Source organism: Salmo salar, chromosome 16, assembly GCF_965601325.2.
Source record: "Salmo salar chromosome 16, fSalSal1, whole genome shotgun sequence".
In the NCBI taxonomy this organism is placed as follows: domain Eukaryota; kingdom Metazoa; phylum Chordata; class Actinopteri; order Salmoniformes; family Salmonidae; genus Salmo; species Salmo salar.
In genome coordinates, this window is record NC_138306.1 from 44,976,555 (window position 1) to 45,048,643 (window position 72,089).

At 45.1% G+C, this 72,089-nt stretch overlaps 1 protein-coding gene and 1 pseudogene across 3 annotated transcripts; both read right to left on the minus strand.

Annotated features, from left to right (window-relative positions):
- Positions 1-25,625: 25,625 nt before the first annotated feature.
- LOC145861111 (interferon-induced protein 44-like) lies at positions 25,626-27,942 on the minus strand (annotated as a pseudogene). The gene is made up of 6 exons (XR_014380912.1): positions 27,843-27,942; positions 27,463-27,658; positions 27,028-27,180; positions 26,739-26,910; positions 26,534-26,634; positions 25,626-26,437 (listed from the first exon to the last, which is right to left on the minus strand). The product of XR_014380912.1 is annotated as an interferon-induced protein 44-like (transcript).
- On the minus strand, positions 27,857-35,009 carry LOC145861110 (uncharacterized). 2 transcript variants are annotated; one of them, XM_082962750.1, is made up of 2 exons: positions 28,965-29,775; positions 27,857-28,494 (listed from the first exon to the last, which is right to left on the minus strand). In XM_082962750.1, exons 1-2 carry the CDS (start codon positions 29,274-29,276, stop codon positions 27,949-27,951), a joined length of 858 nt encoding a protein of 285 aa, XP_082818876.1. In that variant the 5' UTR covers positions 29,277-29,775; the 3' UTR covers positions 27,857-27,948. The 2 variants fall into 2 exon arrangements, with proteins under 2 accessions (XP_082818876.1, XP_082818877.1); XM_082962751.1 differs by lacking the exon at positions 28,965-29,775 and adding an exon at positions 34,869-35,009 and having other exon boundaries at positions 27,934-28,494.
- Positions 35,010-72,089: the final 37,080 nt, after the last annotated feature.

The following is a 72,089-nucleotide window of genomic DNA, read 5'->3' on the forward strand; positions in this document are numbered from 1 at the left end:
GCCTTATGCGGGGAAAACAAGAAAAGTGACGTACAAAAACATATGTGCAACAGAGGGCTCTGGGTGAGAATGATGCCGGCTCACCTGGGGTGACGCCAGAGCGCCCTGCCTGCTGCCTCAATACCCAGAGGAACCAACCCGGCACCGCCGGGAGTGTGACCTCTGCGGCCACAGATGATGCACGAGCTGGAACCCCCTCCGGTCACCCTACTCACCGCCCCTCCCAGCTCCATGGGTATTGGAGAGGGGGTGCGGGGGGATGGAACCAACAGACCCCGATCTGAACGTCCGCAGGTAGCCAGCAGGTTATCAAACCGGCTGGACAGGTCCACCAGCTGGTCGAATGTGAGGGTGGTGTCTCTGCAGGCCAAGTCCCGACGGATGTCCTCGCGCAGACTGCAGCAATAATGGTCGATCAGGGCCCTGTCGTTCCATCCCGCGCCGGCAGCCAGGGTCCGAAACTCCAGGGCGAACTCTTGGGCGCTCCTCGTCCTCTGCCTCAGATGGAAGAGGCGCTCAGCCAAGATGGTGGAGCATTGCTGCGTGCTCCCGGGCGCGCTCCCCCACCCCAAAAATCAGGGTACCTGCTCCTTCTGGCTCCATATAGTTGGTCCGGAATTCTGTCAAGGGTGCGTACTGGCGGCAGAGAAGTCAGGCGCAGGAGAGCAAAAACTGTGTTCCAACGGAGCAGTTTAATAATAAAAAACACCGTAAAATAGAACAAACGAACAATGGGTAACAAAACCCGTCACACACCAGCATACGTGCACAAGCACTTACAATAAACAATTCCAGACATGGACATGGGATGAACAGAGGGTTAAATACACAACATGTAATGATGGAATTGAAACCAGGTGTGTGGGAAGACAAGACAAAACAAATGGAAAATGAAAAGTAGATCGATGATGGCTAGAAGACCGCCGACCGCCAAACGCCGCCCGAACAAGGAGAGGCATCGACTTCGGCAGAAGTCGTGACAGTTCAGCCCTTTTGGAAGAAACATGTCTCACTGCAACCATAAACGGAAAAGGTGTGTTTAGAGTTTGTTGTTCACTTCATTATAATGCTTCAAGATAAATTAAATGATGCCGTTAGCTTCCTCAAGAAGGATGTTTTTTCCTCACATGTCTGTGTTGATATTTCAACATAGCAAAATTGCTTTTACAGTATATTTCTCAATTTCCTTATTTAATGTGTATGTATTTTTATTTATTTTCTTGTTTTTCAGTTGAGATGCTGCAGTGTTTCAACTGCACCGGTAAAGAATGTGCAGACTCAATTATAGTGAACTGTTCAGAAACATGTCTCACTGCAACCATAAATGCAAAAGGTGTGTTAGAGATTGTTGTCCACCTCACTATAATGCTTCAAGACAAATTAAATGATGTCGTTAGCTTCCTCAAGAAAGATGTTTTTAACCCCTCCTGTAAAATTACAGTGTACAATATTTATTGGTAATTAACTCACTGCTCTACGCTACTATTTCATTAGATCAATTTAGAATGCAATCTATCTTTCTCTGGTTCTGTAAATGATCTGTTACTGGTGCAGGTCTCATCAGTTCAACCCAGGTAGTCAAGGTGTGTTCCCAAATCTCCAGCTACGGTGAAGCCAGTGTCAGTGAACCTGGGCTTCTTACACATTGCCTCTAACCAGTTCTTTTGTAACATCGATGGGTGCAACAAACAAACTCTACAGCCTGGTAAGATAACTGTGTCTTCTACCTTGGTTTTTTAAAAGGTCAATTGCAGGTGTTTTTATCTCAATATCAAATTATTTCTGGGTAACAATTATGTAACTTACTGTGATTATTTTTGACCATTTAATTGAAAACAAACAAAAATAGCTTCACAAAACAGGCTGATATTTCAAGCTGTCTTTTCAAACAGCTCTTAAACTGGAAGGGGATTATCTTAATTTTGACAGTATTATTCCAACCTCATAATGCAGAAACATTACATTTACGTCATTTAGCAGACGCTCTTATCCAGAGCGACTTACAAATTGGTGCATTCACCTTATGATATCCAGTGGAACAACCACTTTACAATAGTATATCTATATCTTTTTTGGGGGGGAGGGTAGGGGGGGTTAGAAGGATTACTTAATCCTATCCCAGGTATTCCTTAAAGAGGTGGGGTTTCAGGTGTCTCCAAAGAGGTAGTGATTGACTCCGCTGTCCTGGCGTCGTGAGGGAGCTTGTTCCACCATTGGGGTGCCAGAGCAGTGAACAGTTTTGACTGGGCTGAGCGGGAACTGTGCTTCCGCAGAGGTAGGGAGGTGAGCAGGCCAGAGGTGGATGAACGCAGGGTCCTTCTTTGGGTGTAGGGACTGATTAGAGCCTGAAGGTACGGAGGTGCCGTTCCCCTCACAGCTCCATAGGCAAGCACCGTGGTCTTGTAGCAGATGCGAGCTTCAACTGGAAGCCAGTGGAGTGTGCGGAGGAGAGGTGTGACGTGAGAGAACTTGGGAAGGTTTAACACCAGACGGGCTGCGGCGTTCTGGATGAGTTGTAGGGGTTTATAGGCACAGGCAGGGAGCCCCGCCAACAGCGAGTTGCAGTAATCCAGTCGGGAAATGACAAGTGCCTGGATTAGGACCTGCGCCGCTTCCTGTGTGAGGCAGGGTCATACTCTGCGAATGTTGTAGAGCATGAACCTACAGGATCGGGTCACCGCCTTGATGTTAGCGGAGAACGACAGGGTGTTGTCCAGGGTCACGTGAAGGCTCTTAGCACTCTGGGAGGAGGACACAATGGAGTTGTCATCCGTGATGGCGAGATCATGGAACAGGCAGTCCTTCCCCGAGAGGAAGAGCAGCTCCGTCTTGCCGAGGTTCAGCTTGAGGTGGTGATCCGTCATCCACACTGATATGTCTGCCAGACATGCAGAGATGCGATTCACCACCTGGTTATCAGAAGGGAGAAAGGAGAAGATTAATTGTGTGTCGTCTGCGTAGCAATGATAGGAGAGACCATGTGAGGATATGACAGAGCCAAGTGACTTGGTGTATAGCGAGAATAGGAGAGGGCCTAGAACTGAGCCCTGGAGGACACCAGTGGTGAGAGCACGTGGTGCGGAGACGGATTCTCGCCACGCCACCTGGTAGGAGCGACCTGTCAGGTAGGACGCAATCCAAGAGTGAGCTGCGCCGGAGATGCCAAACTCGGAGAGGGTGGAGAGGAGGATCTGATGGTTCACAGTATCAAAGGCAGCAGATAGGTCTAGAAGGATGAGAGCAGAGGAGAGAGAGTTAGCTTTAGCAGTGCGGAGAGCCTCCGTGACACAGAGAAGAGCAGTCTCAGTTGAATGACCAGTCTTGAAACCTGACTGATTAGGATCAAGAAGGTCGTTCTGAGAGAGATCGCCAAGGACGGCACGCTCAAGAGTTTTGGAGAGGAAAGAAGGGATACTGGTCTGTAGTTGTTGACATCGGAGGGATCGAGTGTAGGTTTTTTCAGAAGGGGTGCAACTCTCGCTCTCTTGAAGACGGAAGGGACGTAGCCAGCGGTCAAGGATGAGTTGATGAGCGAGGTGAGGTAAGGGAGAAGATCTCCGGAAATGGTCTGGAGAAGAGAGGAGGGGATAGGGTCAAGCGGGCAGGTTGTTGGGCGGCCGGCCGTTACAAGTCGCAAGATTTGATTTCATCTGGAGAGAGAGGGGAGAAATAGGTAAAGCATAGGGTAGGGCAATGTGAGCAGGACCAGCGGTGTCGTTTGACTTAACAAATGAGAATCGGATGTCGTCAACCTTCTTTTCAAAATGGTTGACAAAGTCATCCACAGAGAGGGGGAGGGGGAGGAGGATTCATGAGGGAGGAGAAGGTGGCAAAGAGCTTCCTAGGGTTAGAGGCAGATGCTTGAAATTTAGAGTGGTAGAAAGTGGCTTTAGCAGCAGAAACAGAGGAAGAAAATGTGGAGAGGAGGGAGTGAAAAGATGCCAGGTCCGCAGGGAGGCGAGTTTTCCTCCATTTCCGCTCGGCTGCCCGGAGCCCTGTTCTGTGAGCTCGCAATGAGTCGTCAAGCCACGGAGCAGGAGGGGAGGACCGAGCCGGCCGGGAGGATAAGGGACATAGAGAGTCAAAGGATGCAGAAAGGGAGGAGAGGAGGGTTGAGGAGGCAGAATCTGGAGATTGGTTGGAGAAGGATTGAGCAGAGGGAAGAGATGATAGGATGGAAGAGGAGAGAGTAGCAGGAGAGAGAGAGCGAAGGTTGCGATGGTGCAATACCATCTGAGTAGGGGCAGCGTGAGTAGTGTTGGAGGAGAGCGAGAGGGAAAAGGATACAAGGTAGTGGTCGGAGACTTGGAGGGGAGTTGCAGTGAGATTGGTAGAAGAACAGCATCTAGTAAAGATGAGGTCAAGCGTATTGCCTGCCTTGTGAGTAGGGGGGGACGGTGAGAGGGTGAGGCCAAAAGAGGAGAGGAGTGGAAAGAAGGAGGCAGAGAGAAATGAGTCAAAGGTAGACGTAGGGAGGTTAAAGTCACCCAGAACTGTGAGGGGTGAGCCATCCTCAGGAAAGGAACTTATCAAGGCGTCAAGCTCATTGATGAACTCTCCAAGGAAACCTGGAGGGCAATAAATGATAAGGATGTTAAGCTTGAATGGGCTAGTGACTCCAGGAGTTAGAGGTGCGGGAGGTTCCTCCGCCCCCTCTGGACATCGAGGGGGCCCCGGCGTACTCCTTTCGTTCCATACTGGATTCGAGGCATCGGGCGAGGGGCCTTCAGTACCTCGTGGACTGGAAGGGGTATGGTCTGGAGGAGAGATGCTGGGTTCCGCTGGAGGATGTGTTGGACCCTTCACTGCTGCGGGAGTTCCACCGTCTCCATCCGGATTGCCCTGCGCCTCGCCCTCTGGGTCGTCCGCGAGGCCGGTGTCGGCACACAGCTGGAGCCACGCATCAAGGGGGGGGGGGGGGGGTACTGTCACGACTTCCGCCGAAGTCGATGCCTCTCCTTGTTCGGGTGGCTTTCGGCGGTCGGCGTCACCGGTCTTCTAGACATCATCGATCTACTTTTCGTTTTGTCTTGTCGTCCCACACACCTGGTTTCAATTCCATCATTACATGTTGTGTATTTAACCCTCTGTTCCTCCCATGTCCTGGTCCCGAATTGTTTATTGTAAGTGCTTGTCACGATTGTCGTAATCAGCGGACCAAGGCGCAGAGTTCCACATCTTTATTTAGTGCGAACTTCCAAACAAAAGAAAGAAGTAAATAATCAACGAACCGTGACATAAGAGGTGCAACATGCACTAACTCAAAAACAAGATCCCACAAAACACAATGGGGAAATGGCTGCCTAAATATGATCCCCGATCAGAGACAACGCTAAACAGCTGCCTCTGATTGGGAACCATACCAAGCACACAAACATAGAAACATAGAACAGGCCCTGACCTACTATACCATAGAGAACCAAGGGCTCCAAGGGCTCTCTATGGTCAGGGCGTGACAGTGCTTGTGCACGTATGCTGGTGTGTGACGGGTTTTGTTACCCATTGATTGTTTGTTCTATTTTACTGTGTTTTTTATTATTAAACTGCTTCGTTGGAACACAGTTTTGGCTCTCCTGCGCCTGACTTCACTGCCGCCAGTACGCACCCTTTACAATGATACTGTCCAAAGAGAAAATAAACGTAGTCTTATTTATTTGACTCAGTGGATTCAGTTTCTCTCTACACTTATTCTACAGAGAGGAAAACCTTCCGGGGAACAGGATGTGTCTATAAAGGAGAGGAAGGTGTGGTCTGCCGTGAAGCGTTCCACTCGGATCATACAGAATGGCACCATGCCAGCGGTGGCAGCCGCTGCCTCAGTCCCCTCCTTGATAACCTCCATAAAGGCCTTATGTGTCACATGTATAAATGATTGATTGGAGACTGCGCAGGAATATGTAATAGGGGGTTTTAATACTCCACCCAAAAATAGAACATGCCTTGAAAGGCACGGAGATGAAGCCCAAAACAAACACGTATATCAAACACATGGATGTAACCCAAACATAAGAGCAAGGTTAAACCCCTAATAAATACACAAGACCCGTAATAACAATACACAGCACGAGACCCGTAAACAATGCTCGGGACGAGACCCGTAATAACAATTGCACAGTACTACACGGGACGAGACCCATAATAACGTGTACACAATATACGCAGCATGAAAGCCGAAACAACAAAGCACAGGTACTCACAAGACCAACGGACATGGGAACAATAACTGACAAGACAATGGTGAACAGAGGGCACATTTGAAAATTACTAATCAGGGGAATTAGAATCAGGTGTGCGTAATGAGACAGTTCAGTGCCGCCTAGAGGCCGGTGACATAGAACTCCAGAACTGGTGCACGGAATGAGCAGCAGTACTGGGGGAATCTGTGGCATTATGGGCCACTGTAGACAGGAAGAACCCACCTCCTCCTGTTCATCCAAGACAAGTTGGCCCTGCCTCTGTTGAACATGCCCCTCACCTGTGCTAAGCTAACACTTCCTTGGCCACTTTGTACCTATATCCACATGTGGTCAGTGGCCCATAACCCCATGTGAAAGTGCCCCTATTATACAAAACAGGTTAAAACATCCCTAGACAGGCAACATGTACACAGGCCAAAATGGCTCTTACACATTCATTTTACTCAAAGCAACACTTCTGTAAATGACTATTCATTGTAACCAAGCTTACTGCAGCAAAACAAAGCTGAAATTCACTATCATTCATCTGCTTGCTCTGCCCTCATATTTAGCCTTGCATTGAAGTGTTTACCATTTTCTTTTCAGGACAACCAGGGCCACAAGTACAAAACAAAACATTTAACATAAACAGTTGCATTGAGACTCAAGAAGTTAATTAACATGTTAAAAATAGTGAAAACAAGTTTTAAAAAAACATAAGCATATGTAATGCATATTTCTATTACACAGAATTTCACAGCCTTGTTAAAGACACAGTTTATCTTGGTTTGCATTTTGACTCAGAAAGTGATCTTGACTCAAAAGGTTGGTGAGCACTGGTTTAGGCTCTGTTGCTGCATTGTTCTGGAAGTGCAGATCCACATATTGCAGGATGTGGTGCACAGCACTGAGCAGAAGGATGTTTTCTCTTTATTATGTTTTTTTTTGGGGGGGGTAGATCAGCTTTAATATTATAGATAGATTGAAGCTTCCATCAATGTAATTGTCTGCATCATTTCCAATCTCCCAAATATTTTTTGGTAAATAAATATATTTGTCTGTGTTCTCAGCAACATCCAGCTCAGACGAGTAGTTCTTCACTGGGACGATGTTGCAGGTGGACATGCCAAGCAGAGCCCCAGCCTTGGTCATCTACACACACATACACAGACACACACATTTGTTTTACTATCCTTGTGGGGACCAAACAATTTATCCCCATTTCTATGTCCTATTTTCCCAAACCCTAAGCCTTTAACCGTAACCCTAAACTCATAATCCTAACCCTACACCCAAACCTAAACCTAATTCTAACCCAAACCTAACCCCTAAGCCTAAAATATACTTTTTCAATGTGGGGACCAGCAAAATGTCCCCACATGTCCAAATGTTCATTGTTTTACTATCCTTGTGAGGACTTCTGGTCCCTCCAGACATTATTCCCAAAAGGTCTTAATGATGAAATGCCATTATTGTTATGTTGTAAGTGTGAACATCAATTAATGCCTCCACTTCAGATTACTCTACGTTTGTTCTTGCTCTGTACCCAATGATTTATGAAAGCTTACTTGATAGGTCGATGTCCTCATTATGGATTTACAGACGTGTTTAATACATTTTATGTACACACTTTATTAGAATACTTATATTTCGTAACACTTGCTTATTTTCCCTCGACTCCAAACCCATTCGATGCACTGAACGGATATGGGTCGAGCAATGTCTACATAAGGGTGCAAGTTACAAAAACTCACAAAAGCTCTGACGAAGGCCTTGAGGCCGATACGTGAAGCTTAATAAAGAGCAGTGATACTAGCAAGAGCAGTGTGCAGGTTTCTTATTTTTTCCCCACCAAGATAGTAAAACCAAACACACACACCCAGACACAAGTCAGTCAAGGATGCTCACAGTAGACCTACATACAGGGTGCTTACATTTCAGATGTTCCAATTGTTGACTAACACATCAATAAGGGAAATTATTGAGAGTAATGTCTGCTGAACAACCTGGCTTTTGTACATCTGGATGATGTCACTGGCGGTAACCTGACACACCTTGTCCACGTGTGTCAGCAATGCCACTTGATGCACACCTACAAAACACATTTGTTTCACACACTGTCAACTGACAGAATTGACCACAGTTCCTACAACCATTACTGTTGTTGCTAAAACACTTCCTCCTGTGCTCACCCAGGTCACTGATGTCTCCGATCTCACAGGCTGCTCAGAACTGAACTGTAGAGGATGAATGAGAACATTAGATTGCATATTCAAACCAACCAGCTGAGAGAGTATTGGAATATTCTCTACTAAACAGAGACATTTATATCAGGGGTGAGCAACTCCTATCCTGTGAGGCTGCCTGCATGCGTATGTTCCAACCCAGCACTATCTCCCCCGAATCATATTAGTCTAAATTGCAGACTGTGATTAGTTCAATCAGGTGTGTTAAAGCTAAACTGGAACAAAAACCGGCAAACACTGTGGCCCCTGTTGCTCAACTCCGAAATATATGAAACTCGACTCCCAATACTTGCACTCTGTCTTACACACACCGGTGGCACCTGTGTCCGTTCTCCCTCACGTACCTTGTGTCCCTCGGGTGCATGGCCTTTGATGATAGCCAGATTGTCATGGAGGATTAGTCCAGCGGTCTCCCCATCTCCCAGACCCATGACATCACACAGGACCAGCGCAGTAGGCTGCTCTGGACTCCGCCCACGGATGTTGAACAACTGGAGCTGAGACAGGACAATTATACAGTGCCTTCGGAAAGTATTCAGACCCCTTGACCTTTTCCACATTTTATGTTACAGCCTTATTCTAAAATGTATTAAATAAAAAAAATCCTCAAGAATTTACACACGATACCCCATCATGACAAAGTGAAAACAAGTTTTTAGAAATGTTTGCAAATCTATAAAAAATAAAAGCCAGAAATATCTTATTTACATACATATTCAGACCGTTTGCTATGAGACTTGAAAATTGAGCTCCGGTGCATCCTGTTTCCATTACTCATCCTTGAGATGTTTCTACATCTTGATTGGAGTCCACCTGTGGTAAATTCAATTGATTGGACATGATTTGGAAAGACACACCTGTCTATATAACAATTTACTGTGCATGTCAGAGCCAAAACCAAGGAATTGTCCTTGAGCTCCGAGACAGGTTTTGTGTCGAGGCACAGATCTGGGGAAGTGTACCAAAACATTTCTGCAGCATTGAAGATCCCCAAGAACACAGTGGCCTCCATCACTCTTAAATGGAATAAGTTTGGAACACCCAAGACTCTTCCTAGATCTGGCTGCCTGGCCAAACTGAGAAATCGGGGGAAAAGGGCCTTGGTCAGGGAGGTGACCAAGAACCCAATGCTCACTTTGACAGAGCTCCAGAGTTCCTCTGTGGAGATGGGAGAACCTTCCAGCAGTACAACCAAGTACAACCTGTATCACTCCACCAATCAGGCCTTTATGGTAGAGTGGCCAGACGGAAGCAGCTCCTCAGTAAAAGGCACATGACAGCCAGCTTGGAGTTTGCCAAAAGTCACCAAAAGACTTTCAGGCAATGAGAAGCAATATTCTCTGGTCTGATGAAACCATGATTGAACTCTTTGGCCTGAATGCCAAGCGTCACATCTGGATAAAACCTTGCACCATCCCTATGGTGAAGCATGGGGGTGGCAGCATCACGCTGTGGGGATATTTTTCAGTGGCAGGGACTGGGAGACGAGACAGGATCAGAGGCAAAAATGAATAGAGAAAAGTACAGCAAAATCCTTGATGAAAACCTGCTAAGGACCTCAGACCTTTTCTTCCAAGATGGCGTAGCAGTTCAGACGTCCTTTACCCTCCTCTTGTCGTGTCCCGTGTATATATATATTTACATATTTTTCTTCGCATATCTTTTTACATTTTTTTCTTCTAAAACTCAACCTCAAAGCACTCTCCTGCAACCCGCCTCACCAATTTAAAAAAGAAAGTATTATTTACCTCAAATCTGAAATCCACAACAGAAGCTAGCCAAAGGTTAGCCATTTTCACTAACGTTGGAGTTCAGCTAGCCATGGTTAGCGGTCATCAGATATCCATTAGCTCGAAAAGCTATCGCCAGTCTTTGTACAGCGCCACTCAGACCAGAGCATACCGGACCTATTCTCTCTCCTTTCCCCGGATTTCTACCGCATGCTCTGGACATTTACACCTGGATCTTGCAGCTAACTAGCTGCTACCTGAGTGACTATTGGCAACGTCGGTCCCGGAATTAACACACATTATTCCGGAGCTAGCCAGCTGAAGAGTTCCGTCAGCCACTCCTGGGCTATTCCTGAGCTAGCCAGCTGAAGTGTCTCCTGGGCTACAATCACCTATCCGGACCAGTTTTACTGCCGATGCGGAGCCCCATCGGGCCTTCACGACTGGACCACCGACGTTATCTGCCCGAGGGAGTTATCCAACTGGCCCCTCCGTCGCGACGTAACCTGATCGCCCATTCTGCGGCCCGCTAATCGTTAGCTGTCTTATCGGCTGCGATCTGAATAGGTCTATCGGACACTTTTCTTGGGCCACTATAACTAACTATTTTTGCCAACTTGGACTGGTCCCCCCCCTCCACACGGAACCCCACTAATCTACAGACGGAAACGCACGCACGAGGTGGCTAAAAACAGACCTCCCTCCATCTTCCACCAGCTTGCTACCTATGGCCCGGCTAGCTGTCTGAATCTCACTGGACCCTTTGATCACTCGGCTAAGCATGCCTCTCCTTAATGTCAATATGCCTTGTCCATTGCTGTTCTGGTTAGTGTTTATTGGCTTATTTCACTGTAGAGCCTCTAGCCCTGCTCATTATACCTTATCCAACCTCTCAGTTCCTCCACCCACACATGCTATGACATCTTCTGGTTTCAATGATGTTTCTAGAGACAATATCTCTCTCATCACTAAATGCCTAGGTTTACCTCCTCTGTATTCACATCCCACCATACCTTTGTCTGTACATTATACCTTGAAGCTATTTTATCGCCCCCAGAAACCTGCTCCTTTTTCTCTCTATTCTGGACGTCATAGACGACCAATTCTTATAGCTTTTAGCCGTACCCTCATACTCATTCTTCTCTGCTCCTCTGGGGATGTAGAGGTGAATCCAGGCCCTGCAGTGCCTGGCTCCACTCCTACTCCCCAGGCGCTCTCTTTTGATGACTTCTGTAACCGTAATAGCCTTGGTTTCATGCATGTTAACATTAGAAGCCTCCTCCCTAAATTTGCTTTATTCACTGCTTTAGCACACTCTGCCAACCCGGATGTCCTAGCTGTGTCTTAATCTTGGCTTAGGAAGTCCACCAAAAACTCTGAAATCTTCATCCCTAACTACAACGTTTTCAGACAAGATAGAACGACCAAAGGGGGCGGTGTTGCAATCTACTGCAGAGATAGCCTGCAGAGTTCTGTCCTGCTATCCAGGTCTGTACCCAAACAATTTGAACTTCTACTTTTGAAAATCCACCTCTCTAAAAACAAGTCTCTCACCGTTGCCGCCTGCTATAGACCCCCCTCGGCCCCTAGCTGTGCTCTGGACACCATATGTGAACTGATTGCCCCCCATCTATCTTCAGAGCTTGTGCTACTAGGTAACCTAAACTGGGACATGCTTAACACCCCAGCCATCCTACAATCCAGGCTTGATGCCCTCAATCTTACACAAATTATTAATCAACACACCAGGTCCAACACCAAAGCCGCAAACTCTGGCATCCTCATAGATATCATCCTAACCAACGTGCCCTCTAAATACACCTCTGCTGTTTTCAAACAAGATCTCAGCGATCACTGCCTCATTGCCTGCACCCGTAATGGGTCAGCGGTCAAATGACCTCCACTCATCACTGTCAAACACTCCCTGAAACATTTCAATGAGCAAGCCTTTCTATTCGACCTGGCCCTGGTATCCTGGAAGGATATTGACCTCATCCCGTCAGTAGAGGATGCCTGGTTATTTTTTTTAAATGCCTTCCTCACCATCTTAAATAAGCATGCCCCTTTCAAGAAATGTAAAACCAGGAACAGATATAGCCCTTGGTTCTCCCCAGACCTGACTGCCCTTAACCAACACAAAAATATCCTGTGGCATTCTGCATTAGCATCGAACTGCCCCCGCGATATGCAACATTTCAGGGAAGTTAGAAACGCCAAAGGCTAGCTTTTTCAAACAGAAATTTGCTTCCTGCATCTCAAACTCTAAAAAGTTCTGGGACATTGTAAAGTCCATGGAGAATAAGAACACCTCCTCCCAGCTGCCCACTGCACTGAGGATAGGAAAATCTGTCACCACCGATAAGCCCACTATAATTGAGAATTTCAATAAGCATTTTTCTACGGCTGGCCATGCTTTCCACCTAACTACCCCCACTACATTCAACAGCACTGCACCCCCCACAGCTACTCGCCCAAGCCTCCCCCATTTCTCCTTCTCCCAAATCCATTCAGCTGATGTTCTGAAAGAGCTGCAAAATCTGGACCCCTACAAATCAGCTGGACTTGACAATCTGGACCCTTTCTTTCTAAAATTATCTGCCGAAATTATTGCAACCCCTATTACTAGCCTGTTCAACCTCTCTTTCGTGTCGTCTGAGATTCCCATAGATTGGAAAGCAGCTGCTGTCATCCCCCTCTTCAAAGGAGGTGACACTCTTGACCCAAATTGCTACAGACCTATATCCATCCTACCCTGCCTTTCTAAGGTCTTCGAAAGCCAAGTCAACAAACAGAATTTCGACCATTTCGAATCCCACCGCACCCTCTCCGCTATGCAATCTGGTTTCAGAGCTGGTCATGGGTGCACCTCAGCCGCGCTCAAGGTCCTAAACGACATCGTAACCGCCATCGATAAGAAACAATACTGTGCTGCCGTATTCATTGACCTGGCCAAAGCTTTTGACTCTGTTAATCACCACATCCTCATCGGCAGACTCAGTAGCCTTGGTTTCTCAAACGATTGCGTCGCCTGGTTCACCAACTACTTCTCTGATAGAGTTCAGTGTGTCAAATCGGAGGGCCTGCTGTCCGGACCTCTGGCAGTCTCTATGGGGGTACCACAGGGTTCAATTCTTGGGCCAACTCTTTTCTCTGTATACATCAATGATGTCGCTCTTGCTGCTGGTGAATCTCTGATCCACCTCTACGCAGACGACACCATTCTGTATACTTCTGGCCCTTCTTTGGAAACTGTGTTAACCTCTATGGGCTAGGTGGGACGCTTGAATTCGTCCCACCTACGTAACAGCTACTGGCAGCCTGTGGCGCGATTTTCAAAACCTTAAAAATCCTATTACTTCAATTTCTCAAACATATGACTATTTTACAGCTATTTAAAGACAAGACTCTCGTTAATCTAACCACACTGTCCGATTTCAAAAAGGCTTTACAACGAAAGCAAAACATTAGATTATGTCAGCAGAGTACCAAGCCAGAAATAATCAGACACCCATTTTTCAAGCCAGCATATAATGTCACCAAAACCCAGAAGACAGCTAAATGCAGCACTCACCTTTGATGATCTTCATCAGATGACAACCCTAGGACATTATGTTATACAATACATGCATGTTTTGTTCAATCAAGTTCATATTTATATAAAAAAACAGCTTTTTACATTAGCATGTGACGTTCAGAACTAGCATACCCCCCGCAAACTTCCGGGGAATTCGCTAACATTTTACTAAATTACTCACGATAAACGTTCACAAAAAGCATAACAATTATTTTAAGAATTATAGATACAGACCTCCTCTATGCACTCGATATGTCCGATTTTAAAATAGCTTTTTGGTGAAAGCACATTTTGCAATATTCTAAGTACATAGCCCAGGCATCACGGGCTCGCTATTTAGACACCCGGCAAGTTTAGCACTCACCATAATCATATTTACTATTATAAAAGTTTGATTACCTTTTGTTGTCTTCGTCAGAATGCACACCCAGGACTGCTACTTCAATAACAAATGTTGGTTTGGTCCAAAATAATCCATCGTTATATCCGAATAGCGGCGTTTTGTTTGTGCGTTCCAGACACTATCCGAAATAGTAAAGAATTGTCGCGCGCATGGCGCAATTCGTGACAATAAAATTCTAAATATTCCATTACCGTACTTCGAAGCATGTCAACCGCTGTTTAAAATCAATTTTTACGACATTTTTCTCGTAGAAAAGCGATAATATTCCGACAGGGAATCTCCTTTTCGGCAAACAGAGGAAAAAATCCCAAAGGCGGGGGCGGTCGGGTCATGCGCCTAAGCCCAGTGTCCCTTGATCGGCCACTTGAGAAAGGCGATAATGTGTTTCAGCCTGGGGCTGGAATGACGACATTCTGTTTTTTCCCGGGCTCTGAGCGCCTATGGACGACGTGGGAAGTGTCACGTTAGAGCAGAGATCCTTAGTAAATGATAGAGATGGAAAAGAAGTTCAAGAAATGGTCAGACAGGCCACTTCCTGTAAAGGAATCTCTCAGGTTTTGACCTGCCATTTGAGTTCTGTTATACTCACAGACACCATTCAAACAGTTTTAGAAAATTTAGGGTGTTTTCTATCCATATGTAATAAGTATATGCATATTCTAGTTACTGGGTAGGAGTGGTAACCAGATTAAATCGGGTATGTTTTTTATCCAGCCGTGTCAATACTGCCCCCTAGCCCTAACAGGTTAACAACCCTCCAGACGAGCTTCAATGCCATACAACTCTCCTTCCGTGGTCTCCAACTGCTCCTAAATACAAGTAAAACTCTCGTTGGCTGGCCTTCGCTTCATAATCGTCGCCAAATACATTGGCTCCAGGTCATCTACAAGACCCTGCTAGGTAAAGTCTTCCCTTATCTCCGCTCACTGGTCACCATTGCAGCACCCACATGTAGCACGCGCTCCAGCAGGTATATCTCTCTGGTCACCCCTAAAGCCAACTCCTCCTTTGGTCGTCTCTCCTTACATTTACATTTACATTTAAGTCATTTAGCAGACGCTCTTATCCAGAGCGACTTTCAAATTGGTGCATTCACCTTATGATATCCAGTGGAACAACCACTTTACAATAGTGCATCTAAATCTTTTAAGGGGGGGGGGGGGGGGTTAGAAGGATTACTTTATCCTATCCCAGGTATTCCTTAAAGAGGTGGGGTTTCAGGTGTCTCCGGAAGGTGGTGATTATCTCCGCTGTCCTGGCGTCGTGAGGGAGCTTGTTCCACCATTGGGGTGCCAGAGCAGCGAACAGTTTTGACTGGGCTGAGCGGGAACTGTGCTTCCTCAGAGGTAGGGAGGCGAGCAGGCCAGAGGTGGATGAACGCAGTGCCCTTGTTTGGGTGTAGGGCCTGATCAGAGCCTGAAGGTACGGAGGTGCCGTTCCCCTCACAGCTCCGTAGGCAAGCACCATGGTCTTGTAGCGGATGCGAGCTTCGACTGGAAGCCAGTGGAGAGAGCGGAGGAGCGGGGTGACGTGAGAGAACTTGGGAAGGTTGAACACCAGACGGGCTGCGGCGTTCTGGATGAGTTGTAGGGGTTTAATGGCACAGGCAGGGAGCCCAGCCAACAGCGAGTTGCAGTAATCCAGACGGGAGATGACAAGTGCCTGGATTAGGACCTGCGCTGCTTCCTGTGTGAGGCAGGGTCGTACTCTGCGAATGTTGTAGAGCATAAACCTACAGGATCGGGTCACCGCCTTGATGTTAGTGGAGAACGACAGGGTGTTGTCCAGGGTCACGCCAAGGTTCTTAGCACTCTGGGAGGAGGACACAAGGGAGTTGTCAACCGTGATGGCGAGATCATGGAACGGGCAGTCCTTCCCCGGGAGGAAGAGCAGCTCCGTCTTGCCGAGGTTCAGCTTGAGGTGGTGATCCGTCATCCACACTGATATGTCTGCCAGACATGCAGAGATGCGATTCGCCATCTGGTTATCAGAAGGGGGAAAGGAGAAGATTAATTGTGTGTCGTCTGCATAGCAATGATAGGAGAGACCATGTGAGGATATGACAGAGCCAAGTGACTTGGTGTAAAGCGAGAATAGGAGAGGGCCTAGAACAGAGCCCTGGGGGACACCAGTGGTGAGAGCACGTGGTGCGGAGACGGATTCTCGCCACGCCACCTGGTAGGAGCGACCTGTCAGGTAGGACGCAATCCAAGCGTGGGCCGCGCCGGAGATGCCCAGCTCGGAGAGGGTGGAGAGGAGGATCTGATGGTTCACAGTATCAAAGGCAGCAGATAGGTCTAGAAGGATGAGAGCAGAGGAGAGAGAGTTAGCTTTAGCAGTGCGGAGAGCCTCCGTGACACAGAGAAGAGCAGTCTCAGTTGAATGCCCAGTCTTGAAACCTGACTGATTAGGATCAAGAAGGTCATTCTGAGAGAGATAGCAGGAGAGCTGGCCAAGGACGGCACGTTCAAGAGATTTGGAGAGAAAAGAAAGAAGGGATACTGGTCTGTAGTTGTTGACATCGGAGGGATCGAGTGTAGGTTTTTTCAGAAGGGGTGCAACTCTCGCTCTCTTGAAGACGGAAGGGACGTAGCCAGCGGTCAAGGATGAGTTGATGAGCGAGGTGAGGTAGGGGAGAAGGTCTCCGGAAATGGCCTGGAGAAGAGAGGAGGGGATAGGGTCAAGCGGGCAGGTTGTTAGGCGGCCGGCCGTCACAAGACGCGAGATTTCATCTGGAGAGAGAGGGGAGAAAGAGGTCAAAGCACAGGGTAGGGCAGTGTGAGCAGGACCAGCGGTGTCGTTTGACTTAGCGAACGAGGATCGGATGTCGTCGACCTTCTTTTCAAAATGGTTGACAAAGTCATCCGCAGAGAGGGAGGAGGGGGGGGGGGGAGGGGGAGGAGGATTCAGGAGGGAGGAGAAAGTGGCAAAGAGCTTCTTAGGGTTAGAGGCAGATGCTTGGAATTTAGAGTGGTAGAAAGTGGCTTTAGCAGCAGAGACAGAAGAGGAAAATGTAGAGAGGAGGGAGTGAAAGGATGCCAGGTCCGCAGGGAGGCGAGTTTTCCTCCATTTCCGCTCAGCTGCCCGGAGCCCTGTTCTGTGAGCTCGCAATGAGTCGTCGAGCCACGGAGCAGGAGGGGAGGACCGAGCCGCCCTGGAGGATAGGGGACATAGAGAGTCAAAGGATGCAGAAAGGGAGGAGAGGAGGGTTGAGGAGGCAGAATCAGGAGATGGGTTGGAGAAGGTTTGAGCAGAGGGAAGAGATGATAGGATGGAAGAGGAGAGAGTAGCAGGAGAGAGAGAGCGAAGGTTGGGACGGCGCAATACCATCCGAGTAGGGGCAGAGTGAGAAGTGTTGGATGAGAGCGAGAGGGAAAAGGATACAAGGTAGTGGTCGGAGACTTGGAGGGGAGTTGCAATGAGATTAGTGGAAGAACAGTATCTAGTAAAGATGAGGTCAAGCGTATTGCCTGCCTTGTGAGTGGGGGGGAAGGTGAGAGGGTGAGGTCAAAAGAGGAGAGGAGTGGAAAGAAGGAGGCAGAGAGGAATGAGTCAAAGGTAGACGTGGGGAGGTTAAAGTCACCCAGAACTGTGAGAGGTGAGCCATCCTCAGGAAAGGAACTTATCAAGGCGTCAAGCTCATTGATGAACTCTCCAAGGGAACCTGGAGGGCGATAAATGATAAGGATGTTAAGCTTGAAAGGGCTGGTAACTGTGACAGCATGGAATTCAAATGAGGAGATAGACAGATGGGTCTTGGGAGAGATGAGGATTCCAGTGCCACCACCCCGCTGGCTCGATGCTCTAGGGGTATGCGAGAACACGTGGGCAGACGAGGAGAGAGCAGTAGGAGTAGCAGTGTTATCTGTGGTAATCCATGTTTCCGTCAGCGCCAGGAAGTCTAGGGACTGGAGGGTAGCATAGGCTGAGATGAACTCAGCCTTGTTGGCCGCAGACCGGCAGTTCCAGAGGCTGCCGGAGACCTGGAACTCCACGTGGGTCGTGCACGCTGGGACCACCAGGTTAGAGTGGCAGCGGCCACGCGGTGTGAAGCGTTTGTATGGCCTGTGCAGAGGGGAGAAAACAGGGATAGACAGACACATAGTTGACAAGCTACAGAAGAGGCTACGCTAATGCAAAGGAGATTGGAATGACAAGTGGACTACACGTCTCGAATGTTCAGAAAGTTAAGCTTACGTTGCAAAAATCTTATTGACTAAAATGACGAAAATGATACAGTACTGCTGGCTGGTGGAGTAGGCTAGCTAGCAGTGGCTGCGTTGTTGACTTTGTTTGAACGTGTAGCTGGCTAGGTAACCTCGATAGTTTCAGTACTACACCTTGTCATGATACAAAAGCAACTATGTAGCTAGCTAACATAACACTAATCAAGACGTTCCTTTGTAATGTATTTAGTTTCTACAATGCTGCTCGTCGGTAATAGTTGGCTAGGTTTGGAAAAATGGCGTCGCGGGGGATGAAAATAGCTGGCTAGCTAACCTCGATAATTACTCTAAACTACACAATTATCAAGCTATGACAAAGACAACTATGTAGCTAGCTAGCTAACACTGCACTAGTCAAATCGTTCCGTTGTAATGTAATAGTATCTACAGCGCTGCTAGTCGGTAACGGTAGGCTAGCTAGCAGTGGGTTTGATGATGACTAGGTGTGTTGACTAAGTCTGGAGTCTGGACAACGGCGTCGCGGCGCGGCTGGCTAGCTAACCTCGATAATTACTCTAAACTACACAATTATCTTAGATACAAAGACAGCAAAGACAACTATGTAGCTAGCTAACTAACACTAACACCACACTAATCAAGTCGTTCCGTTGTAATGTAATAGTTTCTACAGTGCTGCTAGTCGGTAGAAGTTGGCTAGTTGGCTAGCTAGCAGTGTTGACTACGTTAGGAGGACGAAAATAGCTGGCTAGCTAACCTCGATAATTACTCTAAACTACACAATTATCTTTGATACAAAGACGGCTATGTAGCTAGCTAAGAAGAATTGCTCAGATCAAAACAAATCAAACCGTTGTAATGTAATGAAGTGTAATATTACCTGTGGAGCGAAGCGAAGTGCGACTACTCGCTCCGAACTACTCCTTCCAGTTCTCTGCTGCCAATGACTGGAACGAACTACAAAAATCTCTGAAACTGGAAACACTTATCTCCCTCGCTAGCTTTAAGCACCAGCTATCAGAGCAGCTCCCAGATCACTGCACCTGTACATAGCCCATCTATAATTTAGCCCAAACTACTACCTCTTCCCCTACTGTATTTATTTATTTTATTTATTTTGCTCCTTTGCACCATATTATTTATATTTTAACTTTGAACTTTCTTCAAATAACAAATCTACCATTCCAGTGTTTTACTTGCTATACTTTATTTACTCTGCCACCATGGCCTTCTTTGCCTTTACCTCCCTTATCTCACATCATTAGCTCACATTGTATATAGTCTTATTTCTTTCTACTGTATCATTGATTGTATGTCGTTTTACTCCATGTGTAACTCTGTTTTTGTATGTTGTCGAACTGCTTTGCTTTATCTTGGCCAGGTCGCAATTGTAAATGAGAACTTGTTCTCAACTTGCCTAGCTGGTTAAATAAAGGTGAAATAAAATAAATAAAAAAGACTGAGGCAAAAGTTCACCTTCCAACAGGACAACGACCCTAAGCACACAGCCAAGACAATGCAGGAGTGGCTTCAGGACAAGTCTCTGAATGTCCTTGAGTGGCCTAGCCAGAGCCCGGACTTGAACCTGATCGAATATCTCTAGAGTGGCCTGAAAAAAACCTGTGCAGCAACGTTCCCCATCCAACCTAACAGAGCTTAAGAGGATCTGCAGAGAAGATTGGGAGAAACTCCCCAAATACAGGTGTGTCAAGCTTGTAGCGTCATACCCAAGAAGACTCAAGGATGTAATCGCTGCCAAAGGTGCTTCAACAAAGTACAGAGTAAAGGGCCTGAATACTAACATAAATATGATATTTCAGTTTTCCTGTTTTTGCTTTGTTATTATGGGGTATTGTGTGTAGATTGATGAGGAAACAAAACAATTTTATCCATTTTAGATTAAGGCTGTAATGTATCAACATTTGGAAAAAGTCAAGAGGTCTGAATACTTTCTGAATGCACTATAAATTAACACATCCCAACAATAAAGTACAATAGATGAGAGCCTAAAGGTAATGCTGCCTTTGCAGACTGTGATAGACACACATCTGAAGTCAAAATGGTCTAATGAGTTTTGTGTACAACATGTTGGAAGGCAGTTCCTCTGTGATACTCAGTTGGACTAACAAACATAGCCTACCTTCTCTCCAGAGAAACCTCAAGTAGAGTCTATACAGTAAGGCAGTCTGGGAATGAATGCTTATTTTTCATCATCTCACAGAATAGAGCACTGAACCAGGCCATGAAGGGAGAACGAGAATCATGTTATACTTGTCAGTCATTCAAAATGGTTAAACATCATCGGAAACATTATTTTGAAATAACCAGATTGAGTGTTTGTTGGTTGTGATCCACAAGGCATTTAAACGCTTTACTGTCGGACACAGTACCCTTGCAACCATTCAGTAATTGTGACACAATGTCTCTGTGGAAGTTCAGTAGGCATATTAAGACATTATGAAATGTAATGCATTTTTTAAACAGAATTGATTCGAGAACTACGGGTTGTTTCTAGACCGGGCCACTGTCTTTAGGCCTATATGACTTGCCTTCTTTGACATTCTGTTATGACTTCTACAGGTCTACGTTTGGGAGAATCCCTGGGTGTATCACTGAAGAGCTTATCAGTGAAAGTGGGGGAGGATGCCATTCTGAACTGCCTTCTGTCCACTAACTGTAGATTGGCCACTGTAAGCTGGTACAGGCAGAGTCCAGGAGAGAGGATTGAGATAGTACTGCGCTGACCAACACCTCCCATCTGATCTACGGTCAAGGCTTCCATCCCAACATGTTCACTGTCCAGACCAATGATAGCAGCCCATTTCACCAGCAGCAGTTGGTGATCCATGGATCTAAAGAGGATTACATGGCAGTTTATTACTGTGGACCTACAGAAGGACTTGAGAGAAACAACAACTGATTTGTAGAAATTAATGTAAGGTATACTATGTAATAACATTGTACTGTATCTACAGATGTAGGATCATAATTTGATAACTCTTTTGTTGCTGAGTATTTTCCTGCACAGCAGGAAATGCAAACTGGTAGTTTATTCAATGTTTAAAAAGGTATCTAAGGCTTGTAATTTCCACTAAAACATTACTGACTGATTTGCCGTAACAAAATAATTGTCAACCCCTACCAAAAATATCCATTAATTACAATCCACATAATAATTCACATTTCCAGTTGCTGCAGGATTATTTTCCTGATGTAGCAAACTGGATCAAATTAATATCCTGCATCTGTATAAGGTACTCTGTACTGGCCTTCCAAAGCAACTCCTAATAAACTCTCAGGTTGATGTTGTTTTTTTGTTATTGCCATGTTCTGAGAGTGAAAATTTCTCGTGGGTTGAAACAAACGACGAAAAACAGTTCCATAAGGCTCCCAGGCTATACAGAAAATAACCACCCACAAAACACAAGTGAAACAAACCTCAACTAAATATGGCCTCCAATTAGAGACAACGACAACCAGCTGCCTCTAATTGGAGGTCCTACCAAAAACCCATCATAGAAATAGAAAACATAGAACCTAAACACACAAAACAAACACCCCCTGCCACCCCCTGACCAAACTACAATGACAAATAACCCCTTTTACTGGTCAGGACGTGACAGACACCTAAGTGACGGGCGGTTTCCTGTTCCACGTGTGTCGGCAGTGCTATTTGATGCACACCTACAAAACAAATTTGTTTCACACACTGTCAACTGACAGAATTGACCACAGTTCCTATAATCATTCATTCCATTGCTAAAATGCTTTCTATTGTGCTCACCCAGGTCACTGATGTGTTTCTGAAGCTGTTGGAAGGTGTTTGGGGTGGAGGTGCTGCGATTAGTTTTTCGCTGACTGGGACGTATTTTCCCACGCTACAGACAGCTATATTGGTCCACTAATACAGGACTAGTAAAGGCCCAGTGCATGCACTACTTTTGTTTTTTGTTAGTGCCTAAGCAATCAGAAAAAAAATACTCTTTGAAACTATAGGCTATTTTTGCAAAACTGTACATACTAACCACAAAATCTTACACCAAACCTACAAAACATTATGCATCCCTTGTAAAGCAAGCAATTCTTGCAAAACTCTTCAAACTCTTTTTCAAAAATTGTGTTTTTGCGTCAATACAGTACACACAAACCATTATTTGAATAAGAACACAAAGCACCAACTACGCACTGATAGTATAAATGAAAAACAGTGTTTTTTCTGGTGGTGCTTTTTCTGTGTGCAGGGCATAGCAGTTTGCAATAAAGTTTTGTCATACATGTAGTAAACACACATACACACAGATATCCTAATGTGTATTCCGAACATACCACACCATCAATACAAATAAAAATAGAAAAATTCTCTCAAGGTTCTAACACTCCTCAAACAACAAAAGCGCAGTAGAAGAAAACACACATTTGCGCTAGAATAAAAGAACAGAATTTTTGGGGCTACATCTCGCCTTCTTTGTGGGTCTGGCCATAAGACTTCATCTACATCACATGCAATGTTGTCTTGAGCTAGGCAGCGTGGAAAGTATCACCTGGAGTGCTGTATCCAGGCCTGGTGTGACCCCTGATCAATGTCTCCACAAGTCTCCTCCATTGCCTGTACAAGGGGTATGCGTTGGTGGGGCTGGCGATCATACCCCTTCAAACACCATGCAGAGAAGAATTCTTCAATAGTATTCAAGAACGGAGAGTATGGGGGAGATTGAGTGCAATGAAAAGTGGGTGACCAGCCCGGTGGAAACTAACATTATCCCAGATGATAACGTACCTGGGCTGCTCTGGCCCCTGGTCATTAGGGATTACTCTGTTGTGGAAGGTGTCCAGAAATGTGATATTGTGAGCAGTGTTATAAGGGCCTAGGATTGCATGATGGTGAAGGCCGCCGTTTTGACTAATAGCTGCACACATTGTTATGTTGCCATCACGTTGTCCCGGTACGTTGATGATGGCACAGTGTCCGATGATATTTCTGCCACGGCCCCTTGTTTTTGCAAGGTTGAAACCTGCCTCGTCCACATATATTAGCTCATGATGCACTGCATCTGCTTCTAGCTCCATATGATGTAGCACCATACACTTCCAGTACCAATGATATGAATCTGTGCAGGTAAGCTATACTATCCTATCTCAGTTGTTTTACACGGTCTGAGTTTCTTTCGAGAGGGACTCTGAACAGCTGCTTCATCCTAATTCTATTGCATTTCAGTAGACGAGACAGTGCAGAGAGACTCACACTGTCGACGTTTTGGAATATGGTGTCATCTGCCATTATGTGGTCCTGCAGTTCTGAGTCTGATGCAGTTATTTGTAATGACCATATTTACAGTGTGGGTCTCCTGCTCTGGGGTGAACAGTCAAACTCTAACACCAGATACTGGTTTTCTTGCAGTTCTGTAAATACCTTTGAATGGTTTTAGTGATACATCCTTCTCATTATGAAAGTACAGTACATATTACTGTACCAGTAAGACTACAGCACTTACAGTTACTTACCGGTTCTCATTTCAAAATATCCGGATGCTACCTGCAACAGTATAGCAGCTCAGATTTGGTTGAACCCATTGCCCAGCCTCCCTCATGCTCATCCCGTGGTTGACATGGTCAACCACAGTCGCTCTGATTTCATCAGTTATTGTGTTCCTGACTCCTCTTCCTCTTCCCTGTCCTCTCATTCTCCCCTATCCTACTTCCTCTTCCTCATCCTCCTCGTCTAGTTCTCACCCCTCTTACCCTCTGTCCAATATTAGCCTCCATTGTTGTCCAAACCAAATGTTTACCTGTGGCCTATTTAGTGCTCAAGCTCTGATTTGTAAGTGAACTCATTATCTAAAAGTGTTTTCACATGTGTCCATGTAGAAAGACAATTGGCGAAATAGTGTAGTAATGTAGAGACCAATGTTTACAGTTTTGATAGAAGTGTGTTATTAAATTGAGTGGAAAGCAGAGAACCTGCATTCAGTTTGGCACACTTGGTAAATACATTGGCTACAAGTGTTAATGGTTTCAGAGATAGTGCTTCAAGAATCACCGTTAGGGTTTAAGCATTCAGGAAGAAAAAAAATGATTCAGGGGGTGCTTCAGCAGCCTACTTCCTACGGCTATAGGTGTAGCTGGACACTTTAGAAGCATCCACCACAAAGACGACACATTGAACCTTGTCTTTTAAGGGACGGCTTCTTCACATAGCCCACAGGCTGTTCAAGACTGAACATTACCTTGATTATTCAAACCAACCAGCTGAAAGAGTTGGAATATTCTGTACTTAGAGACATTTATATCAGGGGTGAGCAACTCCTGTCTTATCCTGTGAGGCTGCCTGCATGAGTATGTTCCAACCCAGCACTATCTCACCTGAATCATATTAGTGGTCTAAATTGCAGACTGTGATTAGTTGAATCAGGTGTGTTAGAGGTAAACTGGAACAAAAGCTGGCACACACTGTGGCCCCAGTTGCATTATCATTGTAATCTAATTGGTTATTGTCTTGTGTTTTAGTAACATGTAAACACAGACATATGAGCGTAACAAAACCTGTGAGCAGTCTATTGATTAGTAGAATATACAAAAGAATATTCAAGAAACTTCCTCTGGTCATTTTGAAATGTTTTAATGTCAGTGACATTTTGCAAGTCTACTGATAAAGATCAAATTAAATGAAGTCACCCAGGACCAATACCAGTTTCTTTTTTTCAGCAGCAGCTGTATACATTCTTTTCCTCTCTCTGTCACAATCTAAACTGGACTATTATATTGAATTCCTGTTTTCATATAGGAGATACAAGTTATGTATTGGCAGAGGGTATTATTTGCATTTCAGCGATGGAGCTCTTGTCTTCCAGCAACGTAATTTGAAAGAAGCGGTGAGGCCCCAAAATAAAAATATTCTCTGGCTGTTTTGGAGACTCAGAGTGCTTGTTGTGTTCCTTCTCTCGGGTGAGGACAGTGAATCACACTGCATTACGCAGTAAGACCTCTGTCACCTGTCTGGAACATGGTGACAGAGGGGACATGGTGTCTAAATGAAGTAAAGCTCCTCAGTTGTAATGCAAAATGTTACCATTATTGCTATCGGCCACTAAACACTGGAAAGAAGTGGCAGCAGAAAGTAGTTGACAATTTGTATTTGAAAGTAAGCATAGTTGTCGAGGAACAGGTCAGGACCAATATAAAGGGGAACGGAAACACTGTGCTCCAAAAAACATGTTCAAACATGTTCATTCCATTGACTGTTTCTTATGTGCTCAATGTTGATTGTAATGTACTATAGTGTCAACTAACACAATGAAACATGAGGACACTACTATGATATTCAACAAAGGTAACTTTAATGGGCAGCTTTTCCAACAGCAGCACATACTATTAGCAACTTATTTTCAGTTTCATGATATACTGTCATCTAGTGGTTAAACCACAAGCAATTGCAAGCCAAATGTGAAGTGAATCCAATGTAAAAACTACATGATCTTGTACTAAGTTTAACCTCTACTTTTTCTTCAGCTGGGGTATATTCTGAGGAGCAGATTGCTGTATGAGACTATCCAAGAACTGACTATGTAGGATCAACTAGTATGCAAAGCAATCAATGAACATATGAAGAAAACCCAGGCCTTTCACCTATCCCATGTAATCCAAACAATCACAATGATGTAAACAAGAACAGAATTAGCCATGCTAGTGAACTAACTTTCTTTTTATGCCTAAATATAGATTATTTCTAGCAATTGAATAAAATATTCAAGATGTAGGCTCAATGAGGCATGTTATGTTATTCTTATCATTCTGTAGTTTTGTGTAATGGATAACTAGTCATCATAATTATGATTACGTGAACACCATAGAACAAGATATACAGAATGAGGCAGAGAGAGGGCTAAACAAGGTGGCATAGACAGGCAATACCACCACCATGCTGGGTGATCTCCTCTACTTGGTCTAGTCGTGCTACTCTTGGTCGTTGACGTCATCAAAGTAGTTGTCTGCGAAGCGGAGCATCTGGATCAGGGCGCTGAGGAGCAGGATGTCACAGCTCATGTCCAGCTCCAGCTCTTCACTGTAGTTCTTCACTGGGACAATGCAGGACATGGGTAGCCCCAGACGGCCACTCACCTCCTGGGCCTATGGGAGTCGGACACACCAAGCATTACCAAACATTACCCAAACATTTATGTGACTGTTCATGGTCATCTAATGCAGGGGGAGTGCAGAGCTCACCTTGGTCTTTATGTACTGGCTGTTGTACACGTTCCTCAAGTTGTTGGCCACACAGGGACAGGCCTCATCCACCTTGGTAAGAAGAACCAGCTGTGGGATGCCTGTGGAACAACAACCCTCCATTAGTGTCACTAACCAGGGATTGCGCTAGTATAGTCTGTATAATCCATCATCTTTAACCCAGGTTTCTCTCGGACTGACTGACCTAGCAGGTTGACCCTCCTGCGAATGGCCACCAGTTTCTCCTCCAGTTTGGTGGACATAATGGAGACTTTGCAGGTGTCCATGACGTACACCACACAGTGGATCCTTTCATGCAGTTTCACTGACTGCCGGAATCCGTGGGCATCTGCTTGCAGAGGGACTGAGGGGTTGAACTGGGAAAGGGAAAGACGAGGGGTTTGGGTCACACTGAGGAGAATCAAAGTATGTATGTATGTATGTATATATGTATGTATGTACGTAGGTATGTATGTATGTATGGTGCCCCTCACCTGGTATCTGTCTGGCACATGGCCTTTCAGAATGCTGCTGATGTCATCCACATCTAGCCCCGCCCCTGTGGCCTCCTCCATTCACATCGTGTCACACAAAATGAATGCCAGCGGTTTGCCATTGCGTCCAGCCTTAACTGAGTAGGTACGAAACTGTGAAATATAAATAATGCATCATCATTTTGTCCAGTGATGTAGGGGTAAAAAAAAAAAAAAACTTGGAAGGCAAACTAATCACCAGTTGCGGTGGAAAAACTAATGCTGCCTACACATTCAAAAGGTGGGTAGACTGTTGAGCAAAAAAAAAGTAGGTAAACTGTGTTTACCCTCCACTACACCACTGATTTTGTCCACATAAATATGATGACATTCATTCAAATTGTTGAAGCAGAGACAAAAAAGAAGACCAGTTGTTTAACATGGTAGACCACATACCTGAGTGGTCAGACTGGTTCCAGAGCTGCCCGATATGGCCTGGCTGGTCACATGGCCTCGGAAGATGGAGTTGACAGAGTTGAAAAAGCTGGACTTTCCAGCGCCGACTGGGCCGATGAGTAGAACTCTAGCCTGACCCACAGAACTGATCATGGGCCTGTAGAGCTTAACAGAGTCCATCAGCTCCTTTCTCCTCCTGTGGAAAACAAGAACCTCAATTTAATATGCAAATGCTTTAATGTACTGTACTCATCAATCGTATAACATTCAGTATATGTGGCCCATGTGAGAATCACATGATGCAATTGTAGTCAAAACATTAACACAGGCATTACTGCATCACAAAAAATAAATGATGGTCATTTCTGTTTGGAGCTTACTCAGCTTTCCAAAGAATTGTCCTCCATGGCTTTTCGATGATGTTACCACCTTCTGTTAAAAAATATATATATTTATTTAATCATATGCACAATAAAAAAATACACATTAAAGAGAGAAGAGAATTGATTCTACACTCACCTTCCACTTTACACTCACCTCACACTCAGTTAGGTTAAGGTTATTGCCATGCATTTCTGCAGCATTGAAGTTGTAGTAGTTTCCTGGAATGCTGATCACTGTAGCGGTGTTAGCGTTCATTAACAACAAAGCCTCCCCAAAGTAAGGGCCAGTTGTGTTATGCATTTTGACCGCATATTGGGCATTTGTGACAGGATACCTGACAGGATTTCTACCAGTTAAACTGAACAAAAAGGCTTTGTCATCCTGTATGTACTGGCCTTGCTTGGCTACATCATGATCTTTACTTGTGTAGCCTCCAAAAACAAACCCTGTGGAGTTATATCCTACAGAGACTGTGGGACCTTGGTGGTCACATTTCTGGTGAAAGGCTGCTCCTGTGTAGCCATATATACTGGCCTTGAACAGCAGGCTGAGTTTGACGTTTCCCAGTAAGGAACACAGCTGTTTCTCCTGTTCCTGGGTCAGTTTGTGGTTCATGGTGGGGATCACGTTGGTCTCAGTAGGGGTGGTCTGAGGAAAAACACAAATGAGTAGTGATGCACCGATATGACATTTCTGGCCGATACCGATATTTTCCTTGTCAAAAACCTGATACCTATAACCATTATTAAAAATTTTTGCGGCCTTTTAAGCATTTTAGTACAGTAAAATAGTTGCACACACACACGGACACAGCGGTCTAAGGCACTGCATCTCAGTGCAAGAGGTGTCACTACAGTCCCTGGTTCAAATCCAGGCTGTATCACATCCGGCCGTGATTGGGAGTCCCATAGGGCAGAGCACAATTGGCCCAGCAATGTCCGGGTTTGGCCGGGGTAGGCCGTCATTGTAAATAAAAATGTGTTCTTAAGTGACTTGCCTAGTTAAATAAAGGTTACACACACACACACACACACTCTGACCAAAAAGTTATTTTGTTGGCATTTACGCATGTCCCCATTACCAGTAAAACATAATCAAAACCTATTTCTTTCACTTACTCGCTGTGCTGTTTCGTCGTTCAGTCGTTTTATTCTCAACCAGGATTTCATCATACATGTCAAGCAGTGAAGTTTCAGGTCTGTCTGTCCGTGGCCTCTCTTCCTCGGTGTGCATTTCCATCTTGTCCAGCTGTGTATGTAATATTTCACGTAAACCCTGTTTCTTGTCTGCATCGAAGTAGCGGTCCTTGTACATAGCATCGAACATGGTGGCGACACAGTAAAGAGAGAATGCCACCGAATCGCTTGTTCACAGCCTGTGTCGACAGTTTTGTTGAGCAGGCGTTTCAATGCCATGACAGAGGGTATCATGTCTGCTGCAGGCGCAGTTGATTAGCTTATTTCTCGAGTCAGTTGTTCGAATAGAGCTAGCTAGTATGTTCATGTTTCTATGTTCCAAACATGTTCTCAAATGCCATTGAAATGGCAGCAGCGGTATGACAACCAGCATACTCTTGAGCATACAATACGACCTCCCTCAGTACGAAATCCTCGACGACCCACTGTGCTGTCAGACTCAGCATGCTCATGGAGCTCATGCTGGTCCAAATGTCAGTCGTGAAGCTATTACTGTGTAACTCTGTTAGGACAACTTCTGAAAAATAGCGCACTTGGTAGTGTGTACCTGTGCTTGACCAATCGGTGAAAGCCAACATCACCCATGACAGAGAACGGTTGATTGTCAAGAGCAATGAATTCCATTATCTTGGCGTTAATGGATTTTGCATTTTTAGTTGTTGTCTCGCTGAAATGTTCCTACTCTTTCAAATGGCTGCTTCACTTGTTGACTGCTCGATCCACCCAGCAGACATTGTGGGCTAGGGTAGGAATGCTGTGCTGCACATGTAGCGCAACATTTTACGTGGCGACATTACATAATGTACCTACGTTATATAAGTATGCACGTCAGCTTTGACATCGGTTTTGCACATCGGTGTTAAACATCGCTCGATATGGTCACCGATATATCGTGCATCCCTACAAATGAGATCAAATTCTGACATAAGACCCTAATGCTTCATCTGGAGTTTTATCACATTTACCCAGCTAACAACAAACGTTCCCACAACTTTAGAGAATGCGCCTAATGTTTTCATAGTAATGTTCCAGTGACGTGCAAGGACGGTTTTCAAGAGACCATTCCCTTAATGTCAACCAGAACTAACCCAGAACGTCGTTACCATGTTCTCAAAATATTCAATATTAATGTTCTAGACATGTTTCATGGGAACTCTGTGTCGTTTTCTGAGGTTTAGTAGAACATTCCATCAACGTCCCATAAACTTACATAGAACATGGTTGCCATGTTCTCAGAATATAAGATATCAATGTTCTAGAACAGGGGTATACAACTGGGGGCCGCAGCGGTACAGCATGGAGTCGTAAAAAAATGATTTACAGTGCATTCGGAAAGTATTCAGAACCCTTGACTTTTTCCACATTTTGTTACGTTACAGCCTTATTCTAAAATTGATTTAAATAGATTTTTTTCTTCATCAATCTACACACAATAATGACAAAGCAAAAACCGGTTTAGAAATCTTTGCAAATGTATATATGATATATAAAAAAAAGTAAATATGACATTTACATAATTATTTGACCCTTCACTCAGTACCTTGTTGCAGCACCTTTTGGCAGCGATTACAGCCTAGAGTCTTCTTGGGTATGACACAACAAGCTTGGCACACCTGTATTTGGTGAGTTTCTCCCATTCTTCTCTGCAGATACTCTCAAGCTCTGTCAGGTTGGTTGGGGAGCGTTGATGCACTGCTATTTTCAGATTTCTCCAGAGATGTTTGATCGGGTTCAAGCCTGGGCTCTGGCTGGGCCACTCAAGGACATTCAGAGACTTGTCCCGAAGCCACTCCTGCGTTGTTTTGGCTGTGTGCTTAGGGTCGTTTTCTTGTTAGAAGGTGAACCATCGCCCCAATCTGAGGTTCTTAGCACTCTGGAGCAGGTTTTCATCAAGGACCTCTGTACTTTTCTCCGTTCATCTTTGCCTTGATCCTGACTAGACTCCCAGTCCCTGCAACTGACAAACATACCCACAGCATGATGCTGCCACCACCATGCTTCAACATAGGCATGGTGCCAGGTTTACTCCAGACGTGATGCTTGGCATTCAGGCCAAAAAGAGTTCAATCTTGGTTTCATCAGACCAGATAATCTTGTTTCTCGTGGTCTGAGAGTCTTTAAGTGACTTTTGCCAAATTCCAAAAGGGCTATCATGTGCCTTTTACTGAGGAGTGTCTTCCGTCTGGACACTCTACCATAAAGGCCTGATTGGTTGAGTGCCGCAGAGATGGTTGTCCTTCTGGAAGGTTCTCCCATCTCCACAGAGTAACTCTGAAGCTCTGTCAGAGTGACCATCTCACTGACCAAGGCCCTTCTCCCCCGATTGCTCAGTTTGGCTAGGCGGCCAGCTCTAGGAAGAGTCTTGGTGGTTCCAAACTTCCATTTAAGAATAATGGAGGCCACTGTGTTCTTGGGGACCTTCAATGCTGCAGACATTTTTTGCTACCCTTCCCCAGATCTGTGCCTCAACACAATCCTATCTCGGAGCTCTAGGGACAATTCCTTCGAACTCATAGCTTGGTTTTTCTCTGACATGCACTGACAACTGTGGGACCTGATTTAGACAGGTTTGTGCCTTTCCAAATCATGTCCAATCAATTGAATTTACATCAGGTGGACTCCAGTCAAGTTGTAGAAACATCAAAGATGATCAATGGAAACAGGATGCAACTGACCTCAACTTTGAGTCTCATAGCAAAGGGTCTGAAAACTTACGTAAATAAGGTATTTCTGTTTAAAAAAAGTGTTATCTGTTTTCACTTTATCATTATGGGGTATTGTGTGTAGATTATTTAATACATTTTAGAATAAGGCTGTAACGTAACAAAAATGTGGAAAAAGTCAAGGTCTGAATACTTTTCGAAAGCACTGTATATATACACTACATGACCAAAAGTATGTGGACACCTACTCTCATTCCAACATCTCATTCCAAAATCATGGGCATTAATATGGAGTTGGTCTCCCCTTTGCTGCTATAACAGCCTCCACTCTTCTGGGAAGGCTTTCCAATAGATGTTGGAACATTGCTGCAGGGACTTGTTTCCATTCAGCCACAAGAGCATTAGTTAGGTCGGGCACTGATGTTGGGTGATTAGGCCTGGCTCGCAGTTGGCGTTACAATTCATCCCAAAGGTGTTCGATGGGGTAGAGGTCAGGGCTCTGTGCAGACCAGTCAAGTTCTTCCACAACGATCTCGACAAACCATTTCTGTATGGACCTTGCTTTGTACACGGGGTATTGTCATGCTGAAACAGGAAAGGGCCTTCCCCAAACTGTTGCCACAAAGTTGGAAGCACAGAATTGTCTAGAATGTCATTGTATGCTGTAGCATTAAGATTTCCCTTCACTGGTACTAAGGGGACTAGACTGAACCATGAAAAACAGCTCCAGGCCATTACTCCTCCACCAAACTTTACAGTTGGCACTATGCATTGAGGCAGGTAGCATTCTCCTGGCATCCGCCAAACCCAGAATTGTTCGTCGGACTGCCAGATGGTGAAGCGTGAGTCAGCACTCCAGAGAACGCGTTTCCACTGCTCCAGAGACCAATGGCGACGAGCTTTACACCACTTCAGCCGACACTTGGCATTGCACATGGTGATCTTAAGCTTGTGTGCGGCTGCTTGGCCATGGAAACCCAACTCAAGGAACTTCCGACTAACAGTTCTTGTGTTGACGTTGCTTCCAGGGGCAGTTTGGAACTCAGTAGTAAGTGTTGCAACCGAGGACAGACGGTTTTTACAAGCTTTAGCGGTCCCTTTATGTGACCTTGTGTGGCTCATCAGTAAGGCCATTCTACTGCCAATGTTTGTCTATGGAGATTGCATGGCTGTGTGCTCGATTTTATACACCCGTCAGCAACGGGTGTGGCTGAAATGGCCAAATCCACTAATTTGAAGGGGGGGGTCCAGATACTTTTGTATATATAGAACTGATGCGCATCCAGAAATAACAGCAATAAAGCAGTGGAAAACTACTTCAGGCGCACTAGAGTGAATTAGATACATTCACTCAGAGGTGGTTTAAACTGCATTCTAATGTCAACTTTAGTTATGAAAAATCGTATCAAGTCAAAGTTTTAAGCATGCTCAGTTGTTCTTCGGTCTCGAGCGCTGCGCGAATGAATTTGAAATGGAAGTTATGGAACTCCCTTGCGTGCTTCTGTTATGGGGAAAAAGTCCACAATAAAACTGACATGATACATTTGCATCTGTTGGCCATCAAGTAGCCTATTAATTTATATGCCATAGTAGGCTACCATTTGATACAATACATATGTTGAAATGACATTTCACTGGAGTCCTTGCAAATCAATTTGTGCCACTTGTGTAGCCTTCCTGAAAATGGCAAACATATTGAATAAATAGCCTATAACTTCTATTGTTTTATCCTTGTGTTATTATGCAATGATTAACAGCCATGTTTAGTTCATTAAATTGGAAGTTATCAATAGCGATCATGGTCACATCGCAATCGCTGCTCAGCTGTTGTTAGAATGCATTCGACTTAGGTAACAGTCAATCAGATTTAGCTACAGGTAATAAAACAAACACTGGCTGTTGATGACGAGCATATATTCAGTTCATATCCATATTATGAATATTTCATTCAGTGATATGAAATTACGACCCTATTCAGAACAAGAACTTCTTACTCGAAATCGCATCGCTATATTCATGTTGAATAAATGAGTCTGTCAATTTGAACTAAGTAAGCTGCTAAATCGTTCAGTTTGCCAACATCTTGCCTTGGTTACTGTAGGCCTATCGGGGCTATAGGCTACCTACAATCATAAATCCAGATTTGAGTCAGTAGCATAGGCCATATGCCTATTGAAATGGCAAGTAAATCTCTCAAATATACAATTTATAACTGTTTGTAGTCTTAACAGCTGGCACAAATTAAAGGCACAATTGCCAGAAAATAGCCTAACGTGATTTTTGAAGTTCGTCCAAGTGTTTCTTTGCAGAGATTTCAAGATCCTCTGTCCAACTTTTATCACTCACTCTGATTTTTACCTTGTCAGCTCGGAGATTCGATCCAGCAACTTTTCGGTTACCGGTCCAACGCTCTAACCACTAGGCTATTACATGACATTAGCTCCGCAATAATAATAATTTTGATGGGAAACATTAATTTGGCTTCTTGTCGTTAGAAATTACGTCGTTATTACGTCTTAATTACATCAATAACTTCACGGGGAAAGGGTTTATTGGATAAATATGGCAAGAATTGCTTGTTTTCAGACTTTCTGGGCAGGTTTTGATGGGTCTTTTGAATTTGACATTTTAACTGGACCTGGCAACCCTGGGTGGTGTTTAACCCCAAGCCACCCTAAACACCTGTGGGATTCTGTAAACTTGATATTTTGAGTTTGTTGAAACATGCAGATGTCGAATTCATTATATTTTACATTGTTTCACCAAAGTAAACAGTCTGTGCTCATTCTGACTGTCTGATAAGAGCAATAGACTGATACATGATCAGATGCTATGTGAAGAGCTTAACTATCACTTTCACCACGCCCTTTCCTTCACAGTGGCCAGGATAAATAAACGAAACTAAACTGAATTTGGCACACGCAAAAACTGTTTAGTTGTTTTTGTTACAGAGAAAAATTCAAACATTTCAAATAGATTAATAACAAAATCACAACAAAATGGTGTTTGCATTGGCATGCTGCTAATTTTCAAAATAATTGTCAACCTAAAGACAGCAGGCTTGGCACAAATAAGGATTATCCACATGAACGGGTCAAAATATAAAGTTATTAATATCAGAATTAACTAGCTAAAAACGTCTTCAAAGGAATGCAACACTCACCTGAAAATGCTCGTTCACGGTTCTTGAGTACGCAAAAAGGTACTGCAGCAGAGAGGAAGAGACTAATGGAGAAGTTTTACTCCACCCAAAATCTGTCCACGAAAAACGAAAATAAACCAACGTAGTGAGGATTTTTTTTATGGATGTCAATGAATGAGTGTCAAATTTGTTCAACCAAAAAAATGAATTGCTAATTTGCTAAGTGAGACTTATTTGATCTAATATACGTTTCGTGGTTAGATTGTTATGAATGCACTGATATAAGTGGAAGCACGTGGCATTTTGGCAACTTGGAAAAAAACAACTAAGGTTATATCAGGGTTGTGCTTGTTGTCATAGATATGGGTAGAGGACTCATGGATATAACACTTTTAAGCATGGATTTACATTTTAGGCATTTTAGCAGACGCTCTTATCCAGAGCAACTTACAGTAGTGAATACATTAATTTCATACATTAATTTATGCATTTTTTGTACTGGCCCCCCGTGGGAATCGAACCCACAACCCTGGCGTTGCACACACCATACTCTACCAACTGAGCCACAGGGAATGGACACTGCTATTGAGGGCTTCCACCAATTTTAAGTATTCAACTGGGTGGGGGTTCCTTTGAGTTGGGAGCAATCAGCCAATTAAGAATAAGTAAATTAACTACTTTAAGATGGAGAATCTCAATGGCGCTGCCCTTGCTAGTACAGACACTATAATTGCACAATTATAAAGATGACTCCTCTATCAATATCTATGGCCTGTTGTTCACACATATCTACCCTCTCATTGATTTAGAATGGTGCCAACTGATCTTGCCTCTTCCCGCATTCCTATAATCTTTGAGGACATGTTTTTCGATCGTTAGAGCAGTCACTTGACTATCTTGTCAATATAATAGACAATCTTTAGCTTTACTGAACAACAAGTTGAAAAACAGGGAGGGTTGGGTCAAATCAAATAACATTTTATTGGAAGGACAGATTTCCACGGTCCAATACCCATTGCTCATGTTTCTTGGCCCAAGCAAGTCTTTTGTTCTTATTAGTGTACTTTAGTAGTGGTTTCTTTGCAGCAATGAAGGCCTGACTCACATAATCTCCTCTGAACAGTTGATGTGGCTGTTACTTTAACTCTGTGAATCATTCATTTGGGCTGCAATTTCTGAGGCTGGTAACTCTAATGAAGTTATCCTCTGCAGCAGCGGTAACTCTGGGTCTTCCTTTCCTGTGGCGGTCCTCATGAGAGCCAGTTTCATCATAGCTCTTGTTGGTTTTTGCGACTGCACTTGAAGAAACTTTCAAAGTTCTTGAAATTTTCCGCATTGACTGACCTTCATGTCTTAAAGTAATGATGGACTGTCATTTCTCTTTGCTTATTTGAGCTGTTCTTGCCATAATATGGACTTGGTATTTTACCAAATAGGGCTATCTTCTGTATACCAACCCTACTACATGATTCCATATGTGCTATTTCATAGTTTTGATGTCTTCACTATTATTCTACAAAGTAGAAAATACTAAAAATAAAGAAAAACCCTGGAATGAGTAGGTGTGTCCAAACTTTTGACTGGTACTGTATGAAACAGTAAGAGTAAATTAAATGTCATGAACATGTGTGCATTTTGAGCACAGTGTTTCCCTGTTCCCCTCTATATTAGTCCGAACCTGTTCCTCTACTAGGCTACTCCGCTTACTTTCAAATATAAACTGTCAACTACCTGAAGTTCAACTTTCTGCTGCCATTTCTTGCCTGTGTTTAGTGGCCTATAGCAAGAATGGTAACATTTTGCATTACAACTGAGGAGCTTTAACTTCTCTTGTAGACTGACTATGTCCCTTCTAGGACAGGTGACACTTAACAGAGGTCTTACTGTGTAGTGCGGTATGGTTCCCTGTCCTTGCCCGAGAGAAGGAACACAACAAGCACTCTTCAAATGAAGTCGCTGCAAGACCAGAGATCCATTGGTGAAATGCAAACCCTCTCCCAACGTGTAACTCATATCTCCTATATGAAAACAGGAATTAAATATAATAAAAATCAAACATGTATGAAAATTCCATAACGTGTCAGAAGTCCAGTTTCGATTGTGACACAGAGAAGAAAATAATACATATACAGTAGCTGCTGCTAGAGGGATCCAAAAGACTAGTTTTGGGCCAAGGTGACTTCATTTAATCTGATCTTTGTTGATAGACTTACAAAATATCCTTGTGACATAAAAAAATGTCAGTGGCAATAGGACCATAGAATAAGTTTCTGTTTTGCTGACGTTACTACCCTACCTCAAGAAGACAGTGCAGCGTTGGTGCCTTTATATCAAACCAATGCCTTGAAAGCAGATTACCTGCGTCTGCCTGATCCTGAAGTGGTGCAAGAAAGCTCTTGTCCCAGTGATACATTTTCTTGTCACGTGCACAAGTACAGTGAAGTGCTTTTTCCTTGCAAACTCTTTCCCAACAATGCAGTAATCAATATTCATAGTACTTTAAAATAATGTAAAGTAGAACAAAAACATGTAAGAAATAGAAATAAGAAGAAGGCGAGAAAGTAAGTATGCCATTTACAGGGTCAGTTCCAGGGTCAGTGCCAAAACCATATTTACAATGTGCAGGGATACTGGAGTGGTAGGGGTAGATATGTATAGAGGTAACTTGACTAGGCATCAGGATATATGATAACTTTGACAGCATTGGCTTGGCAGCTCCTCTCTTTGTGTTTGGGCCAGCCTCTGTTCTCATTATCTCCTGTCATTCGCCTGGCCAAAAATAGAGACTGATACACTACATTATTTTGTTTAGTCAAACCGGTTCAGGGACATGACAAAGTACTTGCTCACTAAAAGGGACATTCAAGCATTGTTTATGTTATTGTGACCTATTCACGAATATTGGTGTGCTATCTGTGTGCTAGGCTTTTCACGACTGTATTGGTGTGCTATATATATATATATATATATATAATAATACATATACAGTAGCTGCTGCTAGAGGGATCCAAAAAACTAGTTTTATACAGTTGAATTCGGAAGTTTACATACACTTAGGTTAGGTTAGGACATCTACTTTGTGCATGACACAAGTAATTTTTCCAACAATTGCTTACAGACAGATTATTTCACTTATAATTCACTGTATCACAATTCCAGTGGGTCAGAAGTTTACATACACTAAGTTGACTATTCCTTTAAACAGCTTGGAAAATTCCAGAAAATGATGTCACGGCTTTAGAAGCTTCGGATAGGCTAATTGACATGATTTCAGTCAATTGGAGGTGTACCTGTGGATGTATTTCAAGGCCTACCTTCAAACTCAGTGCCTCTTTGCTTGACATCATGGGAAAACCAAAAGAAATCAGCCAAGACCTCAGAAAAAAAATTGTAGACCTCCACAAGTCTGGTTCATCCTTGGGAGCAATTTCCAAACGCCTGAATGTACCACATTCATCTGTACAAACAATAGTACGCAAGTATAAACACCATGGGACCACGCAGCCGTCATACCGCTCAGGAAGGAGACGCGTTCTGTCTCCTAGAGATGAACGTACTTTGGTGCGAAAAGTGCAAATCAATCCCAGAACAACAGCAAAGGACCTTGTGAAGATGCTGGAGGAAACAGGTACAAAAATATCTATATCCACAGTAAAATGCGTCCTATATCGACATAACCTGAAAGGCCGCTCAGCAAGGAAGAAGCCACTGCTTCAAAACCGACATAAAAAAAACAGACTATGGTTTGAAACTGCACATGGGCACAAAGATCGTACTTTTTTGAGAAATGTCTTCTGGTCTGATGAAACAAAAATAGAACTGTTTGGCCATAATGACCATCGTTATGTTTGGAGGAAAAAGGGGGAGGCTTGCAAACCGAAGAACACCATCCCAACCATGAAGCACGGGGGTGGCAGCATCATTTTGTGGGGGTGCTTTGCTGCAGGAGGGACTGGTGCACTTCACAAAATAGATGGCATCATGACGAAGGAACATTATGTGGATATATTGAAGCAACATCTCAAGACATCAGTCAGGAAGTTAAAGCTTGGTCGCAAATGGGTCTTCCAAATAGACAATGACCCCAATCATTCTTCCAAAGTTGTGGAAAAATGGCTTAAGGACAACAAAGTCAAGGAACTGGAGTGGCCATCACAAAGTCCTGACCTCAAACCCATAGAAAATTTGTGGGCAGAACTGAAAAAGCGTGTGCGAGCAAGGAGGCCTATAAACCTGACTCAGTTACACCAGCTGTCAGGAGGAATGGGCCAAAATTCACCCAACTTATTGTGGGAAGATTGTGGAAGGCTACCCAAAATGTTTGACCCAAGTTAAACAATTTAAAGGCAATGCTACCAAATACTTATTGAGTCCATGTAAACTTCTGACCCACTGGGAATGTGATGAAAGAAATAAAAGCTGAAATAAATCATTCGCTCTACTATTATTCTGACATTCCACATTCTTACAATAAAGTGGTGATCCTAAACGACCTAAAACATGGAATTTTTATGAGGATTAAATGTCAGGAATTGTGAAACTGAGTTTAAATGTATTTGGCTAAGGTGTATGTAAACTTCAGACTTAAACTGTATATATATACACATGTCATGTCTTTGGCTATGCCGGATTAAGTGATATGACATGCTATTCTATAAAATAATTTCTCTGTAATTAATATTACCTGATTAAGCTAATCAGGTGAATGTAATTAACTAGAAAGTCGGGGCACCACGAAATAATGTTTATAGAGCTGTTATCTTCCGAATAAACTCTTAAAGACCTAGTAATCTGCATCAATTGCAGTCAATATTTAATCGTCACTTTATTCAGTCTCATCTGAAAGTTGTAAATTCTTGGTTATCTTCATGAAACCTGGCTAACAAGTTGAATCAGCAATACAAAATTTGGTTTAATTATTTATTTACTAAATACCTAAATAAATCACACAGAATGGATCATGCATTGATTACAAATTATGTCATAAAGAAATGTCCCTGGTGGACGGAACAGATGCGACGTCTGGTTACACAAAAAGAGGGGGTTGGGTTTGAGTGAAAGAGTGGGAAGACTGAGTAACAAAGGGGAAGCTATGCTATCGTAAATACAGAATCTTATGCATTCTAAATAACCACCCATTTGAAAAAGGAGAATGCAATAAATATTTACTGTGAGCTGCGCTTCGGTAGATTGGTCGTCAATGGAAGGCCGGTTTGTCCTTTATGGAGAGCGTGGTAGAATGAATACTCTGTCCGTCCTCTCCTAGCCCACGTTTAGCGACTGCTGCTAACTCAACGGCTAGGAGGTATCACTTCTGGAGTGAATAAGAGTTCAAAGTTCATACCAAGTTGCCATACTTTTAAGCTCATGCTATATTCTGGCTGGTATAGTCGAAATTCATCCTTTTGGCGTGTTGCCGTCATATTCACATTGAAATTCGATGCTAATTTCGTTAGATTCTTGCTGAGGGTGGCTTAGTTCTGTAGGTGGTCTTTGTCCTTTCAACGTGGGGACCTCAAGTCCACACGTCCTTGGAACAGGTTATTATCTGAGCCCTTTTAACATAGAACCGTCACCCTAACGTCCTCGGAACAGAAAGTTACATTTTCGTCAAGGGCTTTATATAGGAGGGGAGAGAAGGGTGTGTTTCATAGTTTATAACCAATGTCTGTTCACATGGGCAGGGCCACTGAGTTGAGCATAGTTCCCTCATGAAAACCCAATTCTCTTATTTGGAAGCTAAAATTACATTTCATCTTTTCACAAATAGTTTCATATTTAAACATATAAATTGCACAACAATTCCATGTGATTCTGATAACTAGAATGTGTAGACTTTCCAAGATACAGTTTATGTCGTCCTATCATCAGTAATAATGTCTTAGACGCCAACTGATCTGGCATCATATTCATTTAGTACCAAATCATATTTTCAGCTGGTTGGATTACTGAAATGTGGTTCCGTTCCCATCTTTTGATGTCACCAGACTCTCTCTCAATGAGAAAATACATGGTTTATAGGCACTAAAGTCATTTAAAAATCTAAACTGGGTTTTTGGAAAAGGTACATTTCTTAAGTCCAGTGAGAAGAACAGTGTATAATTTTCAATAGTCACATCGGTAGAATAGAGAGAGGAAAAAGGGGAAAGGTATTTATGGGGGTCATAAACCTCCCCCACTCAGGCCAAAGTCATGACACACACTACTGTTCAAAAGTTTGGTCACTTAGAAATGTCCTTGTTTTTGAAAGAAAAGCAATTTTTTTGTCCCTTACAATAAGATCAAATTGATCAGAAATAAAGTGTAGACATTGTTAATGTTGTAAATGACTACATAGGCGTACAGAGGCCCATTATCAGCAACCATCACTCCTTTGTTCCAATGGCACGTTGTGTTAGCTAATCCAAGTTTATCATTTTAAAAGACTAATTGATCATTAGAAAACCCTGTTGCAATTATGTTAGCACAGCTGAAAACTGTTGTTCTGATTAAAGAAGCAATAAAACTGGCCTTCTTTAGACTAGTTGAGTATCTGGAGCATCAGCATTTGTGGATTCGATTACAGCCTCAAAATGGCCAGAAACAAAGAACTTTCTTCTGAAACTCGTCAGTCTATTCCATGCCAAGAAACGGAATATCTTGTACTATGCTGTGTAGTACTCCCTTCTCAGAACAGTGCAAACTGGCTCCAAACAGAATAGGAAGAGGAGTGGGAGGCCCCGGAGCACAACTGAGCAAAAGGACAAGTACCTTAGGGAGTATAGTTTGAGAAACAGACACCTCACAAGTCCTCAACTGGCAGCTTCATTAAATAGTACCCGCAAAACACCAGTCTCAATGTCAACAGTGAAGATACGACTCCAGGATGCTGGCCTTCTAGGCAGAGTTGCAAAGAAAAAGCCATATCTCAGACTGGTCAATAAAAAGAAAAGATTGAGATGGTCAAAAGAACACAGACACTGGACAGAGGAACTCTGCCTTGAAGGCCAGCGTCCCGGAGTCGCCTCTTCACTGGATTCGAACCAGGGTGTCTGTAGTGATGCCTCAAGCACTGAGAAGCAGTGCCTTAGACCGCTTACTTGTGCAAATAAGATATTTCTGTATTAATTTGCAATGAATTTTCAAAAAAATCTGCAAATATGTTTTCACTTTGTCATTATGGGCTATTGTGTGTAGATGGGTGAGAAAAAACATACATTAAATCCAGTTGGAATTCAGGCTGTAACACAACAAAATGTGGAATATGTCAAGTGGTGTGAATACTTTCTGAAGGAACTGTAGCTTAATACCTTTGCCATCATTCACTTGCTTCTGAATGTATTCGGAAGCATCTATTATGCCTTACAAAGGGTTTATTGGGGCTTAAAAGATGTAGTTCATTTAAAGTCGGAACTTGTCTTACTATCATTAACTTTTTTTATTCAGGTCACATGTTCTTCGAGGGAAAAACTAAGAGGACTTGACGGACATGCAAACCGATCATTTCTGAAATGTTTAAAATTAGGTTACGGTAGGATTAGGGATAGGTTAGGCTGGGGTTAGGGTTAGGTTTAAGGTAAGTAGTTCTTGATGCATCCACGTACAGTACAAATTATCAATGAACCCACAGGGTATAATCCCAAATCCGTAAACACGGGCACCCTCATAGATATCATCCTAACCAATTTGCCCTCCAAATATACCTCTGCTGTTTTCAACCAAGATCTTAGCGCTCATTGCCTGCATCCGTAATGGGTCTGCGGTCAAACGACCACCCCACATCACTGTCAAACGCTCCCTAAAACACTTCAGTGAGCAGGCCTTTCTAATCGACCTGGCCCGGGTATCCTGGAAGGATATTGACCTCATTCCGTCAGTAGAGGATGCCTGGTTATTCTTTAAAAGTGCCTTCCTCACCATCTTAAATAAGCATGCCCCTTTCAAAAAATGTAGAATCAGGAACATATATAGCCCTTGGTTCTCTCCAGACCTGACTGCCCTTGACCAGCACAAAAACATCCTGTGGCATTCTGCATTAGCATTGAATAGCCCCTGTGATATGCAGCTTTTCAGGGAAGTTAGGAACCAATATATACAGGCAGTTAGGAAAGCTAAGGCTAGCTTTTTCAAGCAGAAATTTGCATCCTGTAGCACAAACTCAAAAAGTTCTGGGACACTGTAAAGTTCATGGAGAATAAGAGCACCTCCTCCCAGCTGCGCACTGCACTGAGGCTAGGAAATACTGTCACCACCGATAAATCCACAATAATTGAGAATTGAAATAAGCATTTTTCTACGGCTGCCCATGCCTGCCACCTGGTTACCCCTACCCCGGTCAACAGCCCTGCACTCCCCACAGCAACTCGCCCAAGCCTCCCCCATTTCTCCTTTACCCAAATCCAGATAGCTGATGTTCTGAAAGAGCTGCAAAATCTGGACCCTTACAAATCAGCCGGACTAGACAATCTGGACCCTCTCTTTCTAAAATGATCTGCCGAAATTGTTGCAACCCCTATTACTAGCCTGTTCAACCTCTCTTGGGAGACACTCTAGACCCTAACTGCTATAGACCTATATCTATCCTACCCTGCCTTTCTAAGGTCTTCGAAAGCCAAGTTAACAAACAGATTACCAACCATTTCGAATCCCACCGTACCTTCTCCGCTATGCAATCTGGTTTCAGAGCTGGTCATGGGTGCACCCCAGCCACGCTCAAGGTCCTAAACGATATCATAACCGCCATCAATAAGAGACATTACTATGCAGCCGTATTCATCGACCTGGCCAAGGCTTTCGACTCTGTCAATCACCACATACTTATTGGCAGACTCAACAGCCTTGGTCTCTCAAATGACTGCCTCGCCTGGTTCACCAACTACTTCTCTGATAGAGTTCAGTGTGTCAAATCGGAGGGCCTGTTGTCCGAACCTCTCTATGGGGGTGCCACAGGGTTCAATTCTCGGGCCGACTCTCTTCTCTGTATACATCAATGATGTCGCTCTTGCTGCTGGTGATTCTCTGATCCACCTCTATGCAGACGACACCATTCTGTATACTTCTGGCCCTTCTTAGGACACTGTGTTAACTAACCTCCAGACGAGCTTCAATGCAATACAACTCTCCTTCCGTGGCCTCCAAGTGCTCTTAAATGCAAGTAAAGCTAAATGCATGCTCTTCAACCGATCACTGCCTGCACCTGCCCGCCCGTCCAGCATCACTACTCTGGACGGTTCTGACTTAGAATATGTGGACAACTACAAATTCCTAGGTGTCTGGCTAGACTGTAAACTCTCCTTCCAGACTCACATTAAGCATCTCCAATACAAAATTAAATCTAGAATCGGCTTCCTATTTCGCAACAAAGCATCCTTCACTCATGCTGCCAAACATAACCTCGTAAAACTGACCATCCTACCGATCCTCGACTTCGGCGATGTCAATTATAAAATAGCCTCCAACACTCTACTCAACAAATTGGATGCAGTCTATCACAGTGCCATCCGTTTTGTCACCAAAGCCCCATATACCACCCACCTCTGCGACCTGTACGCTCTCGTTGGCTGGCCCTCGCTTCATACTCATCCACAAACCCACTGACTTCAGGTCATCTACAAGTCTCTGCTAGGTAAAGCCCCACCTTATCTCAGCTCACTGGTCACCATAGCAGCACCCACCTGTAGCACGCGCTCCAGCAGGTATATCTCACTGGTCACCCCCAAAGCCAATTCCTCCTTTGGCCGCCTTCCAGTTCTCTGCTGCCAATGACTGGAAAGAACTGCAAAAATCACTGAAGCTGGAGACTCATATCTCCCTCACTAGCTTTAAGCACCAGCTGTCAGATCAGCTCACAGATCACTGCACCTGTACATAGCCCATCTGTAAACAGCTCATTCGACTACCTCATTCCCATACTGTATTTATTTATTTATCTTGCTCCTTTGCACCCCAGTATCTCTACTTGCACATTCATCTTCTGCATATCTACCATTCCAGTGTTTAATTGCTATATTGTAATTACTTCGCCACCATGGCCTATTTATTGCCTTACCTCCCTTATCTTACTTCATTTGCACTCACTGTATATAGACTTTTCTTTTTTCTACTGTATTATTGACTATATTTGTTTATTCCACGTGTAACTCTGTGTTGCTGTATGTGTCGAACTGCTGTGCTTTATCTTGGCCAGGTCGCAGTTGTAAATGAGAACTTGTTCTCAACTAGCCTACCTGGTTAAATAAAGTGAAATATACATTTTTTTTTTTTAATGGCTTTCCAGATCTAGATATTTGACTGGTGATGTCCCCCTTTATTGTAGTTATAAAAGATAATTGTCATGCAACGTTAAGAAATGCATCTGTAAGTGTTAGAGTGTTTGAGTCTGATGGTAGGAACAGTATACAATCTCCTCTCACCTGTGCTGACACTTCTTAGTCAGCTACACGTGACCCCTAAGCCCATGTGAGAGTGCCCCTCTCATTTTCACTTTCAATTTAGCTGAAATGAAGAGACAATAAGATTTATTTTCTTGTAACATATTTGGGAGTGACAAAGTCACAGATTTGGGATCAGAGCCAAATTGACAGCAGAAAATGTCAAACAAAAATGTACTTCATTTTCACTTTCAATTGTACTCAAACCATAAGTGATCAGCAATATTTGTATTATTATTGAAGTGTAGCATAGTTTTTGTCTATTTTTCTTGATGAGGAAATGAACAGTAAAACTATCACTGCTAATAAGTATAATGTAATGAATTCAGGAGAGAAAATGCACTGAACTCAAACCCACATATTAATTTGGAGTGCAGCAGATATACAGTAACTAGTGAATGGTCTTTACATTTAGATGACTTAGAATTTTATCTTAAAAGGAATACATTGGAATTTTCCCATCCCAATCTACACAACCTACTCCACATTTTCAAAGTGGAAGATTTAAAAAAAGAATAATCCAAATTATAATTATTTTTTTAAAAGAACATGTTTTGATTGACTATGTTTTCACACCCCAGAGTTAATTAATACTTGGTTAAAGCACCATTTGCAGCCATTAAAGATGTGAATCATTTTGAATAATATTCTACCAAGCTCAGTAAATTTGGTTGGAAATCTTTGATGGACAGCAACATTCAAACCTTGTCTCTGATTTTCAAGCAAATTTAATTCAGGACAGGGACTGGAGCGAACAGAAACAGTCAACACCTCTTGGAAAGGCATTCAGGTGTTCCTTTGGAATTAGATTTTGTGCAATTATTGTCCCGCTAAAGAAATAAAACTCTATCCCAGGGTTAGGTTACCAGAAGTCAGAGGCGGGTTTTCCTCTATCTTTTTACCTGGGCTTTGCTCCTTTCATATTTCCTTTTATCCTGACAAACTTTCCAGTCCCTGCCGATGACAAGCATACCCATAACATGGTGCGGCCACCACAATACTTGAAAATATAGTGGGTTTCACTCTGTGTTCTGTTGTATTAGATTTGACACAAGCCTGAAGATTTTTAATTTAGACCATAAAGTGTATGTCTTTGCTGTGTTGTCTCGCAGTATTACTTAACAGCCTTAATGCAAACAGTATGAATGATTTGGAGTTTTTTTTTTTTAGAACAGGCTCCATTCTTTTCACTTTGTCATACAGGCCAGCAATGTGGAGAGGATGCGATGTTGTTAATCGTCTCTATTTTCAAGTATTGTGGTGGTAGCATCATGTTATGAATCATAATCACTTATGTTAGCAAAATAACTTATGTTCCCAAGGCACATGAGTGGGGAAACTTGTTAAACATGAAATACAGTAACATTGCTGACATTCCCCCATCCTGCCCTACCTTGTATGATGGGTTTATAAGGACCTGTCTCCCAGCCCAGATACCACTGCTGTTCAAATGCCTGTCTATCAGTCCAGAATAAAGCTAATCCTGACTCTCTCTCCTCTGCACTCCCTTCTGCTCAGGTAACACCTCTGATCTCACAATGAGATGTGCATAAAAGGTTTTTTGACTGCATCACTCCCACATGTCTGTGTTGATATTCCAACATAGCAAAATTGCTTTTACAGTATATTTCTCAATTTTCGTATTTTTATTTATTTTCTTGTTTTTCTGTTGAGATGCTGCAGTGTTTCAACTGCACTGGTAAAGCATGTGCAGACTCATTTATAGTCAACTGTTCATGTCAGGGGTGCGTACTGGCAGCAGAGAAGTCAGGCGCAGGAGAGCAAAAACGGTGTTCCAACAGAGCAGGTTAAAAATAAAAAACACTGTAAAATAGAACAAACAAACAATGGGTAACAAAACCCATCACACACCAGCATACGTGCACAAGCACTTACAATAAACAATTCCGCACAAGGACATGGGGGGAACAGAGGATTAAATACACAACATGTAATGATGGGATTGAAACCAGGTGTGTGGGAAGACAAGATAAAACAAATGGAAAATGAAAAGTAGATCGATGATGGCTAGAAGACCGGCGACGCCGACCGAACGAGGAGAGGCATCGACTTCGGCGGAAGTCGTGGTAGTACCCGCCCCCTGGAGCAGCGCGCCGACACCGGCCTTGGGAACGACCCGGAGGGCGAGGCGCAGGGCAATCCGGATGGAGACGGTGGAACTCCCGCAGCAGTGCAGGGTCCAACAGGAACCCAGCATCTCTCCTCCGGACCATACCCCTCCCAGTCCACGAGGTACTGAAGTCCCGAATCCAGTATGGAACGAACGGAGTACGCCGGGGCCCCCTCGATGTCCAGAGAGGGCAAAGGAACCTCCCGTACCTCAGACTATTGGAGCGGGCCAGCCACCACCGGCCTGAGGAGAGACACATGGAACGAGGGGTTAACACCGTAATCAGGGGGAAGCTGTAACCTGTAACTCACCTCGTTCAGTCTCCTCAGGACTTTAAATGGCCCCACAAACTGCGGACCCAGCTTCCGGCAGGGCAGGCGGAGGGGCAGGTTTCGGGTCGAGAGCCAGACTCGGTCTCACTGCGGTGACGGTCTGCGCAAACTTTCTGGAACCAGTTGTCCACCGCAAGAGCCTCGGTCTGACTCTGATGCCAAGGAGCCAGAACCGGCTGATACCCCAAAACACACTGGAAGGGGGAGAGGTTAGTGGAGGAATGGCGGAGCGAGTTCTGGGCCATCTCTGCTCAGAGCACAAACGCTGCCCACTCCCCCGGCCGGTCCTGGCAATAGGACTTCAGAAACCTACCCACATCCTGGTTAACTCTCTCCAGCTGCCCTTTACTCTCGGGGTGAAAACCCGAGGTAAGGCTGATCGAGACCCCCAGACGTTCCATGAACGCCCTCCAAACCCTCGAAGTGAACTGGGGACTCCGATCAGATTCTATATCCTCAGGCAGCCCATAGTGCCGGAAGATGTGCGCAAACAAGGCTTCCGCAGTCTGTAGGGCCGTAGGGAGACCGGGCAGAGGAAGGAGATGGCAGGACTTAGAGAAACGATCCACAACAACCAAGATCGTAGTGTTTCCCTGTGATGGGGGAAGATCGGTCAGGAAATCGATCGACAGGTGTGACCATAGCCGTTGTGGAACGGGTAAGGGGTGTAGCTTACCTCTGGGCAGGTGCCTAGGAGCCTTACACTGGGCACACACCGAGCAGGAGGAAACATAAACCCTTACGTCCTTAGCTAAAGTGGGCCACCAGTACCTCCCAGTCAGAGAGCGCACCGTCCGACTGATGCCTGGATGACCAAAGGAGGGTGACGTGTGGGCCCAATAGATCAACCGGTCATGAACAGCAGACGGGACGTACAGACACTGGACGGGAGTGGGCTCTGCGCGTAACGCCTGCTCAATGTCCGCGTCCAGCTCCCACACTACCAGCGCTACCAAGCAGGAGGTGGGGAGTATGGGAGTGGGATCCATGGGCCGCTCCTCTATGTCATACAGCCGGGACAATGCGTCTGCCTTCACGTTCTGGGAGCCTGGTCTGTAGGAAAGGGTGAACACAAAACGGGTGAAAAACATGGCCCACCTGGCCTGGCGTGGGTTCAGTCTCCTCGCTGCCTGGATGTACTCCAGATTGCGGTGGTCAGTCCAGATGAGAAAAGGGTGTTTAGCCCCCTCAATCCAATGTCTCCACGCCTTCAAGGCCTTGACGACAGCCAACAGCTCCCGGTCACCCACATCATAGTTTCGCTCCGCTGGGCGGAGCTTCTTAGAGAAGAAGGCACAGGGGCGGAGCTTCGGTGGCATACCTGAGCGCTGAGAGAGCACAGCTCCTATCCCAGCCTCGGACACGTCCACCTCCACTATGAACGCCAAAGAGGGATCTGGATGAGCCAGCACGGGAGCCGAGGTAAACAGATCCCTCAGGTGACCAAAAGTCCTGTCTGCCTCAGCCGACCACTGCAAACGTACCGTACCCCCCTTCAGCAGTGAGGTAATGGGAGCCGCTACCTGACCAAAACCCCGGATAAACCTCCGGTAGTAGTTGGCAAACCTTAAGAAGCGCTGCACATCCTTTACCGTGGTGGGAGTCGGCCAATTACGCACGGCTGAAATGCGGTCACTCCATCTCCACCCCTGAGGTGGAAATGCGGTACCCTAGGAAGGAGACGGACTGCTGGAAGAACAGGTATTTCTCAGCCTTGACGTACAGGTCATGCTCCAACAGGTGACCAAGCACCCTGCGCACCAGGGACACATGCGCGGCACGTGTAGCGGAGTATATCAGAAAGTCATCAATATACACCCCTTCATCCTGCTCGTGCAGGTCCTTGAAAATCTCATCTACAAAGGCTTGGAAGACTGATGGCGCATTCATCAACCCGTACGGCATGATGAGGTACTCATAGTGCCCTGAGGTGGTACTGAAAGCCGTCTTCCACTCGTCTCCCTCCCGGATACGCACCAGGTTGTAAGCGCTCCTGAGATCTAGTTTGGTGAAGAAGCGCGCCCCATGCATTGACTCAATTGCTGTGGCTATGAGCGGTAGCGTGTAACTGTACCTCACAGTGATCTGGTTCAGACCTCGATAGTCAATACACGGGCGCAGACCTCCCTCCTTCTTCTTCACAAAAAAAACTTGAGGAGGCGGGTGAAGTGGAGGACCGAATGTACCCCTGACGCAGGGATTCGGAGACATATGTTTCCATAGCCTCCGTCTCCGCCTGTGAGAGGGGATACACGTGACTCCTGGGAAGTTCAGCGTCTACCAGGAGATTTATCGCACAATCACCCTGTCGATGAGGTGGTAATTGAGTCGCCTTCTTTTTCGAGAAGGCGAGAGCCAAATTGGCATATTCAGGGGGAATGCGCACAGTGGAGACCTGGTCTGGACTTTCCACCATAGTAGCACCAATGGAAACCCCTAAACACTTTCCCGAGCACTCTCGCGACCACCCCGTGAGAGCCCTCTGTTGCCAAGAAACAGTGGGGTCATGACAAGCTAACCAGGGTAGGCCTAGCACCACGGGAAACACAGGAGATTCAATAAGGAAGACACTAATTCTCTCCTTGTGACCCCCCGCGTCACCATGCCCAGAGGAGCGGTGGCCTCCCTAATCAACCCTGACCCTAATGGTTGACTATCTTTGGCGTGAACGGGGAAGGGCACAGCCATGGGAACAATGGGGATCCCTAAACTATGAGCGAACGATCTATCTATAAAATTCCCAGCCGCGCCTGAATCGATGAGCGCCTTATGCGGGGAAAACAAGAAAAGTGACGTACAAAAACATATGTGCAACAGAGGGCTCTGGGTGAGAATGATGCCGGCTCACCTGGGGTGACGCCAGAGCGCCCTGCCTGCTGCCTCAATACCCAGAGGAACCAACCCGGCACCGCCGGGAGTGTGACCTCTGCGGCCACAGATGATGCACGAGCTGGAACCCCATCCGGTCACCCTACTCACCGCCCCTCCCAGCTCCATGGGTATTGGAGAGGGGGTGCGGGGGGATGGAACCAACAGACCCCGATCTGAACGTCCGCAGGTAGCCAGCAGGTTATCAAACCGGCTGGACAGGTCCACCAGCTGGTCGAATGTGAGGGTGGTGTCTCTGCAGGCCAAGTCCCGACGGATGTCCTCGCGCAGACTGCAGCAATAATGGTCGATCAGGGCCCTGTCGTTCCATCCCGCGCCGGCAGCCAGGGTCCGAAACTCCAGGGCGAACTCTTGGGCGCTCCTCGTCCTCTGCCTCAGATGGAAGAGGCGCTCAGCCAAGATGGTGGAGCATTGCTGCGTGCTCCCGGGCGCGCTCCCCCACCCCAAAAATCGGGGTACCTGCTCCTTCTGGCTCCATATAGTTGGTCCGGAATTCTGTCAAGGGTGCGTACTGGCGGCAGAGAAGTCAGGCGCAGGAGAGCAAAAACTGTGTTCCAACGGAGCAGTTTAATAATAAAAAACACCGTAAAATAGAACAAACGAACAATGGGTAACAAAACCCGTCACACACCAGCATACGTGCACAAGCACTTACAATAAACAATTCCAGACATGGACATGGGATGAACAGAGGGTTAAATACACAACATGTAATGATGGAATTGAAACCAGGTGTGTGGGAAGACAAGACAAAACAAATGGAAAATGAAAAGTAGATCGATGATGGCTAGAAGACCGCCGACCGCCGAACGCCGCCCGAACAAGGAGAGGCATCGACTTCGGCAGAAGTCGTGACAGTTCAGCCCTTTTGGAAGAAACATGTCTCACTGCAACCATAAACGGAAAAGGTGTGTTTAGAGTTTGTTGTTCACTTCATTATAATGCTTCAAGACAAATTAAATGATGCCGTTAGCTTCCTCAAGAAGGATGTTTTTTCCTCACATGTCTGTGTTGATATTTCAACATAGCAAAATTGCTTTTACAGTATATTTCTCAATTTCCTTATTTAATGTGTATGTATTTTTATTTATTTTCTTGTTTTTCAGTTGAGATGCTGCAGTGTTTCAACTGCACCGGTAAAGAATGTGCAGACTCAATTATAGTGAACTGTTCAGAAACATGTCTCACTGCAACCATAAATGCAAAAGGTGTGTTAGAGATTGTTGTCCACCTCACTATAATGCTTCAAGACAAATTAAATGATGTCGTTAGCTTCCTCAAGAAAGATGTTTTTAACCCCTCCTGTAAAATTACAGTGTACAATATTTATTGGTAATTAACTCACTGCTCTATGCTACTATTTCATTAGATCAATTTAGAATGCAATCTATCTTTCTCTGGTTCTGTAAATGATCTGTTACTGGTGCAGGTCTCATCAGTTCAACCCAGGTAGTCAAGGTGTGTTCCCAAATCTCCAGCTACGGTGAAGCCAGTGTCAGTGAACCTGGGCTTCTTACACATTGCCTCTAACCAGTTCTTTTGTAACATCGATGGGTGCAACAAACAAACTCTACAGCCTGGTAAGATAACTGTGTCTTCTACCTTGGTTTTTTAAAAGGTCAATTGCAGGTGTTTTTATCTCAATATCAAATTATTTCTGGGTAACAATTATGTAACTTACTGTGATTATTTTTGACCATTTAATTGAAAACAAACAAAAATAGCTTCACAAAACACGCTGATATTTCAAGCTGTCTTTTCAAACAGCTCTTAAACTGGAAGGGGATTATCTTAATTTTGACAGTATTATTCCAACCTCATAATGCAGAAACATTACATTTACGTCATTTAGCAGACGCTCTTATCCAGAGCGACTTACAAATTGGTGCATTAACCTTATGATATCCAGTGGAACAACCACTTTACAATAGTAGATCTATATCTTTTTTGGGGGGGAGGGTAGGGGGGGTTAGAAGGATTACTTAATCCTATCCCAGGTATTCCTTAAAGAGGTGGGGTTTCAGGTGTCTCCAAAGAGGTAGTGATTGACTCCGCTGTCCTGGCGTCGTGAGGGAGCTTGTTCCACCATTGGGGTGCCAGAGCAGTGAACAGTTTTGACTGGGCTGAGCGGGAACTGTGCTTCCGCAGAGGTAGGGAGGTGAGCAGGCCAGAGGTGGATGAATGCAGGGTCCTTCTTTGGGTGTAGGGACTGATTAGAGCCTGAAGGTACGGAGGTGCCGTTCCCCTCACAGCTCCATAGGCAAGCACCGTGGTCTTGTAGCAGATGCGAGCTTCAACTGGAAGCCAGTGGAGTGTGCGGAGGAGAGGTGTGACGTGAGAGAACTTGGGAAGGTTTAACACCAGACGGGCTGCGGCGTTCTGGATGAGTTGTAGGGGTTTATAGGCACAGGCAGGGAGCCCCGCCAACAGCGAGTTGCAGTAATCCAGTCGGGAAATGACAAGTGCCTGGATTAGGACCTGCGCCGCTTCCTGTGTGAGGCAGGGTCATACTCTGCGAATGTTGTAGAGCATGAACCTACAGGATCGGGTCACCGCCTTGATGTTAGCGGAGAACGACAGGGTGTTGTCCAGGGTCACGTGAAGGCTCTTAGCACTCTGGGAGGAGGACACAATGGAGTTGTCATCCGTGATGGCGAGATCATGGAACAGGCAGTCCTTCCCCGAGAGGAAGAGCAGCTCCGTCTTGCCGAGGTTCAGCTTGAGGTGGTGATCCGTCATCCACACTGATATGTCTGCCAGACATGCAGAGATGCGATTCACCACCTGGTTATCAGAAGGGAGAAAGGAGAAGATTAATTGTGTGTCGTCTGCGTAGCAATGATAGGAGAGACCATGTGAGGATATGACAGAGCCAAGTGACTTGGTGTATAGCGAGAATAGGAGAGGGCCTAGAACTGAGCCCTGGAGGACACCAGTGGTGAGAGCACGTGGTGCGGAGACGGATTCTCGCCACGCCACCTGGTAGGAGCGACCTGTCAGGTAGGACGCAATCCAAGAGTGAGCTGCGCCGGAGATGCCAAACTCGGAGAGGGTGGAGAGGAGGATCTGATGGTTCACAGTATCAAAGGCAGCAGATAGGTCTAGAAGGATGAGAGCAGAGGAGAGAGAGTTAGCTTTAGCAGTGCGGAGAGCCTCCGTGACACAGAGAAGAGCAGTCTCAGTTGAATGACCAGTCTTGAAACCTGACTGATTAGGATCAAGAAGGTCGTTCTGAGAGAGATCGCCAAGGACGGCACGCTCAAGAGTTTTGGAGAGGAAAGAAGGGATACTGGTCTGTAGTTGTTGACATCGGAGGGATCGAGTGTAGGTTTTTTCAGAAGGGGTGCAACTCTCGCTCTCTTGAAGACGGAAGGGACGTAGCCAGCGGTCAAGGATGAGTTGATGAGCGAGGTGAGGTAAGGGAGAAGATCTCCGGAAATGGTCTGGAGAAGAGAGGAGGGGATAGGGTCAAGCGGGCAGGTTGTTGGGCGGCCGGCCGTTACAAGTCGCAAGATTTGATTTCATCTGGAGAGAGAGGGGAGAAATAGGTAAAGCATAGGGTAGGGCAATGTGAGCAGGACCAGCGGTGTCGTTTGACTTAACAAATGAGAATCGGATGTCGTCAACCTTCTTTTCAAAATGGTTGACAAAGTCATCCGCAGAGAGGGGGAGGGGGAGGAGGATTCATGAGGGAGGAGAAGGTGGCAAAGAGCTTCCTAGGGTTAGAGGCAGATGCTTAAAATTTAGAGTGGTAGAAAGTGGCTTTAGCAGCAGAAACAGAGGAAGAAAATGTGGAGAGGAGGGAGTGAAAAGATGCCAGGTCCGCAGGGAGGCGAGTTTTCCTCCATTTCCGCTCGGCTGCCCGGAGCCCTGTTCTGTGAGCTCGCAATGAGTCGTCAAGCCACGGAGCAGGAGGGGAGGACCGAGCCGGCCGGGAGGATAAGGGACATAGAGAGTCAAAGGATGCAGAAAGGGAGGAGAGGAGGGTTGAGGAGGCAGAATCTGGAGATTGGTTGGAGAAGGATTGAGCAGAGGGAAGAGATGATAGGATGGAAGAGGAGAGAGTAGCAGGAGAGCGAGAGCGAAGGTTGCGATGGTGCAATACCATCTGAGTAGGGGCAGCGTGAGTAGTGTTGGAGGAGAGCGAGAGGGAAAAGGATACAAGGTAGTGGTCGGAGACTTGGAGGGGAGTTGCAGTGAGATTGGTAGAAGAATAGCATCTAGTAAAGATGAGGTCAAGCGTATTGCCTGCCTTGTGAGTAGGGGGGGACGGTGAGAGGGTGAGGCCAAAAGAGGAGAGGAGTGGAAAGAAGGAGGCAGAGAGAAATGAGTCAAAGGTAGACGTAGGGAGGTTAAAGTCACCCAGAACTGTGAGGGGTGAGCCATCCTCAGGAAAGGAACTTATCAAGGCGTCAAGCTCATTGATGAACTCTCCAAGGGAACCTGGAGGGCAATAAATGATAAGGATGTTAAGCTTGAATGGGCTAGTGACTCCAGGAGTTAGAGGTGCGGGAGGTTCCTCCGCCCCCTCTGGACATCGAGGGGGCCCCGGCGTACTCCTTTCGTTCCATACTGGATTCGAGGCATCGGGCGAGGGGCCTTCAGTACCTCGTGGACTGGAAGGGGTATGGTCTGGAGGAGAGATGCTGGGTTCCGCTGGAGGATGTGTTGGACCCTTCACTGCTGCGGGAGTTCCACCGTCTCCATCCGGATTGCCCTGCGCCTCGCCCTCTGGGTCGTCCGCGAGGCCGGTGTTGGCACACAGCTGGAGCCACGCATCAGGGGGGGGGGGGGGGGGGGGGGTACTGTCACGACTTCCGCCGAAGTCGATGCCTCTCCTTGTTCGGGTGGCTTTCGGCGGTCGGCGTCACCGGTCTTCTAGCCATCATCGATCTACTTTTCGTTTTGTCTTGTCGTCCCACACACCTGGTTTCAATTCCATCATTACATGTTGTGTATTTAACCCTCTGTTCCTCCCATGTCCTGGTCCCGAATTGTTTATTGTAAGTGCTTGTCACGATTGTCGTAATCAGCGGACCAAGGCGCAGAGTTCCACATCTTTATTTAGTGCGAACTTCCAAACAAAAGAAAGAAGTAAATAATCAACGAACCGTGACATAAGAGGTGCAACATGCACTAACTCAAAAACAAGATCCCACAAAACACAATGGGGAAATGGCTGCCTAAATATGATCCCCGATCAGAGACAACGCTAAACAGCTGCCTCTGATTGGGAACCATACCAAGCACACAAACATAGAAACATAGAACAGGCCCTGACCTACTATACCATAGAGAACCAAGGGCTCCAAGGGCTCTCTATGGTCAGGGCGTGACAGTGCTTGTGCACGTATGCTGGTGTGTGACGGGTTTTGTTACCCATTGATTGTTTGTTCTATTTTACTGTGTTTTTTATTATTAAACTGCTTCGTTGGAACACAGTTTTGGCTCTCCTGCGCCTGACTTCACTGCCGCCAGTACGCACCCTTTACAATGATACTGTCCAAAGAGAAAATAAACGTAGTCTTATTTATTTGACTCAGTGGATTCAGTTTCTCTCTACACTTATTCTACAGAGAGGAAAACCTTCCGGGGAACAGGATGTGTCTATAAAGGAGAGGAAGGTGTGGTCTGCCGTGAAGCGTTCCACTCGGATCATACAGAATGGCACCATGCCAGCGGTGGCAGCCGCTGCCTCAGTCCCCTCCTTGATAACCTCCATAAAGGCCTTATGTGTCACATGTATAAATGATTGATTGGAGACTGCGCAGGAATATGTAATAGGGGGTTTTAATACTCCACCCAAAAATAGAACATGCCTTGAAAGGCACGGAGATGAAGCCCAAAACAAACACGTATATCAAACACATGGATGTAACCCAAACATGAGAGCAAGGTTAAACCCCTAATAAATACACAAGACCCGTAATAACAATACACAGCACGAGACCCGTAAACAATGCTCGGGACGAGACCCGTAATAACAATTGCACAGTACTACACGGGACGAGACCCATAATAACGTGTACACAATATACGCAGCATGAAAGCCGAAACAACAAAGCACAGGTACTCACAAGACCAACGGACATGGGAACAATAACTGACAAGACAATGGTGAACAGAGGGCACATTTGAAAATTACTAATCAGGGGAATTAGAATCAGGTGTGCGTAATGAGACAGTTCAGTGCCGCCTAGAGGCCGGTGACATAGAACTCCAGAACTGGTGCACGGAATGAGCAGCAGTACTGGGGGAATCTGTGGCATTATGGGCCACTGTAGACAGGAAGAACCCACCTCCTCCTGTTCATCCAAGACAAGTTGGCCCTGCCTCTGTTGAACATGCCCCTCACCTGTGCTAAGCTAACACTTCCTTGGCCACTTTGTACCTATATCCACATGTGGTCAGTGGCCCATAACCCCATGTGAAAGTGCCCCTATTATACAAAACAGGTTAAAACATCCCTAGACAGGCAACATGTACACAGGCCAAAATGGCTCTTACACATTCATTTTACTCAAAGCAACACTTCTGTAAATGACTATTCATTGTAACCAAGCTTACTGCAGCAAAACAAAGCTGAAATTCACTATCATTCATCTGCTTGCTCTGCCCTCATATTTAGCCTTGCATTGAAGTGTTTACCATTTTCTTTTCAGGACAACCAGGGCCACAAGTACAAAACAAAACATTTAACATAAACAGTTGCATTGAGACTCAAGAAGTTAATTAACATGTTAAAAATAGTGAAAACAAGTTTTAAAAAAACATAAGCATATGTAATGCATATTTCTATTACACAGAATTTCACAGCCTTGTTAAAGACACAGTTTATCTTGGTTTGCATTTTGACTCAGAAAGTGATCTTGACTCAAAAGGTTGGTGAGCACTGGTTTAGGCTCTGTTGCTGCATTGTTCTGGAAGTGCAGATCCACATATTGCAGGATGTGGTGCACAGCACTGAGCAGAAGGATGTTTTCTCTTTATTATGTTTTTTTTGGGGGGGGGTAGATCAGCTTTAATATTATAGATAGATTGAAGCTTCCATCAATGTAATTGTCTGCATCATTTCCAATCTCCCAAATATTTTTTGGTAAATAAATATATTTGTCTGTGTTCTCAGCAACATCCAGCTCAGACGAGTAGTTCTTCACTGGGACGATGTTGCAGGTGGACATGCCAAGCAGAGCCCCAGCCTTGGTCATCTACACACACATACACAGACACACACATTTGTTTTACTATCCTTGTGGGGACCAAACAATTTATCCCCATTTCTATGTCCTATTTTCCCAAACCCTAAGCCTTTAACCGTAACCCTAAACTCATAATCCTAACCCTACACCCAAACCTAAACCTAATTCTAACCCAAACCTAACCCCTAAGCCTAAAATATACTTTTTCAATGTGGGGACCAGCAAAATGTCCCCACATGTCCAAATGTTCATTGTTTTACTATCCTTGTGAGGACTTCTGGTCCCTCCAGACATTATTCCCAAAAGGTCTTAATGATGAAATGCCATTATTGTTATGTTGTAAGTGTGAACATCAATTAATGCCTCCACTTCAGATTACTCTACGTTTGTTCTTGCTCTGTACCCAATGATTTATGAAAGCTTACTTGATAGGTCGATGTCCTCATTATGGATTTACAGACGTGTTTAATACATTTTATGTACACACTTTATTAGAATACTTATATTTCGTAACACTTGCTTATTTTCCCTCGACTCCAACCCCATTCGATGCACTGAACGGATATGGGTCGAGCAATGTCTACATAAGGGTGCAAGTTACAAAAACTCACAAAAGCTCTGACGAAGGCCTTGAGGCCGATACGTGAAGCTTAATAAAGAGCAGTGATACTAGCAAGAGCAGTGTGCAGGTTTCTTATTTTTTCCCCACCAAGATAGTAAAACCAAACACACACACCCAGACACAAGTCAGTCAAGGATGCTCACAGTAGACCTACATACAGGGTGCTTACATTTCAGATGTTCCAATTGTTGACTAACACATCAATAAGGGAAATTATTGAGAGTAATGTCTGCTGAACAACCTGGCTTTTGTACATCTGGATGATGTCACTGGCGGTATCCTGACACACCTTGTCCACGTGTGTCAGCAATGCCACTTGATGCACACCTACAAAACACATTTGTTTCACACACTGTCAACTGACAGAATTGACCACAGTTCCTACAACCATTACTGTTGTTGCTAAAACACTTCCTCCTGTGCTCACCCAGGTCACTGATGTCTCCGATCTCACAGGCTGCTCAGAACTGAACTGTAGAGGATGAATGAGAACATTAGATTGCATATTCAAACCAACCAGCTGAGAGAGTATTGGAATATTCTCTACTAAACAGAGACATTTATATCAGGGGTGAGCAACTCCTATCCTGTGAGGCTGCCTGCATGCCTATGTTCCAACCCAGCACTATCTCCCCCGAATCATATTAGTCTAAATTGCAGACTGTGATTAGTTCAATCAGGTGTGTTAAAGCTAAACTGGAACAAAAACCGGCAAACACTGTGGCCCCTGTTGCTCAACTCCGAAATATATGAAACTCGACTCCCAATACTTGCACTCTGTCTTACACACACCGGTGGCACCTGTGTCCGTTCTCCCTCACGTACCTTGTGTCCCTCGGGTGCATGGCCTTTGATGATAGCCAGATTGTCATGGAGGATTAGTCCAGCGGTCTCCCCATCTCCCAGACCCATGACATCACACAGGACCAGCGCAGTAGGCTGCTCTGGACTCCGCCCACGGATGTTGAACAACTGGAGCTGAGACAGGACAATTATACAGTGCCTTCGGAAAGTATTCAGACCCCTTGACCTTTTCCACATTTTATGTTACAGCCTTATTCTAAAATGTATTAAATAAAAAAAATCCTCAAGAATTTACACACGATACCCCATCATGACAAAGTGAAAACAAGTTTTTAGAAATGTTTGCAAATCTATAAAAAATAAAAGCCAGAAATATCTTATTTACATACATATTCAGACCGTTTGCTATGAGACTTGAAAATTGAGCTCCGGTGCATCCTGTTTCCATTACTCATCCTTGAGATGTTTCTACATCTTGATTGGAGTCCACCTGTGGTAAATTCAATTGATTGGACATGATTTGGAAAGACACACCTGTCTATATAACAATTTACTGTGCATGTCAGAGCCAAAACCAAGGAATTGTCCTTGAGCTCCGAGACAGGTTTTGTGTCGAGGCACAGATCTGGGGAAGTGTACCAAAACATTTCTGCAGCATTGAAGATCCCCAAGAACACAGTGGCCTCCATCACTCTTAAATGGAATAAGTTTGGAACACCCAAGACTCTTCCTAGATCTGGCTGCCTGGCCAAACTGAGAAATCGGGGGAAAAGGGCCTTGGTCAGGGAGGTGACCAAGAACCCAATGCTCACTTTGACAGAGCTCCAGAGTTCCTCTGTGGAGATGGGAGAACCTTCCAGCAGTACAACCAAGTACAACCTGTATCACTCCACCAATCAGGCCTTTATGGTAGAGTGGCCAGACGGAAGCAGCTCCTCAGTAAAAGGCACATGACAGCCAGCTTGGAGTTTGCCAAAAGTCACCAAAAGACTTTCAGGCAATGAGAAGCAATATTCTCTGGTCTGATGAAACCATGATTGAACTCTTTGGCCTGAATGCCAAGCGTCACATCTGGATAAAACCTTGCACCATCCCTATGGTGAAGCATGGGGGTGGCAGCATCACGCTGTGGGGATATTTTTCAGTGGCAGGGACTGGGAGACGAGACAGGATCAGAGGCAAAAATGAATAGAGAAAAGTACAGCAAAATCCTTGATGAAAACCTGCTAAGGACCTCAGACCTTTTCTTCCAAGATGGCGTAGCAGTTCAGACGTCCTTTACCCTCCTCTTGTCGTGTCCCGTGTATATATATATTTACATATTTTTCTTCGCATATCTTTTTACATTTTTTTCTTCTAAAACTCAACCTCAAAGCACTCTCCTGCAACCCGCCTCACCAATTTAAAAAAGAAAGTATTATTTACCTCAAATCTGAAATCCACAACAGAAGCTAGCCAAAGGTTAGCCATTTTCACTAACGTTGGAGTTCAGCTAGCCATGGTTAGCGGTCATCAGATATCCATTAGCTCGAAAAGCTATCGCCAGTCTTTGTACAGCGCCACTCAGACCAGAGCATACCGGACCTATTCTCTCTCCTTTCCCCGGATTTCTACCGCATGCTCTGGACATTTACACCTGGATCTTGCAGCTAACTAGCTGCTACCTGAGTGACTATTGGCAACGTCGGTCCCGGAATTAACACACATTATTCCGGAGCTAGCCAGCTGAAGAGTTCCGTCAGCCACTCCTGGGCTATTCCTGAGCTAGCCAGCTGAAGTGTCTCCTGGGCTACAATCACCTATCCGGACCAGTTTTACTGCCGATGCGGAGCCCCATCGGGCCTTCACGACTGGACCACCGACGTTATCTGCCCGAGGGAGTTATCCAACTGGCCCCTCCGTCGCGACGTAACCTGATCGCCCATTCTGCGGCCCGCTAATCGTTAGCTGTCTTATCGGCTGCGATCTGAATAGGTCTATCGGACACTTTTCTTGGGCCACTATAACTAACTATTTTTGCCAACTTGGACTGGTCCCCCCCCTCCACACGGAACCCCACTAATCTACAGACGGAAACGCACGCACGAGGTGGCTAAAAACAGACCTCCCTCCATCTTCCACCAGCTTGCTACCTATGGCCCGGCTAGCTGTCTGAATCTCACTGGACCCTTTGATCACTCGGCTAAGCATGCCTCTCCTTAATGTCAATATGCCTTGTCCATTGCTGTTCTGGTTAGTGTTTATTGGCTTATTTCACTGTAGAGCCTCTAGCCCTGCTCATTATACCTTATCCAACCTCTCAGTTCCTCCACCCACACATGCTATGACATCTTCTGGTTTCAATGATGTTTCTAGAGACAATATCTCTCTCATCACTAAATGCCTAGGTTTACCTCCTCTGTATTCACATCCCACCATACCTTTGTCTGTACATTATACCTTGAAGCTATTTTATCGCCCCCAGAAACCTGCTCCTTTTTCTCTCTATTCTGGACGTCATAGACGACCAATTCTTATAGCTTTTAGCCGTACCCTCATACTCATTCTTCTCTGCTCCTCTGGGGATGTAGAGGTGAATCCAGGCCCTGCAGTGCCTGGCTCCACTCCTACTCCCCAGGCGCTCTCTTTTGATGACTTCTGTAACCGTAATAGCCTTGGTTTCATGCATGTTAACATTAGAAGCCTCCTCCCTAAATTTGCTTTATTCACTGCTTTAGCACACTCTGCCAACCCGGATGTCCTAGCTGTGTCTTAATCTTGGCTTAGGAAGTCCACCAAAAACTCTGAAATCTTCATCCCTAACTACAACGTTTTCAGACAAGATAGAACGACCAAAGGGGGCGGTGTTGCAATCTACTGCAGAGATAGCCTGCAGAGTTCTGTCCTGCTATCCAGGTCTGTACCCAAACAATTTGAACTTCTACTTTTGAAAATCCACCTCTCTAAAAACAAGTCTCTCACCGTTGCCGCCTGCTATAGACCCCCCTCGGCCCCTAGCTGTGCTCTGGACACCATATGTGAACTGATTGCCCCCCATCTATCTTCAGAGCTTGTGCTACTAGGTAACCTAAACTGGGACATGCTTAACACCCCAGCCATCCTACAATCCAGGCTTGATGCCCTCAATCTTACACAAATTATTAATCAACACACCAGGTCCAACACCAAAGCCGCAAACTCTGGCATCCTCATAGATATCATCCTAACCAACGTGCCCTCTAAATACACCTCTGCTGTTTTCAAACAAGATCTCAGCGATCACTGCCTCATTGCCTGCACCCGTAATGGGTCAGCGGTCAAATGACCTCCACTCATCACTGTCAAACACTCCCTGAAACATTTCAATGAGCAAGCCTTTCTATTCGACCTGGCCCTGGTATCCTGGAAGGATATTGACCTCATCCCGTCAGTAGAGGATGCCTGGTTATTTTTTTTAAATGCCTTCCTCACCATCTTAAATAAGCATGCCCCTTTCAAGAAATGTAAAACCAGGAACAGATATAGCCCTTGGTTCTCCCCAGACCTGACTGCCCTTAACCAACACAAAAATATCCTGTGGCATTCTGCATTAGCATCGAACTGCCCCCGCGATATGCAACATTTCAGGGAAGTTAGAAACGCCAAAGGCTAGCTTTTTCAAACAGAAATTTGCTTCCTGCATCTCAAACTCTAAAAAGTTCTGGGACATTGTAAAGTCCATGGAGAATAAGAACACCTCCTCCCAGCTGCCCACTGCACTGAGGATAGGAAAATCTGTCACCACCGATAAGCCCACTATAATTGAGAATTTCAATAAGCATTTTTCTACGGCTGGCCATGCTTTCCACCTAACTACCCCCACTACATTCAACAGCACTGCACCCCCCACAGCTACTCGCCCAAGCCTCCCCCATTTCTCCTTCTCCCAAATCCATTCAGCTGATGTTCTGAAAGAGCTGCAAAATCTGGACCCCTACAAATCAGCTGGACTTGACAATCTGGACCCTTTCTTTCTAAAATTATCTGCCGAAATTATTGCAACCCCTATTACTAGCCTGTTCAACCTCTCTTTCGTGTCGTCTGAGATTCCCATAGATTGGAAAGCAGCTGCTGTCATCCCCCTCTTCAAAGGAGGTGACACTCTTGACCCAAATTGCTACAGACCTATATCCATCCTACCCTGCCTTTCTAAGGTCTTCGAAAGCCAAGTCAACAAACAGAATTTCGACCATTTCGAATCCCACCGCACCCTCTCCGCTATGCAATCTGGTTTCAGAGCTGGTCATGGGTGCACCTCAGCCGCGCTCAAGGTCCTAAACGACATCGTAACCGCCATCGATAAGAAACAATACTGTGCTGCCGTATTCATTGACCTGGCCAAAGCTTTTGACTCTGTTAATCACCACATCCTCATCGGCAGACTCAGTAGCCTTGGTTTCTCAAACGATTGCGTCGCCTGGTTCACCAACTACTTCTCTGATAGAGTTCAGTGTGTCAAATCGGAGGGCCTGCTGTCCGGACCTCTGGCAGTCTCTATGGGGGTACCACAGGGTTCAATTCTTGGGCCAACTCTTTTCTCTGTATACATCAATGATGTCGCTCTTGCTGCTGGTGAATCTCTGATCCACCTCTACGCAGACGACACCATTCTGTATACTTCTGGCCCTTCTTTGGAAACTGTGTTAACCTCTATGGGCTAGGTGGGACGCTTGAATTCGTCCCACCTACGTAACAGCTACTGGCAGCCTGTGGCGCGATTTTCAAAACCTTAAAAATCCTATTACTTCAATTTCTCAAACATATGACTATTTTACAGCTATTTAAAGACAAGACTCTCGTTAATCTAACCACACTGTCCGATTTCAAAAAGGCTTTACAACGAAAGCAAAACATTAGATTATGTCAGCAGAGTACCAAGCCAGAAATAATCAGACACCCATTTTTCAAGCCAGCATATAATGTCACCAAAACCCAGCTAAATGCAGCACTCACCTTTGATGATCTTCATCAGATGACAACCCTAGGACATTATGTTATACAATACATGCATGTTTTGTTCAATCAAGTTCATATTTATATAAAAAAACAGCTTTTTACATTAGCATGTGACGTTCAGAACTAGCATACCCCCCGCAAACTTCCGGGGAATTCGCTAACATTTTACTAAATTACTCACGATAAACGTTCACAAAAAGCATAACAATTATTTTAAGAATTATAGATACAGACCTCCTCTATGCACTCGATATGTCCGATTTTAAAATAGATTTTTGGTGAAAGCACATTTTGCAATATTCTAAGTACATAGCCCAGGCATCACGGGCTCGCTATTTAGACACCCGGCAAGTTTAGCACTCACCATAATCATATTTACTATTATAAAAGTTTCATTACCTTTTGTTGTCTTCGTCAGAATGCACACCCAGGACTGCTACTTCAATAACAAATGTTGGTTTGGTCCAAAATAATCCATCGTTATATCCGAATAGCGGCGTTTTTTTCGTGCGTTCCAGACACTATCCGAAATAGTAAAGAATTGTCGCGCGCATGGCGCAATTCGTGACAATAAAATTCTAAATATTCCATTACCATACTTCGAAGCATGTCAACCGCTGTTTAAAATCAATTTTTACGACATTTTTCTCGTAGAAAAGCGATAATATTCCGACAGGGAATCTCCTTTTCGGCAAACAGAGGAAAAAATCCCAAAGGCGGGGGCGGTCGGGTCATGCGCCTAAGCCCAGTGTCCCTTGATCGGCCACTTGAGAAAGGCGATAATGTGTTTCAGCCTGGGGCTGGAATGACGACATTCTGTTTTTTCCCGGGCTCTGAGCGCCTATGGACGACGTGGGAAGTGTCACGTTAGAGCAGAGATCCTTAGTAAATGATAGAGATGGAAAAGAAGTTCAAGAAATGGTCAGACAGGCCACTTCCTGTAAAGGAATCTCTCAGGTTTTGACCTGCCATTTGAGTTCTGTTATACTCACAGACACCATTCAAACAGTTTTAGAAAATTTAGGGTGTTTTCTATCCATATGTAATAAGTATATGCATATTCTAGTTACTGGGTAGGAGTGGTAACCAGATTAAATCGGGTATGTTTTTTATCCAGCCGTGTCAATACTGCCCCCTAGCCCTAACAGGTTAACAACCCTCCAGACGAGCTTCAATGCCATACAACTCTCCTTCCGTGGTCTCCAACTGCTCCTAAATACAAGTAAAACTCTCGTTGGCTGGCCTTCGCTTCATAATCGTCGCCAAAAACATTGGCTCCAGGTCATCTACAAGACCCTGCTAGGTAAAGTCCCCCCTTATCTCCGCTCACTGGTCACCATAGCAGCACCCACATGTAGCACGCGCTCCAGCAGGTATATCTCTCTGGTCACCCCTAAAGCCAACTCCTCCTTTGGTCGTCTCTCCTTACATTTACATTTACATTTAAGTCATTTAGCAGACGCTCTTATCCAGAGCGACTTTCAAATTGGTGCATTCACCTTATGATATCCAGTGGAACAACCACTTTACAATAGTGCATCTAAATCTTTTAAGGGGGGGGGGGGGTTAGAAGGATTACTTTATCCTATCCCAGGTATTCCTTAAAGAGGTGGGGTTTCAGGTGTCTCCGGAAGGTGGTGATTATCTCCGCTGTCCTGGCGTCGTGAGGGAGCTTGTTCCACCATTGGGGTGCCAGAGCAGCGAACAGTTTTGACTGGGCTGAGCGGGAACTGTGCTTCCTCAGAGGTAGGGAGGCGAGCAGGCCAGAGGTGGATGAACGCAGTGCCCTTGTTTGGGTGTAGGGCCTGATCAGAGCCTGAAGGTACGGAGGTGCCGTTCCCCTCACAGCTCCGTAGGCAAGCACCATGGTCTTGTAGCGGATGCGAGCTTCGACTGGAAGCCAGTGGAGAGAGCGGAGGAGCGGGGTGACGTGAGAGAACTTGGGAAGGTTGAACACCAGACGGGCTGCGGCGTTCTGGATGAGTTGTAGGGGTTTAATGGCACAGGCAGGGAGCCCAGCCAACAGCGAGTTGCAGTAATCCAGACGGGAGATGACAAGTGCCTGGATTAGGACCTGCGCTGCTTCCTGTGTGAGGCAGGGTCGTACTCTGCGAATGTTGTAGAGCATAAACCTACAGGATCGGGTCACCGCCTTGATGTTAGTGGAGAACGACAGGGTGTTGTCCAGGGTCACGCCAAGGTTCTTAGCACTCTGGGAGGAGGACACAAGGGAGTTGTCAACCGTGATGGCGAGATCATGGAACGGGCAGTCCTTCCCCGGGAGGAAGAGCAGCTCCGTCTTGCCGAGGTTCAGCTTGAGGTGGTGATCCGTCATCCACACTGATATGTCTGCCAGACATGCAGAGATGCGATTCGCCATCTGGTTATCAGAAGGGGGAAAGGAGAAGATTAATTGTGTGTCGTCTGCATAGCAATGATAGGAGAGACCATGTGAGGATATGACAGAGCCAAGTGACTTGGTGTAAAGCGAGAATAGGAGAGGGCCTAGAACAGAGCCCTGGGGGACACCAGTGGTGAGAGCACGTGGTGCGGAGACAGATTCTCGCCACGCCACCTGGTAGGAGCGACCTGTCAGGTAGGACGCAATCCAAGCGTGGGCCGCGCCGGAGATGCCCAGCTCGGAGAGGGTGGAGAGGAGGATCTGATGGTTCACAGTATCAAAGGCAGCAGATAGGTCTAGAAGGATGAGAGCAGAGGAGAGAGAGTTAGCTTTAGCAGTGCGGAGAGCCTCCGTGACACAGAGAAGAGCAGTCTCAGTTGAATGCCCAGTCTTGAAACCTGACTGATTAGGATCAAGAAGGTCATTCTGAGAGAGATAGCAGGAGAGCTGGCCAAGGACGGCACGTTCAAGAGATTTGGAGAGAAAAGAAAGAAGGGATACTGGTCTGTAGTTGTTGACATCGGAGGGATCGAGTGTAGGTTTTTTCAGAAGGGGTGCAACTCTCGCTCTCTTGAAGACGGAAGGGACGTAGCCAGCGGTCAAGGATGAGTTGATGAGCGAGGTGAGGTAGGGGAGAAGGTCTCCGGAAATGGCCTGGAGAAGAGAGGAGGGGATAGGGTCAAGCGGGCAGGTTGTTAGGCGGCCGGCCGTCACAAGACGCGAGATTTCATCTGGAGAGAGAGGGGAGAAAGAGGTCAAAGCACAGGGTAGGGCAGTGTGAGCAGGACCAGCGGTGTCGTTTGACTTAGCAAACGAGGATCGGATGTCGTCGACCTTCTTTTCAAAATGGTTGACGAAGTCATCCGCAGAGAGGGAGGAGGGGGGGGGGAGGGGGAGGAGGATTCAGGAGGGAGGAGAAAGTGGCAAAGAGCTTCTTAGGGTTAGAGGCAGATGCTTGGAATTTAGAGTGGTAGAAAGTGGCTTTAGCAGCAGAGACAGAAGAGGAAAATGTAGAGAGGAGGGAGTGAAAGGATGCCAGGTCCGCAGGGAGGCGAGTTTTCCTCCATTTCCGCTCAGCTGCCCGGAGCCCTGTTCTGTGAGCTCGCAATGAGTCGTCGAGCCACGGAGCAGGAGGGGAGGACCGAGCCGCCCTGGAGGATAGGGGACATAGAGAGTCAAAGGATGCAGAAAGGGAGGAGAGGAGGGTTGAGGAGGCAGAATCAGGAGATGGGTTGGAGAAGGTTTGAGCAGAGGGAAGAGATGATAGGATGGAAGAGGAGAGAGTAGCAGGAGAGAGAGAGCGAAGGTTGGGACGGCGCAATACCATCCGAGTAGGGGCAGAGTGAGAAGTGTTGGATGAGAGCGAGAGGGAAAAGGATACAAGGTAGTGGTCGGAGACTTGGAGGGGAGTTGCAATGAGATTAGTGGAAGAACAGTATCTAGTAAAGATGAGGTCAAGCGTATTGCCTGCCTTGTGAGTGGGGGGGAAGGTGAGAGGGTGAGGTCAAAAGAGGAGAGGAGTGGAAAGAAGGAGGCAGAGAGGAATGAGTCAAAGGTAGACGTGGGGAGGTTAAAGTCACCCAGAACTGTGAGAGGTGAGCCATCCTCAGGAAAGGAACTTATCAAGGCGTCAAGCTCATTGATGAACTCTCCAAGGGAACCTGGAGGGCGATAAATGATAAGGATGTTAAGCTTGAAAGGGCTGGTAACTGTGACAGCATGGAATTCAAATGAGGAGATAGACAGATGGGTCTTGGGAGAGATGAGGATTCCAGTGCCACCACCCCGCTGGCTCGATGCTCTAGGGGTATGCGAGAACACGTGGGCAGACGAGGAGAGAGCAGTAGGAGTAGCAGTGTTATCTGTGGTAATCCATGTTTCCGTCAGCGCCAGGAAGTCTAGGGACTGGAGGGTAGCATAGGCTGAGATGAACTCAGCCTTGTTGGCCGCAGACCGGCAGTTCCAGAGGCTGCCGGAGACCTGGAACTCCACGTGGGTCGTGCACGCTGGGACCACCAGGTTAGAGTGGCAGCGGCCACGCGGTGTGAAGCGTTTGTATGGCCTGTGCAGAGGGGAGAGAACAGGGATAGACAGACACATAGTTGACAAGCTACAGAAGAGGCTACGCTAATGCAAAGGAGATTGGAATGACAAGTGGACTACACGTCTCGAATGTTCAGAAAGTTAAGCTTACGTTGCAAAAATCTTATTGACTAAAATGACGAAAATGATACAGTACTGCTGGCTGGTGGAGTAGGCTAGCTAGCAGTGGCTGCGTTGTTGACTTTGTTTGAACGTGTAGCTGGCTAGGTAACCTCGATAGTTTCAGTACTACACCTTGTCATGATACAAAAGCAACTATGTAGCTAGCTAACATAACACTAATCAAGACGTTCCTTTGTAATGTATTTAGTTTCTACAATGCTGCTCGTCGGTAATAGTTGGCTAGGTTTGGAAAAATGGCGTCGCGGGGGATGAAAATAGCTGGCTAGCTAACCTCGATAATTACTCTAAACTACACAATTATCAAGCTATGACAAAGACAACTATGTAGCTAGCTAGCTAACACTGCACTAGTCAAATCGTTCCGTTGTAATGTAATAGTATCTACAGCGCTGCTAGTCGGTAACGGTAGGCTAGCTAGCAGTGGGTTTGATGATGACTAGGTGTGTTGACTAAGTCTGGAGTCTGGACAACGGCGTCGCGGCGCGGCTGGCTAGCTAACCTCGATAATTACTCTAAACTACACAATTATCTTAGATACAAAGACAGCAAAGACAACTATGTAGCTAGCTAACTAACACTAACACCACACTAATCAAGTCGTTCCGTTGTAATGTAATAGTTTCTACAGTGCTGCTAGTCGGTAGAAGTTGGCTAGTTGGCTAGCTAGCAGTGTTGACTACGTTAGGAGGACGAAAATAGCTGGCTAGCTAACCTCGATAATTACTCTAAACTACACAATTATCTTTGATACAAAGACGGCTATGTAGCTAGCTAAGAAGAATTGCTCTGATCAAAACAAATCAAACCGTTGTAATGTAATGAAGTGTAATATTACCTGTGGAGCGAAGCGAAGTGCGACTACTCGCTCCGAACTACTCCTTCCAGTTCTCTGCTGCCAATGACTGGAACGAACTACAAAAATCTCTGAAACTGGAAACACTTATCTCCCTCGCTAGCTTTAAGCACCAGCTATCAGAGCAGCTCCCAGATCACTGCACCTGTACATAGCCCATCTATAATTTAGCCCAAACTACTACCTCTTCCCCTACTGTATTTATTTATTTTATTTATTTTGCTCCTTTGCACCATATTATTTATATTTTAACTTTGAACTTTCTTCAAATAACAAATCTACCATTCCAGTGTTTTACTTGCTATACTTTATTTACTCTGCCACCATGGCCTTCTTTGCCTTTACCTCCCTTATCTCACATCATTAGCTCACATTGTATATAGTCTTATTTCTTTCTACTGTATCATTGATTGTATGTCGTTTTACTCCATGTGTAACTCTGTTTTTGTATGTTGTCGAACTGCTTTGCTTTATCTTGGCCAGGTCGCAATTGTAAATGAGAACTTGTTCTCAACTTGCCTACCTGGTTAAATAAAGGTGAAATAAAATAAATAAAAAAGACTGAGGCAAAAGTTCACCTTCCAACAGGACAACGACCCTAAGCACACAGCCAAGACAATGCAGGAGTGGCTTCAGGACAAGTCTCTGAATGTCCTTGAGTGGCCTAGCCAGAGCCCGGACTTGAACCTGATCGAATATCTCTAGAGTGGCCTGAAAAAAACCTGTGCAGCAACGTTCCCCATCCAACCTAACAGAGCTTAAGAGGATCTGCAGAGAAGATTGGGAGAAACTCCCCAAATACAGGTGTGTCAAGCTTGTAGCGTCATACCCAAGAAGACTCAAGGATGTAATCGCTGCCAAAGGTGCTTCAACAAAGTACAGAGTAAAGGGCCTGAATACTAACATAAATATGATATTTCAGTTTTCCTGTTTTTGCTTTGTTATTATGGGGTATTGTGTGTAGATTGATGAGGAAACAAAACAATTTTATCCATTTTAGATTAAGGCTGTAACGTATCAACATTTGGAAAAAGTCAAGAGGTCTGAATACTTTCTGAATGCACTATAAATTAACACATCCCAACAATAAAGTACAATAGATGAGAGCCTAAAGGTAATGCTGCCTTTGCAGACTGTGATAGACACACATCTGAAGTCAAAATGGTCTAATGAGTTTTGTGTACAACATGTTGGAAGGCAGTTCCTCTGTGATACTCAGTTGGACTAACAAACATAGCCTACCTTCTCTCCAGAGAAACCTCAAGTAGAGTCTATACAGTAAGGCAGTCTGGGAATGAATGCTTATTTTTCATCATCTCACAGAATAGAGCACTGAACCAGGCCATGAAGGGAGAACGAGAATCATGTTATACTTGTCAGTCATTCAAAATGGTTAAACATCATCGGAAACATTATTTTGAAATAACCAGATTGAGTGTTTGTTGGTTGTGATCCGCAAGGCATTTAAACGCTTTACTGTCGGACACAGTACCCGTGCAACCATTCAGTAATTGTGACACAATGTCTCTGTGGAAGTTCAGTAGGCATATTAAGACATTATGAAATGTAATGCATTTTTTAAACAGAATTGATTCGAGAACTACGGGTTGTTTCTAGACCGGGCCACTGTCTTTAGGCCTATATGACTTGCCTTCTTTGACATTCTGTTATGACTTCTACAGGTCTACGTTTGGGAGAATCCCTGGGTGTATCACTGAAGAGCTTATCAGTGAAAGTGGGGGAGGATGCCATTCTGAACTGCCTTCTGTCCACTAACTGTAGATTGGCCACTGTAAGCTGGTACAGGCAGAGTCCAGGAGAGAGAATTGAGATAGTACTGCGCTGACCAACACCTCCCATCTGATCTACGGTCAAGGCTTCCATCCCAACATGTTCACTGTCCAGACCAATGATAGCAGCCCATTTCACCAGCAGCAGTTGGTGATCCATGGATCTAAAGAGGATTACATGGCAGTTTATTACTGTGGACCTACAGAAGGACTTGAGAGAAACAACAACTGATTTGTAGAAATTAATGTAAGGTATACTATGTAATAACATTGTACTGTATCTACAGATGTAGGATCATAATTTGATAACTCTTTTGTTGCTGAGTATTTTCCTGCACAGCAGGAAATGCAAACTGGTAGTTTATTCAATGTTTAAAAAGGTATCTAAGGCTTGTAATTTCCACTAAAACATTACTGACTGATTTGCCGTAACAAAATAATTGTCAACCCCTACCAAAAATATCCATTAATTACAATCCACATAATAATTCACATTTCCAGTTGCTGCAGGATTATTTTCCTGATGTAGCAAACTGGATCAAATTAATATCCTGCATCTGTATAAGGTACTCTGTACTGGCCTTCCAAAGCAACTCCTAATAAACTCTCAGG

Coding starts and splice junctions, on each gene's coding strand:
- LOC145861110 (XM_082962750.1), bottom strand. CDS start 29,276: ATGATACCCTCTGTCATGGCATTGAAACGCCTGCTCAACAAAACTGTC. Junction 28,495..28,964: donor ACGACGAAACAGCACAGCGA/GTAAGTGAAAGA, acceptor GTTTTTCCTCAG/ACCACCCCTACTGAGACCAA.